A 72089-nucleotide genomic window follows, 5' to 3' on the forward strand; every position below is an offset into this window, starting at 1 on the left:
TCATTCAAACACACATGGAAGAAATGGGAAAAGAAGATAAGAGAGGCAAATCAGTTTGGGGGATTCCCCCTTTTCCACAACCAGAGCCCCCTAATGCTAGGTTGGTAGGCAAAATCAAGGAGGGGAGGAGAGAGCAAAAACTGTACCACATGATGATGTGTACAGACCTGGTCCCTCATTCTGGGGTTCCCAGAGTCCTACTCAATGTGCTACAATGTCATGGCCCTTTCCAAGCTCAACTTCAGGCAACCTGCATCAAGCCTTGGCTTTCTGGATCTCTGAGGTCACAGAAACTTCTGTAGGAACCTGGGGCTTGGGTTGAGAGTCCCCCGTACTCCTGATGGCCACAAAAACAGAGTCTCTGGAGAGTCCAGAGTAGAAGTGGAAGGAACTGAAGACATTGTCTACAACCAACCAGACTGTGATGGATGTGAACCCAGGCATATGCCCAGCCTCTGCCTGGAACCCAAAGGTGTTCCGCTCCACCTTCCCATTTCTCTAATAACCAGACAGCCAACTACCATATCCCTGAACACCTAGGGTGCACCCTTCTCCAGGGTGCTAATCACTCACCCTCTCTGCATATGGAGGGTGCCCCAACACAGCCCTGAGAGTCCAGAACATAGGAATTCTGCCTCTTCTTTTCCCTTTGGGACCTACTTAGAGAAGGCCTGTTGTCTGCATTCCTCAGCCCTCATACCCTTGCAACCTGCCTTCCCCCAAATCAGTCATCTTGTGATCCTGAACCCAGACCTTATTTTGAACTCTGCCATGTGGCCCCAGAGTTTGGAAGTCATATTAGTTTGGTAGAGGAAAAGAACCAACAGGATGTGTGTGTGTGTGTGTGTGTGTGTGTGTGTATGTGTGTGTGTGTGTGTGTGTGTAATTTTCAAAAGGGGACTTATTAAATTGTCTTACAGAACCAGAAGCCTGATGGTCCCACAATGGCTGTCTGCAGGTTGGACAGCTAGAGGAACTGCACTCAGTCCAAGAACATGGAACCTCAGAACAAAAGATATCAGTGATGCAGCCCCAGTCTGGTACCAAAGACCTGGAATCTCCTTGGAGTGTCATTTGCCCCCAAATGAGACTTAGAGCACCAGGTGGTCATTGTCATCTTGTACTCTGTAGCTGCTGCCATTATCCTGTACCATGGTCTTGTGGCTCAATATGGGCCTTTTGATAGGGTTAGGGGACATTAGGTGTTGGGACTGCTATAGCTGCTATACACAATAAGGGGCAGATAGGAAGAATAGAAGTTAATAGGATTAGACAAAGCACAATGAAGAGAAGGGAATGGGGATAGGGTTAGTAAAGACAGTGGGAAAAGTCTGACATAATTTTTCTATGTATATGTATGAATACACCACAGTGAATCCCACCATCATGTACATCCACAGGCCTGGGGCCCTAGTTACAATTAGATACAATCTATGCATGTAAAATTATATCAAAATTCACTCTACTGTCATGTATAAATTTTAAAAAATTGTAAAAAACAACATAAAAAGAATCCATTCAAGAAGAATCAATCTGCATCTGCTGCTTCTTCCTTGTTGTTCCAACTTTTTACAAGCCTCTAAGCAAGCCTCCAACCCATTGCACGGTGTTGCACATATTTAGGGTGCGTTTCCACTTCAGTTCACTGTCAAACATGCCAATGATTCCTAGAAATACCTTCACCGAGACACACACAGCCCCCTTAATCTTACATCTCTTAATCCAATCAAGTGGACAATTCAGATTGACCATCATAAGGGGAATTGTGTCCTGGGGAGTCTCCTGATGTATCCACAGGTGGCAGCCAGGGCACAGCTGTGATGGGAAGCCGTGGGGTCTGGGACTAAGATTGGGATAAGGAGGACTTCACTGCCCAGAATCCAGAACCTGGTTGGGACTCCTCTTGATTCCAGGAGACTGTGGTCCCTAATGGTGGTCAACATCATTCTCTTTGCCATGAGTTTTGTGCTGGATCTAGAGGTTGGAGGGCATTGAAGGGCTTGCTGAGTGAGGGGCTCCTAGACAGGGATTAGGTAGTAAGTAGCCACCCATATATACATGAATGATGGTCCTAGAGCAGTATTTCTGAAACTTTAGTATGTGAGCAAATTATCTGAACAGTTTGTTCAAGTGCAGATTCAGATTCTATCAAGGGACCTTTGGCCATTCTATATTCATTCATTTGTGCACAGAATCCATTCATTTCTACCATGACCAAAGGAAATTCATGCTGAAGGTCACACTTTGAGTAGCTACGACCCAAAGATTTCCAACCTTTGCCTGGATCTCAGAGAGCAAAAATGCCAAGAACAAACTTGATCCTAAAATTCCCAAGTTCAGGTGGAGGTATAACTCCTTCTCTCACCTTCACTGCGACTGGTGCCCAGGGAGGAGTGAGCACTACTCTGGCTTGCCAGGTGTTTGTCTTTAGTTTAGCAGATACTCACTGTGAAGAGACCCATACATTGGGCCACTGAGGCTTCTGGCTAACTTCCTTGTCATGAAATTAAACATAGATCCTCAGCCCTAGCCAAGACTGAATATTATTGCCATCTCAGCACAGTGTTGCTTGCAACCCAATGAGAAAATTTTAGTCAAAACTACCCAGACTACTTGCTCCTAGAGTCCCATTTTTCACCAATTGATCATTATTTTCAGCTGGCAAAATATTTACAGCTTTATTGAAGTATCATTATCAAATAGAATTTGTGTATGTGTATACCATGCAGAACTTGATGTTTTGCTATGTGCAAGCATTGTGATGTGATCATCAAAATCAAACTAGTTTACACATCTGTCACCTCACATAGTTCCCATTTTCTTTCTTTCTTTTCATGTGTTTGTGTGCATGTTAGAAAACTTAAGATGTGCCCTCTTTGCATATTTCAATTATACAATGCAGTATTATTAGCCATAGTCACCATTCTGTATGTTAACCTGACATCTCCAGTAGTTCTTCATCCTGCATACCTTAAATGTAGTACTCTTTTGGCCAGTACATCACCCCACACCAGGTGAAACATATGCTGAGACCATCTATTTTTTTTTTCTGTACCTGGATTATTTCATTTAGTATACTGTCCTGATTCATGCATGTTACTGCAAATGAAAAATTTTCTCCTTTTTAAAGGCTGAAAAAATATTGTCTCAATTTGTTCCAAGTATTAAGTCACTACAACACACATTCCAACCAAACTAGGGTGATATCATAAAAAAAAAAAAAACTTTAAAAGGATTAAGATGGGCAATGGGTTGAAAATGAAGGACTTTGAACAGACTTTTTGAGAGAACTTGATTAGGAGAATCACTACTCCTAACTTGTTGAGGATAAACAGAATTCAATGTAAGGGACATAATACAAAAAGAAGAAACCTATAGAGACCTCTAATTGTATGAGCAAGAAGCAATGAAGAAATTATGCAACTGCAAACACAGGCTGCATTTCATTGAGAGAAACAGCAGATTACCAACAGAGATCTCACTGTGTAGAACCAAGAGCCAGAAACTATTCTTGGGAAGAACAAAGACTAAGTACTAATCAAGAACCCCCAGGGATTTTCCTGGTGTATTTGAACATTGCTGCAGACTAGGGGCTCCTTTGTGCCTTTAGGTTGTTGTGTTGGCTTGTCATCCAGAATAAAATTACATAAAAGTGGGAAGAACCAACATTTTAACTTTGTTGCTGATCCCAAAAAAAAGAAAGTGTTGAGACTTTCATCACCAATACAGATGCTAGCAGCACAATTTTATTACTCTCCTTAATCTTGCTGAGAACATTCCTTTCAATTCCTAGAGCCCTAGAAAATTTACCATGAAATGATATTGAACTTAAATAAATATATTTCCTGCACTGCTATAGCTATTATATAATATATAATAATATAATCCTAAGGCTTTTTACTTTCATTCTCTTAATGTGGGGATATGGATTTTTGTTTTATTCTGAAAAAGAAAAAGACCAACTTTGATTTCCCATGATATGATGAAACCATTGTGGATAGATGTTTGCTGTTTTTTGCATATTTTTTGTATTTTACTTCCTAACATCTTTTTTTTTGCGGGGGGGCAATTTTTGCATCCAGGCTCATGATGAATTTTAACTATTGTTCTCTGTCTTGTGATATTTGCCTAGTTTGGGAAGCAGGATAATATTGGTCATTAAAGGAGATGGGAGTTGTTTCATGTTTTTATATCTAAGAGTATATCTATAATTGATATTATTTTAAATTATATGTTCAACATGATTCACCCACTAAGTCTTATGGATCTGAAGTGTTCCCTCTGGGGAGATCTTCAATGACAAAATAAAAATGTCTACAGTTTGTGTATAGCCTTTCATTTTTTTTCTTAATTTGTTTCTCTCAAAAAAAATTGTTAATTTCACCTAGATTATCAAATGTGTTATAATGAACTCATTTCTAATATTCCCAGATCTTCATTCTAATGTCTAGAGTATCCATCCTGGTATCCTTTCTTTAATTCCCACATTGGCAATTTGCATCTTTTTTCCCCTTCTAAATCTAGGCAAAGGCTCCTAAGATAATATTTTTCATAGAAAAAATTCCAGATAGGGCCCATCAATTTTTAAAAATTGTCTTTATGTCATTCCTTATCCTTGCATTGGGTATGCAGTGTTTTACAGATGAAGTTACCAATTTGAGATATCCCACTTTTTAACATGCTTCTCATTGTTACATCTTAAATGTTTTCCAATTTTTTTGATTCAATGAGTATTTTTAATTCTATTGCTTAATTTCCAAATATTTTTGACTTATCGGTTATCTTATTGAAAAGTGCTTCTAATTAAATTATATTATGGTCAAAAATATACTCTGTATCATTACAGTATTTTCAGATTTCTTGGAAAGTGTTTTATGGTTCAAAAAATGGTGTAGCCTGGCAGATGTACCATTTGCACTTAAAATAATACACATATTGATATTTGTGTGCATTTTATTAATGTTTATGAAGTCTATGTTGCTTTCAGTGTTCTTCCTATCTATCTTTGCTTTCGTTTTCTCTAGTTGCCTAAATTGCTGAGAAGAGTATGAAAGTCTCTGGTGCATTTCTGGATTTGTGTATTTCTCTGTGTAACTCTGTTAATTTTTCATCATGTATTTTAAAGCAGTGTTATTGGGACCTTGTGTCTTTCTGAGTACTATGTCTTCCTGTTGCTTTTTTATCCTCATGATGTGTGCTTTTTTGTCTCTTGTAATATATTTTATTTTGAAATGTGTTTTTTTGATAGCATCGTGGCCACTCCAGCCTGCTTAGGCTTCCTGTTGGCATGGCATATCTTTTCCCATGAATTGACTTTCACTTGGGTATTTATGCTCCCAGTGCATATCTTGCCAACAGCATATCATTTGTAATTTAGTCTATAAGCCTTTCAGTTGGAGAGGGGTGACTCTTAAGGTTGATTGGTGCTGTTAACATCAAAGGTTTGGGACTTGCCCAGTTACTTCTCCTGTTTCTTGTTCTCCAGATCCTCCAGTTCTGCCTGATGACTTGTCAAAAACTATAGGACAAGAAGAAAGTGAGGGAACACCCTTAAGGCTCTGAGTAAAGTCAACCCATAAGTGTATATCTAGCAAAATTGTCTTTCAAGAATGAAGAAAAAATAAACAAATGCTCCAATGAAAGGTAAAGAATTTTGTCACCAGTAGACTTGCACTATATGAAACAGTCAAGAATTCTTCATCTGAAAACAAACAATGCTAGTGGAAAATGCAGACACCTAGAAAAGAATAAGAACATCAGAAATGGCAAATATCTGGCTCAATGAAAAAGACTATCTTTGTACTCTTTCTCTCCCTTTGACCTTTTGCACTTCCTTAATAAATACAAATGTAACTTTTTCTTGGGCACTGTGTACCCTGAATAGATATATTAAACATGATACCTATAACATTTAAGAAGGAGTACAGTTAGAAGTCTGAAAGGTTGCAAGATTATAGAAGTCTGAATGATTGCAAGATTTCTACATTTATGGGAACTAAGACATTGTTAATTGGAGGTAATATGAAAAGTTAAGATGACTATTTTAATCCTAAGTAAAAGCCCTATAAAATAGTGCAAAAAATAGGGCTGGGTTGTGGCTCAGTGGTAGAGTGCTCACCTAACATGTGTGAGGCCCTGGATTCGATCCTCAGTACCACATAAAAATAAATAAATAAAATAAAGGTATTGTGTCCAACTACAACTAAAAAGTAAATATTTAAAAAGTGCCAAAAATAAAGGTAGCAAGAATATTAAAATAGGATTCTAAAAACAATTGAAGTCATTCAAGAGGTCACTTTTGAAGGACAGTTTCAATGGACAAGAAGTCATTTGACAATTTTTTTTATCAATTATTTACATACATCACTCCAATTTCTTCTGGACTCCTTTGTTTCTAAAGAGAAAAAAAAAAGCTCTCGATTGCATAGATGTTCTTATGGATTTTTTACTTACTGGTTTTCCTATTGTTATGGTTTAAATATGAGGTGTTCCCCCCAAAACCTCATGTTGAGGCAATGCAATTACATTCAGAAGAGCAATGATTAGATGATGAGAGTTCTGACCTAATCAGTGGATTAAGCCACTGAGAAAGATTAACTGGGTAATAATTTTAATCAAGTAAGATGTGGGTGGAGGAGGTAGGTCAGAGGAGGCATGAGCCTTTAAGGTATATGTTTTGAACCTGATGAGTGGAGCTCTCTCTGCTTCCTGATTGCCATGTCCTGAGCTGCTTTTCTCCTCTACAACCTTCTGCCTTGATATTCTGTCTCACCTCAAGCCCAGAGCAACAGAGTTGGTTGTCTATGGACTGAGACCTCTGAACTCAGGACCCCAAATAAACTTTTCTTCCTTTATATTGTTCTTGTCAGGTCTTTTGGTCACAGTGACTCAAAGCTTCGACACATTCCAGTTTTGTATCAAACCCCCTCACTGAATTGGAAATACTTTTCTTCTGCAGAGTGAAGGAAGTTGAAGCTTGGATCCCTACCCTAGGAGTTCCATAGAGATGCCCACTCAGGCCTGTCTCATGGCAAGATCACTAAATCTGCACAGGTACATTTTCCTGCCTGTGTCACTTCCCTTCCTCTTCTTTAAAAATTAGGCTTATTTTCATAAATTTGGGACATGGAACTGTGAAACAGTTAAGTTTCTTCCATGTTTCTTAAAGCTAGTTTTGAATAAAACCCATTTTCCTACCAATTTGATTTCAAATGTTCTGGAGCAGAGAGCATTATGGTCTGGCTTCCTTCCTCCCAGGTGTTACTATAGGTGCCCAATAATAACTTGAATCCTAACCTCTTCTTCCCAGACTGGGATATTGTGCTGCCTGGTAACAATCTGGCCTTTTTTTGTGTGGATTAATGGAGAGAGAGAAGAAGAAGGAAAGGAGGAGGAAGAAGAAGAGGAGGAAAATCTCTTACTATTTTTATAGGGCACCAGTTTTATTGGTTTGGTGTTGCATCTTTTTGTGTTGTTTCCTCCGTCCCTCCCTCACTCACACACTCACTCACTCACTCCATCTCTCCCTCCCTTCCTTCCTTTTTTCCCTTCCTTTCATCCTCTCCAATCTTATGACCATATTTAGCCTCAAGTATAGCTTAAAGTTATATACATCCAAACAGTTACATTGGGGGCTAGAACTTCAACAAATGAATTTTCATGTGCTCCGTCCACCTTTGTTGCATGCAGAATACATTCATCTATCCAAAACTTCCCAAATCTTAACTCATTCCAATATCATTTCTAATGTTTTATGTCCAAACTATCATCTGAACGTCATTTAAATTAGATATGAGTCAGACAAAAACATAGTACAATTCATCTTGAAGCAAATGTCTCTCCAGCTGTCATCCTGTGAAACCAGACACCTCCAAGGCTTAGCTGGGTAGCTCTGACTCCCAGGCTCCAGGCAGCCACAGCCTGGTCTGTTGAAATTGCGGTGGGTTCTCCCTCTTTGAGTCCTAGTTGGAGGCAGGCTTGTCCCCAGGCCTGTGCACTCTGATGGAGTGGTGGCCTGTGGTGGGAGTGCAGTCCTGATTTTCTACTGTAATGGAAATTCTCATAGTTAATTCTCTTTTTTAAATGTCGCTATATTTTTTAAAGTGGGTTATGGTAGGATATACTGTCTCAGAAACTACTTCAAATTATATTAACAATTTCAGCAAGATATGAAGATTCTTAATACCTATATTTCCTTTTTGTTTTTTGTGCTGTTGTATTTAAATCTGTATCTGAATGTGTTATAAACCCAAGAATATATTCTAAGAATTACTCTGTGTAATTTTGAAAATTTTCTATTTCTTTGTTTTCAAGCTCACTGTGTAATGGCACCCCCTATCTCCACAAAAAAAAAAAAAAAAAAAAAAAAAAGTCCTAACTGGGCTTCTCCAGAAATCTTTACCTGGAGATGGCTGGCTTTAGGGCTGTCATCAATAGAGTCCCTACAAAAGAGTTCAGTGTAGATAAACTTCCTATTTTCATGTTGCCCTGTCTTATTTGGACACTGGCCAGGAAGAAATCAGCACAGCAGGTGCAGGATGTCCCCTTACTAGGTTTTCACAAACACATATCCAGTACAGTAGTTTGTAGAAATAAGTAAACAAGGCCTCTGGCCTTGAGCTGAGCTACTCAGAGATGTCTTCTTTTCTAAGATAAAAGCCCAATTGGGCTCCATGGTAACAGCTGGCAGGGGGAGGAAAGAAAGGGGAGAAGAAGCTCTCTCCTTCTCAGGTGTTGTCCTTGACAGGTTAACTTGCCCAGAACAGTGAAAGAAAAAACTATTTTTATGTGAACTTCTGAGCCCCTCCTCTTACACTCTGGGTATAAAATTCTGAAATGACCTAAACTCAGGGTTCAACGGGTTGATTGATGACAGCAAAAGCTGTATCCTCTGAACCTGACTGCAGCCAAATAAAACTGTTTCCTGCTCTCTTTAGTGCTTTGCCTTGTCTGTCCCTGCAACAACTCATCTTTTATTCTCCAAGGCAGGGTTTATCTTTAATCCCACTTCACATCACAGATGCTTTCATCCTTGGAAATTTGATTGGAATCTTTTATGTATCCTCTCTTATTTAATGATTGATTGATTTGTGATACTATGGATTAAACCAAGGACCTTGTGCATGCTATGCAAGCACTGTAACCCTAGACCTTTTTATTTTCTACTCAGGGTCTTGCTAAGTTTCTCAGGCTGCACTTGAACTTGCAATCCCCCTACCTCAGTCTCCCGAGTAACTGAAATTACAAGCTGTGCTATCATGATGGACTTTTTTTGTCTGCCATTTACGTCTCTTATGTAATCTTCTGAGCATGATTAATTCATTTACAATAACTGTATTTTTTTTTTTTTTGCTGTGGGTGTGTTGCATTTTCTTCTTTTTATTACATACTTGGTAATTTTTATTTTTTGAAGCCACATATTATTCACTGATAGGGTCACATACTCTTCTGAATACTGTGTTCAAAATCCAGCAGACTATGAGGCTTTCCCATGAACAGTGAGAACAAACACTTTTTCTGGCCCTGTGTATCCCTAGGTACCATTGTTTCCTCTGGTACTTTTAGACTGTCTTTCCCTGTCCTTGGATCGTGTTCTTATGTGTGTACTGAAGGACTGAGGACATGAGAGGTGCCCTCTAGACCTCCAGTGCTGTTATTTTCAGCAGCCTTCTCTATGTGCCTTCATCTTGCCTATTCTTGCTGTTGTGGCCTCTCCAAATACTTATCTGTCTTCTCACTTCCCTGAGCCTTCGGGCTGTATAGGGCTCTTCCTCCCTGCACTGTGTCCTGTGAACTGTATCCAGCAAGGAAGATGGACAATTGTAGGCCTCTCCTATTTCTTTCTCTTTCTCTGCAATTGCAATCTCTGTAAGACTTGTCCAAAGTCTAAATGTCCTTCTATCTTTTCAAATGCCTTTATGAATTTCTAGTGTTTTTTACTCCTTTATGACTCAAAGCAGGATTCAATGAACTGTTATGATTTTACTTTCTAATAACTAAATTTGGTGTCTTTGGAGAATAGCCATGTCATTGTTAGTTTCATACTTCTACAGGCATTTTCAAGGTTGTCATATTTTTCTTTTATATAATACTGGTTATGATACTAATTTTTTGTTTCCTAATTCACTTATGGACATCTATGAGCCGTTCTACTATCTGTTGTTTCTACTTAGTTTTGATCCTATTGTAATTTCCACTTGTACTTACACATTTCTGCTCTAAGCATCTAATATCCTTTTGTAATAAATTGTGTAAATAGTTTGATACATTGGTTAAATATGGAATCCTATTTTTATACACACCTTCAAATTTAGAGTCAATCTAGGACATCTATGAAGCAAAATCAAGTTTTAAAGTTATTTGACCCAAAATTTGAAAGCCAATCAGGGCAACAAACCTAACAGTATGCATAGTGGTGATTTTGAATTCTCAAAACATTTGTGTTTCTTCCCTTTTTATTTTTTTTGACATAAGGTAAATATATAAAGAATAATTTAGGACTGAGAAAAATTATTTTTATTTCTTGCTCAGAGAATATAAACCTTTTTGTTTCCCATATTTAACAGAAATCCAGAATGTCTCCCATTATACTCCTTACTTAAACTATCTCTGAGGATCATCACTCGTGTGTTTATTATGATTGCCAAGTGTTCCCAAAGCCCATGTGCTAGAGGCTTGGTCCCTGGGTGGTGCTATAGAAAATCCATCAGAGATGGGCCTCCCGGGACATCCTGAGGTTGCGGGGGATTGTACCCTTGAATGGCATTGTTAAACACCTGCCCCTTCTTCTTCTCTTTTTCCTTCTGGACAGGAACAGAGCGTTTTGCCAGGGTTTTGCCCTGTCCAGTGCTCCCTACACAATGAGCTGCCTTATTACAGGTGTGAAGTGGCAGGGCCAGACATGGACTACACCCTCCAAAACTGTGAGCCATAATAAATTTTTCCTTTTTATACTGAATTATCTGAGGTATTAGGTTACACTGATAGAAAACTAACACAGGAATATACCTTGAATGTAAGAAACATCAAAGCTAAGGTTTTTCCAGATTGGACAAATTCTTTGGAATAAGAGCCAGTTTTCTACATGAATTTCTGCCCACATTAATATATTGAGATAAGGAATTGTTATCTTACTTCTGTACTTTTGGATGAGTCTTCCATTTTATGTCTTTTTTTTATGCTGATTTAAGGGTATGAAGTGGTCTTAAAACTACATTACTGAAAATGGAATCAGCATGAATTACTGACCCTTTCCTGCTGTAGATCTGACACCAGGGAAGATGCTGAAATACTATTCTGTCTAGAGCAATGCTGGTTCAAAGTGTACTAAGAGCACTAGCCCTGGACTTTGAAATGTTTGTTACCAACACACAACAAGACACATATAGAAAGTGAGAGTGAGCAAGGACACCTCTATCATACCTTGTCCCAGACTGACACCAGTCAAGCAAAAGATGCATATTTTACATCAAGTCCTTGGGTCTGCTGAGAACAGTCTGATCATTAGCTATTGGTATAGCAGTTTGAACACCTCAGCTCAACATCTCCACTGAGGCCCTTCAAGTCCTCTCTTCACACATGCCCCTACCAGTCTTCCTTTTCTCCATTGATGCAACTCTTAACTTTCTGATTACAGTGTCACAAATTTTTGGTGTTTTTCATATTTCCTCTTTCTCACACCCCAGTTAAGTTCATTAGGAAGTGCTGTAAAGTCCATCTTCCATCTTCAAAATTGTGCAGCTTTCACTCACTTCCACAATTTCCCCTTATACTCCAGGTGAGGTGATGATATCTCCAGCATAGAACTGACTGGGTCCCCACAGTTTCCCTGCTGCCTTGCTAGTCTTCCAGTCTCAACTCAGTTCTCAGCTCAGTAGTTGGAGTGATGCTTTGAAAAGATGCACCTCGTCTGTCTTTGCTCTAAACTGCCTCACTCAATGCAAGATTCCTTCCGTCAACCTCCAGGTCTTAAGTGACTGGCTGTGCTTCTGGCTGTACTTCTTCTCTGACTCTGCTCAGGACAACCCAAATCCTTGTTCTCCCCAGAACACACACACACACATACACACACACACACACACACAGGACCCTGCCCTGATGCATTTGTACTGCAGCTTCCTCCTTCTTAGTAAGATCTTCCTCCAAAACATCCACATAACAAAAGTTTTCATGTCCTTCAAAACTTTCCTCAAAGATCACCTAGCTAGTAAGCCTCATGCTGAGCACCATAGTAAAAAAGCCATCTTTGCTTTCCACACACTTCCACTCTGACACCTGCCCTGCAACATTTACCACCTAACATGAACACTGTCCTTATTTACTGTGCTTTGAGTGTATCCTCTTCCTCTTTCCTATAGAACACAGGCTCCACAAGGTTGGCACTTTTAGCTTGTTTTCAGTTCCCCAATGTATCCTGGATACAAAATATGTGTCATCTATTCAGTATCCAACAAATGAGAGTTGAATGAATGATCAGTGTCAGCCCTTCCCATTCTAGAGATACTTTCTTTATTAATGGAGTTTCATAACAAATGCTGCTATGACACCTGCAGCACAAGGGCTTCTCACACTGAGGTCTCAGGCATTTGGGCCTTTCTCACAAGTGCTGCCCTCCCTCTCTCCACACCAGCCCCCCTGCACTCCACAGCATTCAAGTACATTCTGTTCTTCAGGAAATATGATCCTTGACTAATGAGTCATATTTCCCAACTAAACAGAAACCTCTATGAGACTCTATCCATCTAGGAATTGTAATGGAGCAAGTGCTAGGATTAGTAGAGCTCAGGGCAGTGAAATTGCTGAGTAGAGAAGTTGGAATCCTAAGAGGAATTTATCTAAGATGAGAGTCATGAGAGCTTTCCTCTCTTCCCATAATCTGGTCCCTTTAAAAATACTGGAGGAATGATGGAAAATACAATCTGGGAAACTGCACTGGTTTTTGTGGGACAATGATAAAAAAAAAAGGATTTCTTCTGCTGTCAAAGGTGAGATACACCCAGAGGAGAATGAGATCAGAACTCATACTTACTAACAAGAACAGGGATAATTCTCTATAGAAATTGAGAAATGAAAAAAAGTAGAGGCAGAAGGCCAGACTCAGGTCTCAGCCAATGCTAACCCACGTGATGCCCTCCCTGTCCATAGTCCTGGAAACAGGATCAGCCCTGGTGATACCTGAGTTACTGCAATCACAGGTCCTGGTGGGATCATCAGCTATTGACTGAAGGGACAGGACTAAGAAGCAGGGAAGATGAGGCAGCTGAGGAGTGACCACATCAAAGCCCAGGATGGACCGGGTGCCACCTTGTCCACCTGTAGCTCCTTTCAATCTTCTCCTGTCCCCACCTGTAGCAGATATCAGCACAGCAAACAGGTGAATGCTGGAAGGTTTTTGTTTTATTTTCTCTCTGAAATTTTAGGAATATTCCTTTCCATTTTAAATTTAATTAATTTATTTTTATGTGGTGCTGAGAATCAATCACACCCAGTGCCTCATACATGGTAGGCAAGAGCTCTGCCACTGAGCTACAGCCCCAACTCTACTCCTTTCTTTTAATTAACCCATCAACTATATTTCATGACACAAATTTGAAATACAAACCAATATCCATATTCTATTTTTCAATAGCAAAGATAGCAGCTGCTCAGGGCAACATAAAGCTAAATAAGGAATGGAGACATCCCAGTCCCATATCCGCTACATAGGAAAGTTGACTGAGGAAGAGAACAGGACAGTGTGGGTAGGGGTCTTGATGCACAGGAATGAGCTGGTTTCCCCATTTTCTCACACTATTATGATAGGAATACAGACTTTAGGTATAGTTAGGTGCCAGTTGCTAAAGGAGAAGTCAGGACCTCTTGAAGTCACTGTAGGGAGCAGCAAGAAAATGGAACAAATTCTGTATCGCTCAGTTGCACAGAGGCAGCTCTCTTACACTGTAAAAGAAAGTAATACGAACAAGTTCATATCAGTCACTGTAAGTGGAAACATACCGAATAACCCACTAAACACTCAGAATGTCAGAAATCCAGAGAGTCCCTATACACCCTATACCCTCAGGTGCCAACTCCTCTGTCTCTTCAGGCCCTCCAAAGTCTCACTTTTTAAGTGGTGAGGGACACATTAGAGTCCTGTACACTGTCATTGCCTGAGAAAATAAAAACAAAACCTAGTCAGAGTCCAGAGGAGATGTGGCTAGTGGAATTATGGGATGGATCAGCTCTGCTATGGCTCCCCTCTACACTACCCCAAAGGTCTCAAGGATCACTTTTCATCATACTTAAGGCAGCTGAAGCATAGGTGCCTGCCGCAGTCTGGCTGGGCACAAAATCACGAGCCACTCACAGCTTTGTACAAACAGCAATTCTTTATTCCCGAACTCACACCGGCCCTCTCCAAACACGTTCTGGGGAAATCCACATTCTCTCCCAAATCCACCTCCTCTGCCTCCCAATACTCTCTCTGAATCCTGGGAGAGCTCAAGGGGAACTCAGGCAGCAGGATGCGCCCTATTCCCAGCAGGAATAATCTTAAACCTGGAACCGCCCTAAACCCGGATTGTCCTAAACCGGATCCAAGGAGAGCCTTAAACCCTGATCCGCCCTAAACCCGGATCCGCCCTGGTCCCTGAACAAGGTCACCTTACATGCAATGTCACTGCAAAATGTCTAAGGCAAGTCCTATTTCCACTAGTCCTTCCACTAAGCAACATGGGGTACGCTGGCAAGGAAACTGTCATACCTACTTGGCTAATGGCTCTCAGCAGGTGCCTTTTTTCACTTCTGTGGAAAGAAAATATCAAGTGAGAAAACAAGTGGGAAACAGGTCTGAGAGGCGCCCCGTAGTCTTGGACACTGGGTAAGTGTCCAGAACTGTGACTGCAGATGTAGGGAAGGATCATCAGAAGAAAGGAGAAGTGATAGATGGAGCCAACTGCTCTCTTAAAGGTCTGCGCTCAGCAGGGAAGTTCCCCTGGCCTCTAAATGCTAGGAATCAGGTTCCCATCACCACAAAAACAGGGGGATAAAACTGTCTTTTATTTTCTAAGAACTTTAAAAATATAAAAGGATCTAGGCTGGGTAAGTACATGCGTAGATGTCACTTCCAATTAACAAGGTAGGCATACTTTCTACCAGGTACTCGAAACCACTAGTAGGACAAAAAATTCAGTCCTGCACTTTTCCTACCTGTGTTTTTCTTATTCCATAAGACACAAGCAACCACAGCTCCAAGGAGAACCAGGCCAGTAACAATCCCCATGATGGGGATGGTGAGCTGAAGGGGTGGCTCTGGGAAGGGAAGGGAAGGGAAGTTAGGTGAGGAGCCTGACCACCAGCTCTCAGTCCTCCCCCTACTGAGGGTCTCCAGAAAGCCTCCTGCTTTCCTGACAACAGGCTCTGGGCCCTCACCCCCTCCTTACCCCATCTCAGGATGAGGGGCTCAGGCAGCCCCTCAAGATGCACATGGCATGTGTATCTCTGCTTCTCTCCAGCAGGTTTTTACCTCCACAGCTGCCCATTTCTGGAAGTTTCCATCCCCTGCAGGCCTGGCCTCCACAAGTTCCATGTCCTGGGTCTGGTCCTCTCCACCTCATTGTCAGTTCAGAGTGATCTTCTTAGGGTAGAAGCTAAGAGCCCAACGCCTCAGAGTGATGTGTCCTTAAGGGCTAGGGTGGTGAGTCACATGTGTCTTTGGGGAGGGGGTATCTGAGAGGAAGAATATGGAAATTTAAACATTTTTGCATTATATACTCCTAGGCCACTGATTCAAGCATCTGGTATAATCTCCTTTTTTTTTTTTTAAAGGTCTAGAATCAGACTGAGACAAACCAGTGTAAGACACTTCTGGTGTCTGACCGGGACTTAAGGTTCTGATCTGCATGGAGACTGAGAGATGTGGAAGATCTGGAGTCATACTTCCAAAGACACTATGAAGGAACAGACCAGACAGTGTGTCCCCGGTGCCAAGACTGCTGCCAGGGAACTGTGGTCAGTTATTTATTGTCCCACCAGTCAGGGAGAGACCAGATCCCCTACATGTCCTCAGAGAAAACCGGCTTCAGTTCCTCTCTAGTACAGCACCTGGGAATCCAGGTCCACTCACTTTTCTCTGGACAAGAGGTTAGAGTGGGTGCCATTTTCCTCCCCTCCTGTGGGAAGTGGGGGAAGAGATCTGCAGGAGATCGCGCAGGTGTCCCGCAGCCCCTCATACCTAACCGCTGCAGTGTCTCCTTCCCGATCTCCAGATATCTAAGGAGCCACTCCACACAGGCGCCCTCCAGGTAGGCCTGCTGCGCTCTGCATCACCGGCCGCCTCCCACTTGCGCTGGTTGATGGGAGCTGCAGCATCTGCTGCAGTCCAGGAGCGCAGGTCCTCACTCAGGGTGACGTAATCCTTGCCATCACAGGCTTACCGCTCATAGCTTCAGAGGAGGCGCCCATCTGGCCCCACGTCGCAGCCATAAGAGCTCTGGAATGTGTGAGAGCCTGTCCCCTCATTCAGCGATCAGCCCAGTCCCCACCCTGCCCACCTCGCAGGTCCCCCGCCTCAAAAAAAAAAAAAAAAACTGTAAAGGAAACCCTGTCTCAGTCCCCTCCGGCGCTTTCTAAGGGTCTCCGCGGGTCCCACCGCCTTGGGGCATCCGGACGACTGAGAACCGACCGTGAGGGACATGAGGGGTCGCGACCTCCAACACGGTCCTGGGGACACTCACCGCCCTCGCTCTGGTCGTAGTGGCAGCGCAGGTCATTCAAGTTCACTCGTTCAATCTGTGCGGCGTTCTTGGCTTTCTGTGTGTTCCTAACGCAATAATCCGACCCCTCCTGCTCTGTCCACGGCGCCCGCGGCTCCTCCCTGGGATTCTCGGCGTCGCTGTCCAAGCGCACGAACTGCGTGTCGTCCACGTAGCCCACGGAGATGAAGCGGGGCTCCCCGTGGCCGGGCCGGGACACCGAGGTGTCGAAATACCTGAAGGAGTGGGAGCCTGGGGGCGGGATGGCTCAGACCTGTGCGATCCTTCTCAGGGCGTCCAACCCAGGTCCCAGGTTGACTACACCAGGCGGAGAGGAGCGACCTCCAGGGTCTAAGATGGCGGTGGCATGCTGGAGGGAGGGGCTGAGGGGCGGGGAGGAGGGTCAGGAAGAGTCGCGCCACGCAGCGGAGAGTCTGGGTCAACACTGGCATGGACGCGGCGTCCTAGGCTTCCTCGGGGTCCGCAAGCTCACAGGACAGGCGATCCTGTTGCTCCTCTGGCTCAAGAGGCCATTTCCCTCCCTATCCTTCACGCACCCGCCCAGGTCTCTGTCAGGTCCAGGTATCCCAGGAGCAGCAGGAGCAGGGTTGGGGCTCCATCACTCCCATCCTGCAGCTTGGTGGATTCTAAGTCCAGGCCGGTGGGTGGGAACTTTAAAACTGAACCATGGAGAAGGTGATTGGCTTCTCTAGGAGCCCAACACCCAATGGAAGTGAGAACTGGGGCCGCATCCGCAGTCTCTCTGCAGAATACCTGGCCCAGGTTGGGAGAAGGAGAAGTGCAACTAGGGAGAAGGGGAATCCCCAGTGCTCTGAGTCCTCATCCCAGGCTTCCTGAGAGCCATAAATGGGGACCTGGGACTTTGCCCCAAACACCCTTTTATACCAGTCGCTCTAAGTCATACAGTACCCCTGATTCGTGCCTCAGCGGGTAAATAGTCCTCTGAAACGTTTTGGTTTCAGGATCTTCATAGGCTGTTAAAGTGCAGTGTGCACTCCAGAGGTAATCGTGTTTATGTGGGTTATGTCTATCAATATTTGCCATATTAGAAATTAATTCCATTTTAAATATATTTATTCCTTCAGAGTATTAGTAACTAATTTCATGTTAACAGAAATAATAATTTCAAAGAGAAATAATTTTTCAAAAAAAGGTTTCATTGGAAGACTGGATCATTTTACTGTCTACAGTTTTGAAAGTCCTTCTTCTCAGAAAACTGCTAATTTTAAAGTTGATTTTAAAATATCTTCTGTATTTAACCTGTGATTTTGGTTGAAATGAAAAAAAATGCAGCCTCAGAGAATTATCTAGAAAGAATGTTTTTAATAACATTTTCAATAACTATGTCTATTTGTGTTTGAAACTTCATTAAAATGAAACAAGTGTTAGCTTCCTAAAAGTTCTTTGCCATATGGATCCTGAAACATTATCATTGAAGAGTTCATATTCTGTTGCATTAAAGTCTGTGGGTGTACCATGCATATTGAATGAATCTTGTGCTAATGCATGATATTTTTGAAAGTCATGCACTGTTTATCCAAGTTATATAGACCTCTAGTATTAACACATGTAAGTGCAAATAATCAAGAGTTCATATGTTGGTATTACTACAGATTTCAACAGAAAGTGCTATAGGTACTTGAGAGTCTGTCAAGTTGATAGTGGTGTGCCGCAGTCGGGCTGCAGCAAAATAACCGGGGGTGAGGAACAACTTGTGTACATTGATACATCAGGAGTAGGAGCCTTTTATTGTAGGACCTGAGGGGTATTTATACATTCCACACAGCTTATCTAATTAACATAAACTAGATACGCAGTCAACGAATAAGGAATCTCCACACTTAATGGCTCCCTGGCATTACCTCACAAACCACTCCCTCTGACAAAATGCCAGGCGCCATCCAGACTTGTTTACCGACTCTAACATTTCTCTGGCAAAATGCCAGGTGCCATTCTGACTTGTTTACAGACTCTAACAGTGGTGAATCAGCTTCTCCCAGATTCTGATTTTCTCTTGAAAGCATGCATTTTATCATTGAATATATAGGTGTCAGTGGATTATCTCAAAGAGACAGGTTGAGTTCATTTTTTTAGAATGTTGGCCAAATATTAAAGTCTATGGAATAGTTTCTCTATCAATTATTATTTTACACAGAAATGGTATTTCAAAAAATGGGGCAGGTACAATTCACCAAATGGCTTTTGTTGACACAAACACCCTACTTTTAAATGTAGCAGATGTGCTTTATGTGTACTTCCCATTCTGTCAAATAAGCATTTTTTAAATGTGGACTCTGGAATGGAGATTTAATAAAGTTCATGATTTTTAATACTTCAACCAGGACATGTTTCAGTGAACTGGCATATTTTCCTTTTTGCAGTTAAAAGGTGCTCAAAAATACATTAACTACTATCAAACACTGGTACCTTAGCTTCCATTTTGCCAAGGTTTATTTTGATGTAAATAATGTTTTAGTGACATTATAAAAATATCTTTGATCATATGGAGATTGTGCAATAATCTGAGCACCTCCAGGGTTCCACAGATTACACTTTGGGGACCGATACTCTGAATAAACTGTAGAGAGCTCCCAACTGGCACCATCTTCTCTGCTTAATCTACTACCTCTATTACTAATAATTACTAAAAAATGTAAAAAGATACAATATTTGTGAACAAATAATGGAATTTTGCACAATTATATGCAGAAAGAAAACAAAGAGAACTTCTTAGAAATTAAAAACTGATCACAGAAATTAATAATTCTATAGTTGATTATGACAATTAAAGTAGTACCAGAAAAAAAATGTAGTACAATTGGAAAAGTAATGATAAGGAAGACAGAAGAACTCTAAGAACACAAGGCTATCAATAAAGGATTTCCAATAATTGAACAATATGGATCCCAAAATATTGAGAATAAGGAATGATTTTAAAATCTCAAGAAATTTTCTCAGCATTTAGAATCCTGAAAAATTACATTTGAATGTCCCAAAACAAATGAAAACAGACCCATGCCAAGATAAGTTACAGTGAAATTTCACAAAGTAAGTAGAAAATAAGATACCCTGAACATTTCAAGAGGCAGGAAAAATAGCTATGAACATTCAAAAATGTTGAAGCGGTATCATGTGCATTCCAAGTAAACATATTTTCAACACAGAATTCTGTACTAAGTTGAAGTTGAACTGAGACCTAGGGTGTCCTAAAGACATTTCAGACGTTTAAGTTTTCAATATTTTCTGTTCCATGTTCCTATAGGATATGGCTAAATGATGTGAGGAACAAAAATGATGGGGAAAGCCAAGAAAAGGGGAAATGTGAAATGTAGGTAATAGGGGGGCCAGCACAAAAGAGGTAAACCAAGGGTTCCCCCGTGAGGTGAAGGATATCCAGGAAGTCAGCCTCACCCCAGATATGCAGGCATCCAGTCCAGGTTCCAGCAGGGTTGAGGGCTCTAGGACAGGTGTCTTCATAAAGTCCAAGACGATGGAGTCCTGGACATGCTTGAATGCACTCAAGGAGACTATTTTAGTCTATTTGGCTACTCTAACAAAACACCATATATTGAGTAAATTATGAAGAAAAGAAATTTATTTTCTCACTGTGATTAAAGTTGAGAAGTTCAAGGTCAAGGCTCTGGCATCTGGCTAGTGACCTCTTGCTGTTTCTTCCAGTGGTAGATCGTTAAGGGCAAAGAGAGGACAAGAAAAAGCAGCACGGGCCAAGATAATAGTATTGATCTATTTAGGAGAGCCAAGACCCTCATGACTCACCCATCTCCCATTAGGTTCCATCTCCCAACACCACCACATTGAAGATCAAGTTTGTAACACATGAACTTCGGGGCATACATTCAAACCATAGCAGAGACCCTAGGGGAGAGTTTGGGAAAGTTCCAGTCAGGAGTACAAGAGACACTAAACAAATGAAGGAAGAACACTTTTTTAGCTGCAGGGAAGTTTAAATTTTGTTCAAGGAAACAATGTAATCATATCCACAAGCCTAATTGTAACATTTGCATAGTCAGAATAAGGTAAGCAACACTGGTGTCAACAAAATTATAAAATGAGAGGATAGGGGCATGTGAATGGAAGCTGTCCACTAAAAGTGCAACTTGAAACTGAAAAACTAAGAAGGACCCCCCCTTTTTTTTTTACTGATTTTATTATTTTTTTTAAAATACATGACAACAGTGGAAGCATTACAATCCTTATTACACATATAGAGCACAATTTTTTTGTATCTCTGTATATAAAGTGTATTCATGTCGATTTATGCCATTATACATGTACTTTTTTTGCATTACAATTCTTAATACACATATATACCACAACTTTTCATATCTCTGTTTGTATATATAAGGTATGTTGACACCCAATTCAAGTCTTCATATATGTACTTTGTATAATGACGATCACATTCCACCATCCTTGCTAATCTCCTTCCCCCCTCCTTTTCCCTCCCACTCCTCTTCCCTATCTAGAATTAATCTAATCCTCCGATGCTCTCCCTCCCTATCCCACTATGAGTCACCCACCTTACATCAGAAAAAACATTTGGCATTTGTTTTGGGGGGATTGTCTGACTTCACTTAGCATTATCTTCTCCACGCCATCCATTTACCTGCAAATGCCATGATTTTTTTTTAATGCTGAGTAATATTCCATTGTGTATAAATGCCACATTTTTTATCCATTCATCCACTAAAGGACATGTAGGTTGACTCCACAGTTTAGCTATTGTGAATTGTGCTGCTATAAAAATTGATGTGGCTGTGTTCCTGTAGTATGCTGTTTTTAAGTCCTTTGGGTATAGTCTGAGAAGAGGAATAGCTGGGTCAAATGGTGGTTCCATTTCCAGATTTCCAGGGAATCTCTATATTACTTTCCAAATTGGCTGCACCAATTTGCAGTCCCAGCAACAATGTATGAGTGTACCTTTTTCCCCACATCCTCGCCAACACTTATTGTTGTTTGTCTGCATAATAGCTGCCTTTATGACTGGAGTGAGATGATATCTTAGAGTAGTTTTGATTTGCTTTTCTCTGATTGCTAGAGATGATGATCATTTTTTTTAATATTTATTTTTTAGTTGTAGTTTGATACAATACCTTTATTTTTATTTATTTGTTTATTTTAATGTGGTGCTGAGGATCGAACCCAGGGTCTGGCACGTGTGAGGCGAGCGCTCTAATGCTGAGCCACAACCCCAGCCCAATGAGTATTTTTTCATATATTTGTTGATTTGTGGGAGACCAACCTTACATGTGACTGAGTCACACTCCCTGGCTGGGTGCTGAGGCATTCAGTCACAGAAATGTGGCAGAGCTTTACCCACCCTTCTTGGGTTCGAGGGTCAGTGTCTCGTGCATGGGTGTGTCTTGCTAAGCCTCATGGGTGAAGCTATACTCACCTGTTCTTTTGTAATATAACCCCTTGCCCTGTTTAGGGTAGAATCTTCTATGGAAGTGCCTTGTGTGTGTCCCCTTCTCTTACTGTGCCCTTGGGTGTGTCCTGCCCAGGTGTCAGTCAACCTGCTGACAGTGGACATCATGAAGATAGACTCAGCCCCCTGAAATCCAACCCCTTGCCTCATTTAAATAGCTTCTCCTCAATAAAAGGGGTCAGTGTATGTGACCCTTCCTGTGGACCTTTACGATCAGAGGAGCCATCACAGCGACCCCAAAGAAAAAGGTATTTGTGTCTCTTGTGTGGTTATTTTGTGCAGCCCAATTAGCCCAATTTAACTAGAGTGACCCCTGAGCTTTTTAGTCTCGAGAACAGAAACCCTGCCACAGTCTGGCTGGGCACAAAATCACGAGCCACTCAAGCAGGAACAAACTTTATTTTTTGAAACTGCCGCCAATGCCCTGTATGCGCCCGGGAAGATTGCGGATCATCGCGTTCTCCCGGATCCCAAGAGGAAGTTCCTCCTCCAGAATTCCCTCCTACCGCACTTCCCCAACCAATGGGAACTCTCCAGGAGTCCCGTAGCAGGCCGAGGTGGACAGCAGGAGTCCAATATCCATATGAATGCAGATCTTAACATAATCATATCATCTCAATGGCTAGCTGGCGTCACCTTTCAACCAAAAATGCCATGCATCATATTACTTGGCTGTGGCTCTTAGCAAAACCCAGCATTGATTGATTTTGTATCCTCTTCTGAGAGGTGTCTATTCAGGTCCTTGGCCCATTTATTGACTGGGTTATTTGTTTTTTTGGTGCTTAGAGAAGGACCCCTATTATAATTTTATTTATTGGTATGGAGGTAACAGTAAAAGCAACAGGTGAGAGAAGTAAAGCAGGCTGCCTCTGAGGATCAAGAAATAGGACTGCATGGAAGATTGAGGTTATTTGTCTTTATACCTAGACTTATGGAAGCATTTGACCTTTCAAATGCTTTCCTTGTTTCACTAGGAAAAATTTCAATGTTTAAATAGACAATATGAGAGAAGGGACTCAGACATCATTCTATAATATGTATCAGAGAAATAGGGCACTAAGTGGAGGGAGACATAAGATCAGGTGGTGGATTTCTATGGAGGGCTTTTGTTTTTTATGCCGAGTTCAGTTGTATTGGTTTTAATAGGGGATACTGCAGTATAATTGAAGGCAGGAACCATCGCGACCTTGTGTGGAAGGTGATGATGCAGGGGAGGAAGGGACAATCTTGTTTCCAAGTGCAGAGGTGGCCTCAGACGGCAAGAGCAACAGACTTCCATCATTGATACGGCTGGTTATCAGAGTCCTGCTTCCCCACATGTTGAAGTTTGAACATTAGAGAAGCACACTGAGGCAAGCATATGAAGCAGGGTTTATTTAAAAAGGGGTAACATAGACTTCTCCCACAAGGAATAAGGGAATCATGGTTCCCAAGAAACAAGGTGTTCTGCCCTTTTTATATGTCCTAGTCTTCCTTTTATCTCCTGCCTTCCTCCCTTATCTTTCTCCTTCCCACATAGGTGACTAGGCCCAGGAATGCTTGGTGGGAGGGCCAAAAGGTGGGAAATAGGTGGGCTGAAGGGGGAAGGGGTGGATGGAGTAGACAAAGACATATTAACAACCTTATATCTCCCTGTAGGGAGGGGAAATTCCTGGGACAGGTTACCTTGGCAATAGGTTGGGGGACTGTCTCCAACTTCCCAGACTCACTCAAAATTGGCCTCCTTGACCCGACCTGATTCGGTTTACCTATCTTCGCTGACAGCCTGTCTAATTCTGGTTCCATCATCACTGGTGGGAAGATGGAGGAGACAGTTTTCAGGCATGGATATGTGATGGGATTATGATGCAGTTCTTTCTTAAATTCTATTTTTTTAAGTGAAAAGCGAAAGGATATTATCCTCTAGTTGTAAGAAGTGGGGAAATAATGGAAGGAGACAAATAGAGGAGATAGTATGAACATGAGGTTAAGAGAGTAATACTATTAAATGGGCCCTCTGTGCTGGCCCTCCTCTTTCTTTCTTTCTTTCTTTCTTTTTTACATTTGAATCACATGGGATCTAATTTCTCACTTTTCTGAGTGTACAGGTTGCAGAATCATATTGATCATGCAGTCACATATACACACACAGTAATAATAATGTCTGTTTCATTCTACTATCCTTCCTATTTCCCTAACCCCTCCACTCCCCTTCCATCACTTGTCTCTACCTAATCTAGGGTAATGCTATTCTTTTTTTTTCTCATATCTTCATACATGTATTTTGTATAACAGTGAGGGTCTCCTTCCACCATCTATGCAATTCCCTTTCTCCCTCCCTTTCCTTCCCACCCCTCTTCCCTATGTAGAGGTAATCTTCTTCCCATGCTTCCACATGCTTTCTTTGCCAAAAAGCAATCTGCCTGTGTAACCCTGCCTGGCCTGAGGGAGTGGAAAATGCCACATTCCTCAACAAACTGAGGCAGGGGATGAAGATCAGGCAGCCAGTGTAGGTATGAGGAGGTGGGTTGAGAGAGGATGAGGATTGGTTATCATTGGTCATCAAAGATAGGACAATGCATTATTAATCTCTGTGGTCATGCTCCTGGGCACTCTGGGTTGCTAACAATTAACCTCCATGTCCCTGCGCTTAGGCACATACATGAAGAAGAAAGAGAAAGTAATAATTAAAAAGGGTTCTGGGGATTGTAACTCTGAGGTTGTGGCTCAGTGGTAGAACACTTGCCTCCCACATGTTAAGTCACTGGGTTTGATCCTCAGCACCACATAAAAATAAATAAACAAAATGAAGATATTGTCTCCATGTATAAATAAAATTTTTTTAAAAAAAGGGTTCTGGGATCTATTAAAGGGCAAGGCACATCTTCTCCTGTGGACATCAACCTCTGGGGCCCCTCCTCTTCAGAGAAGTCTGTCTCTACCACTTTCTTAAATAAAACTTGTTTTCTATGCTTGCCTCAGCATTTCTCACATGTTTAATCTTCAACACTAGGGAACAAGGACCAGGTCCTGATCTCCAAGACCAGTATCAGCTTGGGAACTCATCCAAGATCATCACTGAGGTAAGCTCCTCCATAACTTATGTCTTTCTTAGTTGCATCTTTCTGTATCTTTCTTTTTTTTCTGGAGGACAATTTTGGGTACCTATTAGCCTTTAAATGCAATCAGTACAACCTGCCAATCTTAAAACTCAGATGAAAGATGTCATGGTTTTGTATGGTTCCTATTCACCTTCCCGGTGGGTCAGGCATGTTGGGCTCTGCAAAGGCCAGTTCCTACCCTCCTATCCTGGTTTGGAGCATGTCTGGTGCTAGTAGATAGTGGCTCCTTAACCATGGTTTGCCTTTGGATGAGAAGAATTGAGCAAAGGAGGGAAGCAGCTGAGAGATTCTGGCCAAGAGGCTACTTCCTGGTGAATCTCAAAAGCTTCTCCCCTGATCCCATCTCCTGACAGCCTTCTGGGTATCCTGTGGTGACCAATCGATTAGGCAGTGCTAAGCAAATGTCCCAATGACATATATGCCTCTGTATGAGTCTACTACACTTTCCTCTTTATCTGTTCATTCTCCACCCCCCACACACCCACATTGAGAGAAGGACATTTTACATGAAATGGTTCCTAAGGGAAAGTCTGGGTCTTTCCATTGACCTCTTCCTTTTTCCTCTGGTAAAAGGCACTAGACATCCTCCTCGCATTCAGAAAGTGTAAGCTCTTTATTGCAGCCTTTACCCCTAATGACTCTGGCCTTGCACAGACCTCTTGGATCTTGCTTAATAGAGGGAGATTTAGGTATCACACTTAGAAGTTTTACAGTGGCTAGGAGGAGACCGGTAAATGCCACCAAGTCTAAATCCTGCAGGGTCTTTAACATGTAGCAAACAGAGACACTTGCATTCTAGCTGTTAATGCAGCAATAGATTCAGGAGAAAATGGGAAATGACACATGAGTTTTCTGACCATCAGAAGCTCATTAGGGAGACGTCCCTAACAAAGTGGACAGTTTCTCTGGCATAGGTGCCTGAGTTCTGTTTTCTCATATTCAAATAGGAGCTTTGATCTCAACAGTTATGCCAAGTTCACCACTAGCCTGCATACTGAAAAATTGGGTCAAGTTTAACCCACAAATGCCCCCCAAAAAAGCACCTTATTTTCTTCTGCTGCCAAGCATGGCATCAATACTAACCTTCTGATGGAGAATCATGGCCATCAGAGAGAAATATAAATTTAATACCATTCTACAGCTTGGCCTGTTTTATAAAAAAGGAAGGAAAATAGTTTGAGGTTCCTATATGGAAGCCTAAGGGAAAAACCAAATTGTGCCAAAAATGTAAATCAGATTTAGCTGTGATCCTCCATTCTGAGTGAGGTCTAATTCCTGCCCTGCCCCCAAAAGTTTATTAACTAATGATAGTCTCAGCACAGACAGACCAAGATTTGTTACAAGAAAGGAATCTAAGGGTTTCATTGTCTCCCAGAGAAACAAGTCACAAGTAAGGATAGATAATCCAGAGGGCTGCATATTTTCATGGCCACCCATGAAGGAGGGGAAGAGTTATGACTACACTGAGTAAGGCAGAAGTTAAATCCAGAGGATATCCACATGTGGAAGAATGAAACTAGTTCTCCATCTTTCATCCTGCACAAAAATCAACTGAAAGTGGATTAAAGACCTGGAAATTAGAACAGAAGCACTGCAACTGCTAGAAGAAAACAGGTCAACACTCCAACATGCTGGCTGAGGCCTCAGCTTCCTTAATAATACTCCTACAACTCAAGAAATAAAAAGCAAGGATGAACAAGAGCCATAAAATCAAAAAGATTTTGCACAGCAAAAGAGAAAATTAAAAGTATAGGGGGGGAGGGGGGATAGTAGAGGATAGGAAAGGCAGCAGAATACAACAGAAACTAGTATGGCAATATGTAAATCAATGGATGTGCAACTGATGTGATTCTGCAATCTGTATTTGGGGTAAAAATGGGTGTTCATATCCCACTTGAATCAAAGTGTGAAATATGATATATCAAGAACTATGTAATGTTTTGAACAACCAACAATAAAAATTAATTAAAAATAAAATAAAATAAAAGTATAAAGAGAGAATATATGGGATGGGAGAAAACCTTTGCAAGATACTGTTCTGACAGGGGATTAATATCCAGAATATATAAAGAACTCAAAACACTTGAAAGTAGAAAATAAAATATCCCAGTCAATAAATGAGCAAAAGAATAAACAGATATTTCTCAAGAGAAGAAATACAAATGGCAACAAATATATGTATGTGTATTTGACAATATATATATTACATATGTATGTATACATATATTTTATATATATGTGTGTGTGAGTGTGTGTGTGTGTCTTTGTGTGCATATATATGTGTGTGTGTGTGTGTGTGTGTGTGTGTGTGTGTGTATATATATATATATATATATATATATATATATATATATATATCAGAAAAATACAAATCAAAACTGCACTGAGATTTCATCTCATGCCAGTAAGAATGGCAGTCATCAAGGATATGAATAACAATAAATGCTGGAAAGGATGCAGAGGCTGGGGAAGATACACTTAAAATGTTGATGGGACTACAAATTACCAACAACCACTTTGGAAGTCAGTTTTGGAAATTCCTCAAAAGACTAGGAATAGCACCAACATATGAACCAACTTTCTGACTCCTTGGAATTTATCCAAAAGAACTAAGAACATCATTCTGTATTGAAACATGCATATCAATGTTTATATCAGCACAATTCACAATAGCCAAGTTAAAGAACCAGCCTAGGTGTGTGTCAACAGATGAATGGACACAAAATGTGCTATGTATACATAATTGATATTTACTCGGGCATAAAGAAGAATGATGTTATTTGTTAATAAATGGATAGAACTGGAGAATATCATGACAAATGAAATAAACCAGACTCAGAAAATCAAAGAGTGAAAGTTTTCTTTCATATGTACAACAGGAAAATTAACAAAATAAAAAGGAATGTCATGAAAATAGAAGGGGAGATTAATAGAGTAGAAAAGGGGGATTGAGAAGAAGGAAGGAAGGACAGACATGGGGAAGTACAAGGAACAAAATCTACCAAAATATGCTCTGTCCATTTGCAGGCATTCCACAAGAATCCTGCTTTCATATATAAGTATAATGAACTAAGTTAAAAACAAAATAACAATAGAAGAGAGACAGTAGAGCAAGAGAATCAGGAGAAAGGAGGAGGAGAGGAAAGGGGAGATTGAGGGTAATGACATTGATCAAGTTATGTACATACATAATTGTGGTATAATGTATACCACTATTATGTATAATTTTAATAAAAAAGTAAATTATTAAGCAATTTCATCATTGTGCAAGCATCCTAGAGTGTATTTTAACAAACAGAGATGGCATAGTCTATGACACACCTAGTCTTAGTCCATGATCAGGACATGATGTGTCAATGGTGTCCCAAGTGTAAGGGATGATTATGGCATCAACTTTTGAAAATAGAATTGTTTGTGCAGGTTTCATGCACAAACATTAAAATTCAGAGGTAAAAATACACAAAGGTAAGTTATTTATGGTGCTCCCCTCTCCCAAAATCATCCCTTGTCCCTTGGGTCATCCACCTAGAAACCATCTCAGATAGTAATGTCTCACCTCTATTGCCTAAAAACAAAAAGTCCATCATTATTGTTTTCTTGGTAAAGGCCACAAACTGGGATATAATATTTGCAAATGACATATCTTATAAAATATTTATATCTAGACTATAGAAGGGATCCCCTAAAAACTGATCAGTAAAGAAAAGCCCCATTCAAAGAGGGGCAAAACAGCTGGGCTGGATAGTGCTACCCTATAATGCCAGAATCTGAGGAGGCTGAGGTAAGAGGATTACATTATCAAAGTCAGCCTAAGCAACTTCTCAAGGCCCTAACTAACTTGGCCAGATCCTGTCTCAAAACTAAGGGTTAAAAGTAATTTTTTAAAAAAAGGCTGTATATGTTAAATGCCCTGGGTTAAGTCTCTGGTACCAAAAAAAAATTTTAAATAAAATGGGAAAAACAAATTAAACTGTTATTGCATGTGCTTGAACAAATATGCAAAAATTTATGCACCAACCATAAATTAGGGGAAAATGTGCAAAAGTCTGAAAAGACACTTCTCCAAGGAAGATTTACTGATGACAAATAATTTCATGAAAAGGTGTACAAAGGGAAATTAGGGAAATGCAAATTCAAACAACAATATACATTTACACACATATTTGTATAAAATTAAGAATAAAACAATGCAACATGCTGATGATGACCCAGAACAACAAGAACACTCGTTCATTGCAGGCAGGGATGCAAAATGTTACAACAGAGATGGGAGATATTTGACCTTTTCTTGTAGAACTAAATAGACTTGCTGTACAACCCAGTGATCATACTCCTAGGTCTTTATCCATCTAATTTGAATAACATGCTCAAATAAAAACCTGCAAGCAATGTTTATAGCAGAGCACCTCATAAGTGTGGGCTTCACATAGTGACTTCCAAAGACTTCCATATGAAAAGGGGAAACTCAGAAAAGGAGCATTACAGGGAGAAATATGGGAAACTCCAACTTGGCTAGGTGAAGAAAGTTCACAGCATAGGGATGAGTCAAGAGGGCAGTGCCCTTGACATTCTGTGTTGAATAGCATTTCAGCTCTGTGGTCTCCCCAAACCTATAGCCCAGCCAACCAAACTCAAGTCAAGGGTCATTCAAAATTAAGGTCATCAAAATACCAAGGTCATCAAAAGGGAGGAAAATCAAAGAAAGTGTAACAATGGAGGAGCCTTAAGAAGATATTATTGGAACTAAATGCAGTGTGCTCTTCTAGTTTGCCTCCTGGAACAGAAAAGAGTCATCAATAGAAACTAATGAAATCCACATCCTCACCAACACTTATTGTTGTTTGTCTTCATAATAGCTACCATTCTGACTGGAGTGAGATGAAATCTTAGAGTAGTTTTGATTTGCATTTCTCTAATTCCTAGCCATGATGAAGATTTTTTCATATATTTGTTGATTGATTGTATATTCTCTTCTGAGAAGTGTCTGTTCAGGTCCATGGCCCATTTATGGATTGGATTATTTGGGATTTTTTTTTTTGGTACTTAGCTTTTTGAGTTCTTTATATACCCTAGAGATTATTGCTCTATCTGATGTGTGAGGGGTAAAGATTTGCTCCCAAGATGTAGGCTCCCTATTCACCTCACAGATAGTTTCTTTTGCTGAGAAGAAGCTTTTTAGTTTGAGTCCATCCCATTTATTGATTCTTTATTTTAATTCTGTGCCAAAGGAGTCTTATTAAGAAAGTTGGGGCCTCATATATTGCGGGTGGGACTGCAAATTCATGCAGCCAATATGGAAAGCAGTATGGAGATTTCTTGGAAAATTGGGAATGGAACCACCATGTGCGTGGACCTATTCCAGGTAACCGGGATACACCAAAGAAAGCCTTGGCAAAAATTGCTGCCCTGGTGGAATTTACCTTCAGATGGAAAACTCAAACATCACATAAAAATGTACCTGAAGTAAAAATTAGGAGTGTTGAAAAATAGAATGATTTAAAGAAAAACTTGAAGGCAGGAAAGATGAGGGAGATGGTTGTAATCTTCATAATTATCCTCAGCATTGGCTTTACTGAGAGATGATATTGAGCTTAGTCCTGAAGGAAGAGGGTTAAAGAGCCCTTGGGTTACAATAAGAAATCCTCATTGGCGGGTGGGAACCAAAATAAAGTCAAGTAAGCAGGAGTAGGAAGGCAAAACTTCAACTGGAACTTCAGTCAAAGGGATGACAGGACTTCCACTGGAGGGAGGAATCATGGATTGAGGAACCAGAGGCTCTCTGAGCAAAGGAAGATGGAAACTTTTACTGATTTTCTGTGGGGTGGGGGGGACTAGAGTCTGGTAGTTTCCACAGGCCAGGGGAGCACAGTTCCAAAAGATCTTTTTTCTTGCATGAGATTCAGAGCACCAGATGGCCATGGTTACCTTGTACTGCTATAGCTGGTGCCATTGTTCTGTGTCAACGTCCAGGCCTTGTGGGTCATTCTGGGCCTTCTGATAGGACAGAAGAACTTTATGTGTTGGAACTGCCATAGCTGCTGAAAAAGCACAAAAGTTGGAGAGAAGAAAACTCATCCCATCTCCAATGGGCAGTCATTTTTACATGCAGTGCTGAGTAGACTCTGAGATAAATTGGAAAATTGGGAATGGAACCACCATGTGCCATTCATCCCATCCCAGTCACCCATCAAATATTTTCAGCCCCAAGTGAAGAATTGGTTCTATTCAGCTAAAGTGGCCCTCAAGACCCTGAAAATAACCTAGGTAACCATTATCATAATTTACACTTCAGATGAATCATTCTCAGTAAAGTTGTAGGAAACTAATAATATATTGACCAGTTGTGTTATTGCCAAATTTAATTAATTTTAACTAGTCTAAGAACATGTCTAAGCTACAGAGTTTATATAGGCTTTTCACCAGTAACAATTTCACTTTGTGCAAACATTCTGCTTCTGTGGTTTTTATCAGTATCTCATGATGGATCAGTTGGAAGAACATAGGGCAGAGAAGCAACATACCATGTGTCAAAGGGTGATAAATTACTGCACCCAGGGATTTATTTCATGTCCCCTCCTTTTGTCCCACCATGATGGTTCCTGATTGTCCCACTCACTGAGAGGAAGAGTGCTCTAAGACCACTCTGCACATCCCAGATTCTACTGGGGAAACCCTCAGGCTGCATCAGAAAGAGGGGTGGGCTGACATCAAGGAGTACTTCCTGTCTGTGATTCTGGGTATCTGAGTTCATGGATCTCATCACTGCTTCCCATTTCTCCTTCATGGAGACCTTCTGAGGTCGTAGGTTTGGAGGAGGTTGATGTCCCTGGTGTGTGGAGGAAGGAAGGGAGAGGAAGCAGCAAGCTGAGGTGGGATCCCACCCACCCTCCCTCTTGGTGCTCTTCCTCTCCTGAATCCATACTTTGAGGTGTGAGTCTGATATATTCAGCAAATCTAGAGGACAGCCACCACATGGCAGGATGTGAAATGGAGGACTTTCTAACCCCAGATTCTCAAAACAATAATGTCTGGAAAAGATAAGCATGAAAACAATGTAAAGACATTTAATCGAAATCAAATCTCTCATTATTTCTGTTGTTATTCCTCTCTTGTGTGAGTTACCAGTTAGCATTCTTTTCTTTCATGTGAAGAACTTCATTTCAAATTACTTGTGGCGAAGAATTGCTTGCACAGATCCTGTCAATTTTATTTATTGAAAAGTGAATTTATATTGCCTTCTTTTCTCATTTTTGTTTATTAAGATGTTTAAGTGAAATACAATCCACTAATCTGGAAGCAAATTTACATGAATATTGGTGATTGTTTATCCTGTCATCACCACCAAGATGTACTCTTACCAACCCTGGCCCTAAAATCTTCCTGACACCCCTTTGTGATTGAGTCTCTCCTCCATCCCCAACCCAGGGTGACCACTGATCTTCTTTGTAACAGTAATTTCAAATATTCAGAATTTAATATACATTTAATCATGTAGTAAGTAGTCTTGTATAGCACAAGATTTTTAAGCTTCATTCATGTTTTGTGCATATTAATGTTCTATTTGTGTTATTGTTACTAAAAGCTATTTATCCATTGGTTTATCTACTGAAAAGTCTGTAAACAAATGGGTTATTACCACTTTGAATCCAGTATAAATATAAACTATAAATAAACTCACTATGAACATTTGAATGTAAGTCTGTTTAGACATTTTTCTCTTTTTTGGATAAATGACTAAGAATGGGGTTGTTAGGTCATATGGTAGTATATGTTTAATTGTATCAGAGATTGTGATACTGTTTTACAAATGGGGATTATTTTTTGACCTTTCTCACAGCAATGCATGAGATTTCCATGTCTTTTTGCCACATAGTATTTTGACAAGTGTTTTAAATGTTATCCATTCTAGTTGATGTGAGGTGGTAGCTTGTTGTTGTAATTCACATTTCTTTGTTGACTGGTAATGGTGAGCATCTTTTCAAGTACTTATTAGTGACTTGCATAGCTTCTCCTGTGAATTGTTTTTGCCTCTGTGGAGGAAAGGGTTGTCTTATTAGTGAATTGTAAATGTTCCCCATCTATTCTGGATATTGGCCTTCTTTCCAATATATGTCTTATAACATTTCCCTTCCTTCCTGTAGTTTTCATTTTTTATTTTTTATCATGTTCATTGAAAGGTATGTTTAATCATGATTAAGTCATTTAATCACTTATTTGATATATATTTTATGTTTTTTGTTTATATTTCATGTAGTTGAAAAATTTTGCTCACTTCATCGAAAAAACTTTCCCCCATGTTTTTAAAACGTGTTTAATAGTTTTATTACATTTGGGTTCATTGTGATTTGACCCTCATTCATAATGTTTGGAAATGATGGATCTTCATTTTCTTCTCCCTTATAGCTATCCAGGTGTTCCAGAAACATGTGTTGGAAGCCCCATCTTTTCTTCATTGAATTATCTTGGTATCTTTGTCAAAAAACAATTGATAATAAAAGTGTGGTCCCTTAACTGTACTGTATTCTGTATATTTTTACACCAATATGAGGTCATGTTTTGATGACTGTAGTTTTGCAATAGATCTTGGTATAAAATATTTTAAGTCTTCTAATTTTGTTCTTGTTTTTCAAAAATGTTTAGTTTGGATCATGAATGTGTCCCAAAGACCTTGTCTTAACTTTGCCTGTGGCTCTGTTGAGATGAGGGGGAAACCTTTGGAGGTGGGGCCTTGTGAAGGGCAGTTGGGCCATTGAAGGTATGAGCTTGAAGTGGATATTGGGACACTGGCTCCTTTCCTCTTTCTCTGCTTGCCTTCTGATTGCCATGAAGTGAACATTTCATTCACCACAAACTCCCAGCATGATATTCTGCCTAACCACAGGCACAAAAGCAATGGAGCCAATCAGCCATGGGTAGAAACCTCTGAAATCATGAGTCAAAATAAAGTTTCCTTCCTTTAAAAAGGTTTTATCTCAGACATTTTTTCACATTGATGGACAACCAACTCACTCTCATTTCTTAATCCCTTTCTCTACAAAATTTTAAAGTAACATGCAATTGAAAAATAAGCCTGTAAGAATTTTGTTTGTATTCTATTAAATCTATTCAATTTGCCAGGATATTCATATTAACAACACTGATTTTTTCCAAACTTTAAGCATAATGTATTCTTACCCCCTTTATGTCTCTGTTATTTGCCTTGGCAACATTTTGTAATTTAGACTAAATGATTTACATCATTTGAAATTAAATTTATAACTCAGTATTCTATTTACTCTTAAATTTATATTTTAGGATTCATTTTAGATTTACAGGGAGGTGCAAAGATACTACACCAAATTACTTTTTAAACTTCACCCGGTTTCTTTCCTGCTAATATCTTCCATGATATTGCATATATGTCTTAATTTAATAACTTACTATTATTTTGTTTATCTGATTAAAGTGTAGATTATATTCATAGTTCATCAGATTTTTTTTTTTTTTGGTGCTGGGGATTGAACCCAGGGCTTTGTGCATGCAAGGCAAGCACTCTACCAACTGAGCTATATTCCCAGCCCTCATCAGATTTTTTAAGACACTGTTTTTTCCTATTCCAGAACCCAATCCAGGACACTGAATTTCATTTAGCTAACGGTGTTTGATGCTATTGTAAGTGCAGGATATAAAATTCTCATGTTATAATTGCTTACTGCTAGAATACTAAAATAAATTTATTTTGTACTGTGGCCTTGCTAAATTTAGTTATTTATTCTAGGAATTTGGGGGAGTTTCTTAGAATTTTCAATATAAATGTTGATGCTTCTTGCAAATAAGAATAGTTTTATTTCTTCCTTTTTTATTTGTAAAATTTTATTTTATTGGACTCAAATTAACTAGGACATCCAGAATAAAGTTAAATAAAAAATGGTGAGATCATATGTGTCTGGTTGGTAGCTGATCCAGGAAGAAAATATTGAGCCTTTCATTCCTCAGACAACTGATTGTAGGAGGAATTTAGTTGCTGTCCTTACACATGTTGAGAAAGCTCCTTTTACTTCTTACTATGCTAGAGATTTTATTATGTAACAATGTTGAATTTAGACAAATGCTTTTTCTATATCCCTTGTAATGAACATATGGTTTTCGACTTTCATTTTATTAGTTTTCCAATTATTAGACCAACCTTGATTTCCCATGACATGATAAAACCAGTGTGAATAGATAGATGTACATTGCTTTCTATGTGCTTTTGAATTTGGATTCCAAGCATTCTGTGTAGATTTTTAAATCTAGGTTCATGATGGATTTTAGTTGTTGCTCTCTTTTTTGTATTGTGTTAGCCTAGTTTTAGAAGAAGGAAGTGAGAGGAATAAACAGAAAGTGAGACAAAACTCCAAAACTTAGCAGCTTAAACTTACAAGGGTTTATTATATTGATCCTTTTATGTAGTGTTCAAGGACTTGGATTAGCTGTGTGTGTCTACTTCTGGGCATCTCATAAATTTCAATTAAGATATTGGCCAGAACTGGAAGGCTTGATTGTCAGGGAAGGACCTCCTTCACAGCTCATACTTATAATTGTTTCTAGCCATAAGGGAATCTCCTTACAGGGTTAGTTACTAACATAGCATGTTCTTACCAAGGAACAATTGATCCAAGAATGAGCAGAGCAAGCAGGAAATCCAAGTTTTTTCTGGGTGTCAATACATACTGTTACTTCTGGTATATTTTCTCTACTAGAGGTGAGTTTAGTAAGTCCAGCCTCATCCATGAGAAGTGGGAATTATCTCCTCCCCTTGAGTATCAATATATGTGTTCAATATTTGAAAAGTGCTATAGTCATCCTTCTGGCCACAAACTTTTATATTCCTTTCACATGTATAGTACATAGGCTTCTACCCCAAAGCTTACAAAAATCTCATTCCATTATACGCTCATCATCTGAATCAAATCCAGGTACAAATGAGACTCCTTGAATGAACTGATGTGAGTGCAGCTTTTCACATATAGTCATGAAATTCACCCTCTGTACCCTGACATACACAATATGCAATGGTGGGGAACAGAAAAAAGAAAATCATATTCAAATTGAGGACAAGTGAGAGGCACAAAGGAGCCCTAAGTCTGTGGCATTGTTCAGAGACAGCCAGATAAATTCTGGAGATTTCTTGATTAGTTCTTAGTGTTATTTCTTCCTGAGAATAGCTTCTGCTTCTTGGCTCTAAACTAAGATCTGTTTTGCACACTTGATGATACACTGTTGTTGTTGTTGTTGTTTCAATGAAAGATAGCCTGTGTTTGCAGTGACATAATTTCTTCACTGCTTCTTGCTGATAATACTCAAGGGCTCTGTGGTCTCTTTTCATTCTATAGGCCTCTGTCCCTTACTTTGAAAAGCCGCGGTGTTTCTCCTAATCTAGTTCTCCTAAAGAATACCCTCAAAATTTCTTTAAAATCTACTGATTACCCACTTACAAATCTACTGCATTCTTTTAAAGTTTCATTATTGCAGCACCCCATTTTAATTGATAATGTCTTTTGTGGGTGGAACAATTGCTTTTGTGGATGTTCAATTGCTGTGGAACAAATTGTAACAAAATATTTATTCAGTCTTTTAAAAAAAGAAATATTATGATTGGTAATAATATGGATGAATGAGGAGGAGATTACACTAAATGAAATAAGCCAAGTACAAAAAGTTGACATGATCTCACCCACATGTGTTAATAGTGTGGGACAAAGAGAACTAACCTTAAGATATAGTGTGGAGAAAGAGAACTAACTTTAAGATATGCAAGATGAAGAAGTACTGGAGATATAATATATGAATATACAGAATAATACTCCATGGTTTACTTGAAATATGCTAAGAGGGCAGATCTTTAGTTTTCTAACCACACACACAAACATGAAAAGAAAAAAAGAAAGAAGTCATTAATATTTATTCCAGATATATTTATCAGTCATTTTATTCTTATTATTATATTACTCACATTTTTGTTCCTTAATTCTTCCTTTATTTATTCTGCATGTGCCAAGTGGATATTTTAAAGTAGGTTAATTTCCATAATAGTTTTCCTCTAGAGTTTTCTTTTTTAATGTGTTATATATTTTTAATTTGTTTTAATTAGTTGTACATGACGGTAGAATGCATTTCTGCACTTTGATATATCATACATAGATGGGATATAATTTCTCATTTTTCTGAGTGCACATGTTCTAGACTCATATGGGTCATGCAGTCATATATATACATACAGTAAAATGTCTGTTTCATTCTACTATTTTTCCTATTCCCATATCCCCTCCCCTCTCTTCGCAACACTTCCCTCTACCTAATCTAAGGTAACACTATTCTTCCCTAGAGCCCCCCAACTTATTGTGAATTAGCATCTGCATATTAGAGAAAACACGCAGCCACATCAATGTTTATAACATCTCAATTCACAATAGCTAGACTATAAAACCAATCTAGGTGTCCTTCAATAGGTGAATGGATAAAGAAAATGTGGTATATATACTCAATGGAATACTGCTCAGCTTTAAAGAAGAGTAAAACCATGGAATTTGCCAGTAAATGGTTGGAGTTGGAGAACATCATTCACACTAAGTAAAATAAGCCAATTCAACAAAATCCCCTAGAGTTTTCTTAATGGTTGCTTGAATTACTTACCAGATACATCTAGTCTTATTAGAAATCACTTTGGAAACTACTATATGGGAATATAGGAATGCTACCTCTATACTTCTGTTTTCTCTCTTCCTCTTTCTGTGATTATTGTTAAACATATCCTATGTGAATTTGCTAGATACCTAAAATGTTGTAAAAATCATATCTTTATATAATTATGGAAAGATATTTTTATATGCCTTCAAAACATTGATCTTTTCTACAAGATCTCCTATTAATTCCATCTCATACCCAGCATGTTCTATATCTCAGACACTTTTTCCTTAGAAATTTCATTTTTATTTTTTAATGCATCTTCCTATCTACTTTGTTACTTATTGAATATATGCCATACATTAACAATAAGTGTTTTTAAATCATTTACTAATTTTAACCTTAGTGGAAGTTCTAGGTTAATTATGATTGATGCTTTTCTGTGTCTTCTGAATTACATTTTCTTGCTCTTATAATATTATTGGTGACTTTTTATTTGATAGCAGACATTCTTACTTAAACAAGTTAGGTATAAGACATTTTTGCATGCCATAAACATTTTTTAGCAAATGAAGTCATTCAGACCCGTTTTTTTCCTTTATGCTCTATTTTTAACATTTCTTAGGTAAAAACAGAAACTGTTTAGTCCAGGATAATTATTCACCACTAAAGTCACAAGACCCTTCTGAGTATTCTATCAAATGCCAGAAAACTATAAGCCTTTCCAATAATGCCAGTGGAAGCAGATGCCATCATTGGCCCTGTGTATCCCTAGGTACCATTATTCCCTGTAGGCCTTTGGATCATTTTTTCCCTCTCCTTGGGCAATTTTCTAATGTACATTTACTGATGAGCTGAAGATTGAGAAGAACCCCCTGCAGACCTACATTGCTTTTATTTTTAGTGACCTTTTCTAGGTGCCTTCATTTTGCATATTCTGGCTTCCCTGCACTCCTCAAATTCACAACTTTTCAACCTCAAGTCACTGAGACAGCTGAGTTGTGCAGAACCCTCCCCCTTCCAGTGTACTGGAAACTGCGGCAAGGAGGATGAACAGTGGCAGGCCTCATGTCCTTCATTCTGTTTGTCTCACAGATTACAGTCTTTGGGGTGCTTGTTGTGCAATCTGAATATCTGTATATATTTACATATGTTTTTCTGAATTGTCATGTATTGAGTGTGAGAATAAATCTGGTTTTTGTTCCTCTATCATGGTGTTATCTGCTAGGATGGCTCTCCTAGGTCAGCACCTGTACTTGCAGGGAAGACACTGCTGCCGGTTTAAGTGACTGTTCATATCATCCATTCATGTTTTTTCTATTTGTCTTTAATTCTATTGTTTTTGTTGTTGTTGTTTCAGTCAAAGCTGCCCTGCCCCTCTTCTAGGTAACTTAGAATATACTTTGCTCATTATAATGCTAAGTTCTCTATCCTTTTTATTACTAGACCATAAGAGGTATATGCAGAAATGGCAAGAGTAAGCAAGTAAGCTTCTACCTTACCCCACATGGGTAACAGTCAAGCAAAGTTGGTCATATATGCTGAGTCTTTATCTGCTAGGAACAGTTTGAACATCAGCTGTTGATACAGCTTAGGTAGAAAGGGAACTGTACCAGCAGGATATTTTAGACTTTTGTGGGCAAAGAAAAATAACTGATGAATATTATGGACACTCTCCTTATGTGCATGTACAACAAAATATAAACATTGACATTACTTTCAGACCATTCATTATCCTTAGTTGTCTTACAGATCTGGGGTTTTTAATCCAAGCAGGAAACAAAAATAGGAAGAAAATCAATGGAGGTGTGCGTGCGCATGGAGGACTGAGCTAGCTTGCAATAAACACCTCTTTGCTGTTTTAAAAAAAAAAGAAAGAAAATCAATGGAATAATCAGTTTACTATTCCACACAGTCATTCCACTATCCCAGGGTATAAATTGGAGAAGAAAGCTGGACCCCCAAATGTAGTATCAGAGGAATAATTTGATACATGTTATTTAGAACTTAGGGGAACACAGGCACCTGTGATGTATCTGATCAAGTTCCCTCAGTTCACTGTTCCAGGAACTGATATTAGTAATTCCATCCTTCAACCATCTGCTCCAGCACTTGAATTATCTTCCTACTATGGGGAAAATCCACTTTTATAGAATTTTGATAGGAGACACTCCACTTCCTTCCCTAAAAGAGGAAGATTCACTTTTCTCAACATTACTGCATTTGACCATTATATCAGGCTTGGGTTCTACAGGTCAGATGACCACATGTCACCTACCAGGCCTTGACCAGAATGCATTGACACACAGCAGCTGGAACTGTGCACAATGATTTACAAAGGTGGCATTAATAGCAACAGAGATGCTCAGATTCTTTGAGCAGCAATGACAACAGTTCCTGCTACAGGATCCAGTGTTCAGCGTCAGAGGGTCTTAGTGTCATCTGAGTCTAGCACCAGGGTCAGTGGTTCCCAACTGAAGGAGGGATTGTGGATTGTGTTTCTGGCTGTTCATCCTCAAGTCTAGCTCTCTGACCTTCCCCCAAATGAAGTCAGCCCCCCAAATCACATATATAAATCCCTTTATGTTCAAATTAGAAAACCTAGTAAACCATTGTTTGCTTAAGAAATTACTAATAAATCAGGTCAGGGTAGTGGTCTCAGAGAGCCATGCCTAAAGGCTTACATTAGGCTAAACCAAGAGCCATTTCCTGAAATCTTCCATCTGCCTTTACCCCATGGGACAGAAAATGACATTTACCTCCTAACTTTGGTGTGATAATTGACTAAATCTATCCTCCATTTTCTTTCCATGGACAAAACCACATTTTGAATCAAATGTATGATATGTCAAGATCATTGTATTGTCTTGATAATAAATAAAATAATAAATAAATAAATAAATAAAGAGGTCAGAACCCTCCCCACCCTAAACACCCTGATGGCTAACCTCAGCAGTTTCCACCTGTCTGAGTAGCACAATTGCTGGTTTGTACTGGTAGTACAAACACTGAGACCTGCAGTCTCAGTCCTATGCCCAAGACCAAATACTGCTTGTTGAAAAAGCATTAAACGAGTCACCTATGACAGCCTGGGAATCCTGTTCTACTTTCTTGCTACTGTAGTAAGAAGTGTGATCAGCAGACCAATAGTATCAGCACCAAGTTGTTGAAAATATGGAATCTTCTGCTCAACTCTAGACTGTCTGCCAGTTGAGATGACATTCAGGGGATTTCAGTGCTCAGGAAAGTCTGGGACTTCCTGTCTACATGCTTCTAGATGTGGTTCGAGAATTGTACCGTCTGCTCTGAGCATGGGATCTGATCCACTTGCACTGAGGCTTCACTCAGTGCTTGTTCCCTTTCTGCTCTGCAGCCAATCTCTCCCTTAATGACCTCATCAGCTCACAAGACTTTAACTATCATTTAAATGGTATCATTTCCCACTTCTATTTCTCCAATACATAAGTTCTTACTAAGTAATTCCACAGTCATCTGTCCCGTTGCCAAATGGCCACCTTACCTGCACAGCACAACACCTTGTACACTGAGCCTCTGAGGTGCATTCAGTTATCCTCAGCAGTTCCCACTTGTCTGAGTAGCACAGTTGCTACTCAAGTTCATATTCAATATGTGTGTAGAATCCATCACTTCCAGTTTTCACTGCTTGCAACCCAGGTAGTGACCAACATGTCTATCCTGAAGGACTTACACTAGTTCCCTACATTTTTCTTTACCTCCTCACCTGCCCCTTTCCTCTCCATACTGTTCACTGCAGAGCAGCCAGAGTGAGTCCTTGAAATAAGAAGTTGCCCTCATCTGTCTGCTCCAGACTGCCTCACTCACATTAAGAGTCCTTCCAACCCTCTTCAGCTCCACATGTTCTGTCTGTACTGATAGTCTCCTCTTCTTGATGACTCTGCTCCAGTCACACAAGCCTCCTTATTCTTCCAGAATGCATAGACATAATCTTGCCCTAGTGCATTAGCACTGACAGTTCCCCCTGCCTAGAAAACAATTCCCCAGAGTCCTCATGACAGAGCTCTTCATGTTCTTCAAATCTGTCACCTACCCAACAGGCCCACACTGTCCCTATGGAAACTGTCATTTTCCCTGTCCCTACACACCAGCACTCTGAATCACATTCCCTGTAACACTGACCACCTTCTAATATGAACACTTTTCTTACTCTACTTAGGGCATATCATCTGCCTGTTCCTAGTGAAAGTCATATTTCACAAAAATAGATTTTTTTCTGTTTTTAATTCCAAGACAGGTTCTAAATGCAAAAAAATTGTGTCATATACATAGTACTCAAAAAATATCAATGGAATGAAAGTTCACTGTAGAGCACCTCCATAACCTAGAGACAGTATATTCATTAATGGAGCCTCAGACCAAAGACTGCTCTGTTGGGAACTGCCCTGGATGCAGACTCCTTTTAAGTCCTGATGCACTGGGGATCCTGAATTATTGCATCTCAGTAACTTGGGTGTTACCTCAGCTCAGATAACAACAGGTGTAGGTGTCACCTGCTGGGGTGGGGGTTACACTTATCTGTTCCTTTGTAATCCTATCCCTTTGCCCTTTTTGGATAGAATGTTCTATGAAACTTCCCCTGGTATGTCCACTATATAAGAATAAAGAATTCCAGTGGCTCTCTCTCTTTCCATTGACCCCTAGGTCACAGAATCGTCCTGGATTTTGAAAAGGTACTTCTGTGCATTTGCGAGCTTTCTTCACCATTGCCTAAGTTATTGGAATAATCAGATTTTGTGAACCCAACATTAGGTCGCCAACTAGGGTAGATGGTGATACTGCTCTGTGGCAGCTGCAAAATGAGGTCCTTTCACACTGAAGTCAGGGCCACCTGGGCTTTTCTCACCAGTGATGCTTCCCCTCTCATACCTAGGCTCCTGAGTCCTGTTTGTAACCAAATAAAAATCTCTATTAGACTCTGCTTTATGAATCTATAAGTTTAGATAGGAGCCATAAGTTTGAATAGGAGCCATCATTAAGACTAAAGGCAGGGAGGGGCATAAGTGAGCAGAGGAGATAGAAACTTAGTAGGAATTTATCAAAGATGAGAAATAATGACATGCTTCCTCTCTGCTATTCCTACAATCTTATTCATTTTAAAAAGATTGGGGACAAGATGGGAAATATAACAGCCCAGAAAGGAGGCCAACAGCTGGACAGTGAAAATTCACCTCTTGATAGCACAGAGACCCATGTGCACAAGGGCTGCCCTCAGCTGTGTGGGGACAATGTTGGGGAAAATGACTTCTATTACACTCAGAGGCAGGCGACATCCAGAGGAGAATGACACCAGAACTCACACAAAAGAACAAGAGTAGGAAATATCCTCCCATGGAAACAAAGAAATAAAAACTCAACACAGGAAAGTTGGCAACTAAGAGCCAGAGCCAAGCCTGACCCTAGGTTGACCCAACCACACAAAGCTCTCACTATCCAAAGTCTTGGAGTCTAGGCAAGGCCCAGACAATGTCAAAGTCCCCATATTCATAGGTTTAGTGGGACAAGGTTCTACTGAAAGACAGACAAAGCAGAATGGAAGATGACCAATTGAAGACTGACTAAAATCTCACAATGGACTGAGCACCAATTGGGCACAATTTGAACACTCAGCTCCTCACAGTATTCACCTGTCCCCACTTGCAATGAACTCAGCACAGAAAACAAATGGATTCTAGAAAGTTCTCAGTTTTTAATTTCTCTCTCAAGTGTTAGGAATCTTCCTCTGTTTTAATTAACCCGTCAACCATGAGAAGATCCTTATTTTCAGAGAAGCAAGAAGCTAAAGATCATTGCACCATGGAGTTGAGACAGGAATGGAGACAACCCAACACACTGCTGCTGGAACAAGAAGGTTGACAGGGAATAAGGGAAGGGGTCAATGTAGGTAGTGGGTCTCCTTGCTTTGGGACAGACCACTACCACATTTCCTTTAACTATGCCAACAGAAACACACACACACACATACACACACACACACACACACACACTCTAGTTTCAAAAGAATTCAGTAGTTTTCATGTCACAATAGGGATGGGCACAGACTTCAAGAACTCTTGTGTTGTCCAGTCCCCCACAAGGTAGCTGTCTTACACTCTAAAATAAAATATTCATGAATGAATTCTGATCAGTCTCTGTAAGAGGTAATACTGTGAACAGTCCAGCGCACAATCAAATGTCTATACCCAGCATCCCCTTTACACAGTTGTGTTCCCTTTACCCCATCTGATCCCCCTCCTTCAAGACCACCAAAACTCACATTTACATGCCATGAGAGAGTCATTTGGGCCAAGACCACTGTAACTATCTGGAGTAGAACACAACAAGAACTGGTCAGAAGCCACAGCAGATGTGGCTAAAGAAGGGATGATGGGGTGAATGACTCCCCCAGGGGCTCCAATCTAACTCACCCAGAGGGCCAGGGGTCAATTCTACTCACACTTACATGTAGCCTGACGATGGCTACCTCTTCTTCTATCTGTGGGAAGAAAACAGCTTGGGAGAAGCCAGAGAGGAAGCAGGGCCATGAAGGCCTAGAGGAACCAGAAAATCCTGAACCCCAGGGAATTACAGAACTGTGACTGCAGACCTACAAAAGGAACAGAAAATATGAGGGAAGAAATGTGAAGGCATTGGGACCAACTGCCTTCCTGGAGGTTTGGCCTCAGCAGGGACCTTCCACTCAGACCTCTGGCTGCTAGGAGTCAGGGCCCATCACTCTAGTCGTCAGTGTCATCCATCTGTCCTTTACTTTCCAGGTACTGTATAATACAGTAACTTTCAAGAACTGGCCCCAGACTGGCTAAGCACATGTGTGTAAATGGTGCTTCTCGATAACTAGGGAGGGCATGTTTCTACCTGGGTCTGACCCCCACCTGCCAGGAGCTCAGACCCACTTCCTCACTCTTTCCCCGCCTGTGTTCTTCCTTCTCCACATCACAGGAGCCACCCCTGCTCCAAGGAGAACCAGGACAGCCATGATGCTCACAGTGGGGATAGTGGGCTAAGGCAAGGATAGGGCCCTTGACCCCCAAATTCAGAACCTGCTGAAGGTGCTCCAACTTTCCTTGACAACAGACTCTGTGCCCTCATGTCCTCCTTCCTCTTTCTTAGGATGAGAGGCTCAGGCAGCTCATGATACTGCACACGGCATGTAAATGTCTGCTTATCTCCAGAGGGAACACCACAGCCGCCCACTTGGATCATTCATGCACATGTCCTCCAGGTAAGCCCTGATGAGTTCAGCCTCTGGGACAGCCTCCCACTTGGTACCTGGTGACTTGAGCTACCTTGTCTGATGTTGCTCAGGAGCTCAAGTCCTTTATCAAAGTGAGGAAATCCAACATGATCCTAAGCATTGTGATGACACCTGTGGAGGAGGCACCCATCAGTACTCACTTTACAGTGAGACAGCCTCTGGAAAATGTGAGATTCTGGTCATGACTGCTAGGTCAGAGCAGCCCTCTTAGTCACACTCTGCTGTCAGCCTCACCTCCCAGATTCCAAAGGGCAGTGACTGGTCAGAACTCCTCCCTCTTCATGCACCCAGGGTCTCTGAAATGGAAGGCAATGCCCACAGTCTCTTACCCTCTTGCTGGATGGAGGGGATAGGAGGGTGGTAGAGTTAATAAAGTCTGGATGGTTTCACAAAAACCCAAAGATCTAGTCATCGGGATTCACACATGGGGGACCCTTCTCCAATTATATGCAGTAGGTCACTGTCACTCACTAACCTCACTCTTGTTATAGTGGCCACATAGGTTATTCAAGTTTGCAAAGTAAGACTCTGCAGAGTTCTGGATGCCCAGTGTCTCCTCCTCCCAATACTCCAGAACCTATGATTCCATCCACTGCTTCCGCAGCACAGATCCTGTGCTTCCACAGGATATCACTGTGGAAGCACAGGATCTGCAAGCAGTCCACATAGTGGACTGCAAGGAAGCGGGGCTCTAGGCACCTGGGTGGGGACACAGCTGTGTGGAAATACATGAAGGAATAGAGCCATGGGGACCCACAGAGGTTGAGACTGTGCAGGACCTGGGGTTCCATGTTGTTGGGGCAAAGGGGAGTGAAGGTAGAGCATAGGCCTTGTGAGACAGAAAAGGGGTGAAGGGAAGTAGATAAAGGACTGGCCTGAGGTCAGTTGTGAGGAAGGGAAGGAAAATAGGAGGTAATGGGTAGTCAAGAGGTAAGGACAATGAGTGGCCAAGGTGGGGCAAAAGGTCTGTGCCATGGTTACATAGATTCCACGTCACCTGGGTCTTGCGGCCTAGTGGAGCTGTCCCCAAGCTTGTAGCCTGCAGAGGCCTTTTCCCTGAAGACCCAGCACTCACCCGCCAAGATCAGGGTCAGGACCCCTCCTTCAGCGGAAGTGACTTATAGGCCTCAGAATCTCCATGCCTCCTTCTGAGGAGAATCTGAAGCCAGGTGGCAGAATACTGTTTGATAGAACACTCTGTGGTGATGAAATTGTTCTATCTCTGCACCTACCATTAAGGTAGCCACTGGTTACACGTGGCTATTAAGCACTTAAATGTGGCTAGTCTGCTAAATAATTTTAATTTTTTTGTCAATTTAAATATAAATAGTTATATCTAGCTCATAGTTACTATTTCTGACAGTGAACATCTACTATGTTCTTTTTTAAAAAATATTTTTTAGTTATACACAGATGCAATATCTTTATTTTGTTTATTCATTTTTATGTGGTGCTGAGGATTGAACCCAGTGCCTCACATGTGTGAGGCAAGCGCTCTGCCACTGAGCCTCAACCCCAGCCCCTCTACTATGTTCTTTACATTCAATCTTCCACCCAGAAAGATATACTGTGACTCCTGGATGGAAGAAAATCTGTTAAAATTATCTTCATATGAAAAACATAGTCTGTCTTAGTACAAAGGTATTTGAAAGGATAAAATATAGGATTGGGGCTTTGGATGGATGACATGGGGAGAGCAAGGAAGTAGTGTAGATTGGGTTTTCACTGTAGATTGGGTGTTGTCAAGAAACTGGAGCAATTGTGGGATGGAGCTTCTCTGTAAATCCTAGTCATAATAAGTAAAGACCAGAGTAAGAATAAAATTGGTAAAGAAGCTGCTGCCAGTCATATTCACCAACATAAGGAGATGGTGTTTTGTGATTTGCGTAGTTCCTTACTTTTGCAAATGCTTAGAAAAAGTTATGTATTACTCTTATTTTAATTTCACTTTGTGTGGCTGTTGAATGAGCTTGTCTGACATTGCTTCTTAACATGCCTTTTATCCAACAGGGAATAGCACAGCCCTCAGTTCCTGAATCCTATGAGCACCAGGACAGCTCCTAAGAACTCTGAGGCCTAGCTCTAAGTGTCAGAGCAGTTCCCAGATGTCAAGATCTGCTTTTTCTTCTTTCTTAAATTCAATATTTTCTACTGCCTATATCCCCATTCAAGAAAACAATAAAGATTAGAAGTTAAGTAGATTAGACAAAGGGGAATAAAGGTAAGGGAGGGGGAATTAGGGAAAGAAAAGGAAACACAGTAGAATAAATCTGACATCATTTTCTTATATACATATATGAATATTCCACAATGAATCCCACCATTGTGTACATTGTTTGAAAACAAACAATGCCTGTGGAAAACTCAGAATCCCAGAAAAGATAAGAACATCAGAACTGTTAAATGTCAAATGTCTGGCTCAATGTAAAAGATTATCTTTCTTTTGTACTCAGACAGTGTTAACTACTTGTTATTGCCATGCTGCTTGCCCTCCCTTGAAATCTATAAGCTCATCACAGTCTAGAGTTCTGTAAAGTCAATTCACACAAAAGCACAATTTTGTCCTCTTCCAGACACTGTTGCCTCTATCTAGTCATACAAATAGGATTTTGCATACTTTGCTCTAGATTTATCAGTGCATCAGAAATATACCTAAACAGTGGCAAAATGCACATGTTACTGTTAAATCTTAGGATAATTCCTTTCCTGTTCCTGAAGAGTAAAAAAGTATGTTAAAGAACAAAATTATTGGCATATAATAATCAGCTACATACAAATCATGTATAGTTTTATCTTTATTTTTTTAATTAAAAAAATCATGTTTAAAATGGCAAAAACCCATCTTATAGACTCTTTTATATAGCTGCAAAAATTTATATCTGTACAGATCTAACATAACACTACTATACTCAGTATTCATTTTACTGAAGCATGCAAGTTAAAGCACTTTTTCTAATTTATATAGAGATACCTAATTAACGAGGCACATTGTACTAATGACTAGGAGAAGTAGCTTTTTCTCCCCTTCCTCTGACTATGAATTCCTGTTGTAATGTCCCTTTTCTAGTAAATTTTTGAGAGCAGTTGGCAATTTAGGAGACAGCAGGATCTGAGTTTAATTGTTGCACTGTTGTGGCTGATCTCTTGAGGAATGTCTTGTCTTTGCATGGAGCTCTTAGAGATGTGTCCAGACTTGCTTACCAAGTGGTTAGTGTATATTAGGAGCATGTGTGTGTGTGTGTGTGTGTGTGTGTGTGTGTGTGTTTTGAACCAGCTCAGACTAGCCACAGTGAGCAACTCTGTGAAAGAATAGTTGATTTCTTGCCCAGCTGTTACCACAGGCAGATGTTGGTTTATTGCCTTTCCTCTTTCCTCCTAAAACAACATTGGCTTTACCATTTAACTCAGCTGTGGGTTTTTTTGTGGGTTTTGGTTTATTTGTTTTTTGGTATGAATTGTCATGTTTGGTATTGTTTTTAATCCCCACCCCACCCCACCCCACCCCCCCAAAAAAACAACTCAAGGCCTCCATGGATCAAGATCTCATATTAAGGATTTTTTGTCCTGGGGGGGGGGGGGATTTTTTTTTAACCAAAATCTGGAAAGTGTGAAAGTATATTTAGATTTTATATACTCTCTGAAATGTGATTTAAGATTCTTAAGTTTGGGTCTCTTGTAATAATTTTGAATGAGATCTACCAACTCACTTGTGAGTATATTTTTCACAGATATCTTTAGGCCTTCATTAGAAAGCTATTTTCCCCCTTTTGGTTACCTCATTTCTCTTTTGTTTCAGATTATGAAAGCTTACAGGGGTGTCTTTGGAATCATTTGCTGAGTCATTTCCTCAAATCATATTCCATTGTATCAGTTAACATATAGTTTTAAATGTACGTATTATAAATATCTGTAACCAAATCATTTGAAGCCTTGATAAATTTTTAACAAATTTTGTACATTTTTTATGAAAGTTACTAGTAATGCTTTACCAAGTAGTGCAATGAATTTTTATTTTTAATCCCTGTGCCCAATTTTGGAGTTGAGAGGGTTGTTGGTAATAAATGTATGATGTACACTTAAAAAAAAAAAAAAAGATTATCTTTCTCTTTCACCTTGTTTTGAACCCAAGGGCGCTTACCCACTGAACCACACCCCTAACCCTTTTTATATTTTATTTTGAGACCGGGTCTCACTAAGTTGCTTAGGGTCTTTCTAAGTTTCTGAGGCTGAGTTTGAACATACAATCCTCCTGACTCTGAGTCTCCTGAAAAGCTGGAATTATAGGCATGTACCACCATGCCTGGATCTCTTTTATACTTACTTAATAAATACAGATAGAGCTTTTTTGTGAGCACTCTGAATCCTGAATAAATATATTAAACATAACAATGAGGAGAGTTTAGAATTCTAAAGATTTCTATATTTATGTGAACTAAGACAATGTCAAGTGGAGGACACTGAAAAGTTAAGATAAGCATGATAATCCCAAGAAAATCCCTAATAGTACAAAAATAAAGCTAGCAAAAAAATTAAAATGGGATTCTAAAAACAATTGAAATCATTCAAGAGAACACTTTTGAAGGACAATTTCAGTGGATAAAAAGTCATTTGGCAATCTTTTTCTACCAATTATTTGTATAAATCACTCCAATTTTTTCTGGACACCTTTGTTTGTTTCTGAAGAAAAAAAAAAGCCCTCGATCCCATAGTTGTTTCCTATACATATGTTACTTACTAATTTGTAACCATCTCTCCAAAATGGAGCAGCTTAAAATTACCAAGGTTCATTATCATGCTACTTTCCTATGGGCAATGTTCAAAGCCAGAACTGGAAGGCTGGCTGACAAGGAAGGACCTCATTCACAGCTCATTCATGTAGCTCTTGGCCACATCCCTCAGTTTCTGGTCATGGGTGACTCCCTTTAGGTGACTGTCCAGTTGAAGATGGCTTAGCCAGGAATGAATGATACAAGAAAGAGCAGAGCAAGCAGGAATCCCAGTGTCTTTGTGCCTTAGGTGTACACCATTGCTTCTGCTTTGTCTCTTCACTAGAGGTGAATTTAATGAGTCCAGCCATGTTCATGGTGGGGGAGGGGGGAAGCACTAGTTTCTCTTCTTGAGTATCAAGAAACTTTTGACCAGTTGAAAACCACCATAGTCATCCTTTTGAACACAAATTTTTCATATTCCTTCACATGCTCTGCTCTCCATTCAAGAATTCCAAAAGACTCATTTCATCACGTAACCAGTGTCAACTCCAGAGTCTCATCATCTGAATCAAGTTCAAGTACAGAGGAGTCTCCTAGAATGAGCTCGTGTAAGTGCAGCTCTCCACATACAGTTCATGAAAGCTCACCCTGTGAACTCTCTGCACCTGACAAATCTAGTATACAATGGTGGGGAACAGATGCTGGTCATCGGATGTTCTGGCTCCCATTGATATGAGGAGAAGTCTCCAGGGACTCAGAAATAGACAAAACCTGTAATATTTATTTGGACAACAATGGCACCTAAGGAGGTAAAACGTAAAATTTCTTTCTTTCTAATACACCCTCCCACTTTTAAAACCCATCCTTGTCCCAGGGCTTTTCTGGCATGGAACTTTTGAAACAATTTTTTTTTTTTGTCCATCTTCTTTCAAAGATGGCTTTGGATAAAACCTATTTTCTTCTGTTATGGTTTAGATATGAGGTATCCCCAAAAGATCCTATGTGAGGCAATGCAATAACATTCATAGGTGAAATGATACTATGATGAGAGCTGTAACTAGTGAGTAAATTGTTCCACTGAGAGGGATTAACTGGGTGGTAACTGTAGGCAAGTAGGCAGTGGGTGGAGAAGACAGGTTACTGGGGGGGGCCGGCATTTAGGATGTATATTTTTGTCCCTGGTGAATGGAGCCCCCCCCCCCCCCCCTTCCAGATTGTCATGTCCTGAGCTGCTTTTCTTCTCCATACTCTTCTGTCCTGATGTTCTGACTCACCTCCGGCCCAAAGCACTGGAGTTGGTTATCGCAAGGCAGCCAGCACCTCATCAGGGTAATTTTTCCTGCTCAGGAGGGGATAAGCCACCTGAGAAAATAATATGGTATGAAGTAATTAATGAAGAAATAAGAAACAAAGTCAAAGAATAGGTTTTAAAAGCAGAGCACCTAAAAGATTCTTTCAGTCCTGGTAGGAGCTGGAACAGAGCAGTTAAAATATGGCTCCGAAGGGAGAGCAAGGGAGGGTGGGAGGATGAGGATGTAGGGGTGTGGGAGGTAGTTTGAGGGCGGGGGTGGGGAGCCAGGGAAAGCTGTGGAGGCATGAGAGACTTGGGTTCGGGGTTCAGGGTTCGGGGCCGGGTGCGAGAGGAAGCAGCATTGGCTTAGGAGTAGGACAGGGTCATGCGTGGTAATTGAGAAGGGAGCAAAGGTCTGCGGTACCCGGGGAGGCGAAGGGGAAGGTGGTTTGGGGGTGCACGGAGGAAGGGAGCTAGGAGAGGAATGGGGGAAGGGGTGGGGTCTTGGAAGCAGGGAAGAAAGTTGGGGCTGTCGATTGTGAAGATGGGGATGGTGAAGCGTGAAGGAATGGGATTTTGAGGGTTGAGGACACAAGACTGGAGAGGAATGGAGAGGTTGGAGTCCGAGGAGAGAAAAGCCAGAGGGAGAGGAAGGGAAGGACGGATGCTGAAGGACTGAAGGGATGTGGGTGGAATGGCGTAGAGACAGGAAGGGAAGCCGGTGGACTGGGTCTTAGGACTAGGAGCCACGTTTTTGGAAGGGGTGCGGAAGGATTGAAAGGGATGAGCTCTGAAGAGGGCAGATGAGCTGTGAATGTGTGAAGGGGAAGGTTTAGGATTGGGGTTGAGAAGCTGTAGAGTTGGTAAGAGTATCAAGATGTGGGAGAAATTAGTTTGCCCTTGAGGGAGAGTAGAGAGCTGGGTATGATGTGAGCCTCCAGAGCTTGTGGGAGGAAAGGGTATGGGTGAGAAGGCAGGTAGGAAAGGAAAAAAGAAGTAGTGGGGAGAATTGAACATTGAATAATGTCGGTGACACAGAACAATGAGAGGGGGGTTGTTTGTTGGTTATTGGTAATTTAGAACTGCTTTCTTTTTGAGTTTTTATGTTAGAAACTTTCTCAAAAATTCTAATAAGCCAAACGGTTTGCAAACGTGTTTGCAGACTTGAAATGAAGGTCATGGGTTGACAGATGTTTTCCAGGTGTGGAATGTGGCTAATTTCTACCATGGCAGGAAGAAGGGAGGCCTCCTTGTAACTCTATCCCCAAGGCCATTCAGACTGTCTCCCAAAGGCTTTTCTGTGGAGCTTTGCATGAACAGGGAAGATGATACTGCACAGAAAGAGAAGACTGATCATTTCATCTTCACATATACCTGGGAGGGGATATTCGGTATTCCACCAAATCCCTCTTCAGCCTCCTCCTGGGCTTCATCTCTGACAATGTTGATCACATTGATCCCCTTATTGGCTTTCTTGAGCAAATTGCTGAAAAACCGTTCTCTGCTGCTGAAGCCAGGCAGAAATTCACAGAGCCAGGTGCAGGGCTGAGGGCTTTACAGAAATTCACTGAGGCCTATGGAAGTCTGGTGCTGGGCTCTCTGTGCTTGTGAAATAGGTATCTGGTGATTTCAGAAAAACTTGAGGAGATTAAGTCTTTCCAGGAGCTGACTCACCTGGACCTTTCCTGTTGTAAGCTTGGAGATAAGCATGAACTTCTAGAACATCTCACCAACGAGGCCCTGTCCAGTGTAACTCGGTTCCACCTGAAGGATAATTATTTCTCTGATGCAGGAGTGCTGAAAACAACAGTACCAGTTCAAGTGATGAAAAGAGGTCTTGAGAACCTAACACTGCTAGACTTATCTTGTCACCCTGACATCACAGATGCAGGAATTGGATACCTTCTTTCTTTTAGAAAATTAAACTGCTTAGATATTTCTGGGACAGGACTCAAGGACATCAAGGCTGTCAAACAGAATCTCCAGACCCACATAGGCCTTATTCACTCCAAAGTGCCTTTGAAGGAATTTGATCATAGTAACTGCAAGACAGAGGGGCTGGGCTGACCAGATTCTTCTGCAGTGGGAACGAGTGACAGTGGAGGCCAAGAAACCCAGAAAAGTCCCCGAACCTCAAGAGGCAACTCAGTACTTCTATCGGAAGCAGGCTCTGATGGAAATCTTGAGGAAGTGTCCCCTGGCAGACTCCCACATGACCTCTTCTGGAAAACTCCAGTTCTATAAAGAAAAAGCCCCAGACTGTGATGGGCCATTGTTAAAACGTGAAGCCACAGAGAGACAAGAGTCAAAGAAGAGCAAGAATAGAGCTTTTGAGGAGTCAGAGAAGGAACAGAATAATTCTTCACAGTCTTCAAAGCAAAAATATGTATTTGTTTTGCTGTGGAAGACTGGGACTTATTAAATTCCTACTGACTGGCAGATACACGTTGACCTTTTCCCCTCAGCTCTAATGGATGAGGAAAGGAGACTGATGATGACTTACTTTTTGTTTGAATTTATCTACAGTATTAGCATAGCAAGCAGATATGTCTACTTTTGTGGTGGGGGAGGGGAATGCTATGGAAGTATGTAATAATTTCTAATGTATATTTTCAATAGATAGTAATTTTTCAAATAAACTGTTTTGCTGTCCTTAAAAAAAATGGCTCTGACTCTTTATTTAAGGGAAAGCATCAAAAGCAGGGATAAGGTTTTAGAGGGTGAAGTCTTGCTTCATGGTGTCTTGCAGTCAACAGGTTGATTAGCAACTTGACAAGCCACATGCATCTCTGAGGTGGCTAGGTGGCTGCAGCATGTCACTCCATCTCAGGTGCTGTGCAGAACCAAGCAGAGCTGAATAGGAACTCACCTATATCTGGGAAGTCTCAGCAGCAGGAGTGCCACTGGAAGTTCCCAGATACCAGATTGTCCTATTCAATTGCTACAATGCCAGTTTGGCCCATGCACAGTTCACAGATAGCTCTTGACTGTCTAAGCACCGACATCTCTGAAACCCCAAAACACAAACTTTTCCTCCTTTATGTTGTTCTTGTAGTTCTTTTGGTCATAGTGTCTCAAAGTTGACTAAAAACTTCCAATTTTGTACCAGACTAAGTTTGAAGGACTGCCCCCCCCCGCCCCCGTCACTGAATTGAAAATAGATTTTTTTTTTCTGCTGAGAGAATGAAGCCTTTGAAGATCTCTTTTACTCATCTTATGGGGCACCAGTTTTATTGGTTTGGGGGTGCACCATTTCCTTCCTTCCTTTCTTCCTCCCTTCCTTCCTTCCCTCCTCTCCACTCTTATAACCATATTTAGCCTCAATTATCTCTTAAAAACCTTGTCTCCAAGCATAGTTACATTGGGATTAGAACTTCAACAAAATTTTTTGGCCAGAAGGAAGGCTGGGTTGTACTCTGTCCTTCCCCAGGCCCTTATGCAGAACATTCATCTATACAATATGCTCCCAAATCTTAATTCAGCACCATTTCTAGTGTTTTATGTCCATAATCTCCTCTAAATGTTATTTAAATTAGATATGGGCCAGACAGACACATGGTACAATTCATCTTGAAACAAACCTCTCTACAGCTGTGATCCTGTGAAACCAGACACTGCCAGGGCTCAGCTGGACATCCTGACTCCCGGGCTCCAGGCAGCAACAGTCTGGCCTGTTGAAACTGCAGTGGGATTGCCCCCTTTGAGTCCTAGTTGGAGGCAGGTTTGTCCCCAGGCCTGTCCACTCTGATGGAGTGGTGGTTTGTGTTGGAGTGGGAGCCCTGATTTTCTACTGTAATGGAAATTCCCTTAAAGCTTTTTCACTGTAATTTTATTAGTGGTTGTCGCGAGTTATCCATGGGTCGTGTGTATGAGCTATGCATTTGAGTGTATGAGGAGACTGGTCATATGTTGCATGGTGATTGGGCTGTGTGACACAAAAGTGCCTTTCCTCTTGCTCTGCCTGTGATCCCACATAGCACCTGATATTAGTGTGACTTGCCAAGATGTCAATCAATCTGCTGACCACAAGACATCATCAAGCAAGACTCTACCCTTGGAAACTCTACTCCATGCCTTATTTGGGTGAAATATTCTATAGAATGTCTTCTCCCCATTAAATAGGGGGGTTTCGGATATGCTCGCTCACTTGCCTCCCCTTGCTCCTCTTGTCCTCCAGTGTGGAGCTGACCCTTGAGGTCACCGAGTCATCCTGCCCTCATTCTTAGAAACTCATGTTCATGTGCTGCATGGTTTCTTCACCATTCTCTTAGTTATTGACACAGCCAGCTCCTTTGAACCCAGCTCATCTTGCCAACCTGGCCATCTGGCCACAAGTGGTTGCTCTAGGACTTACTAAGAAACTTTTTCAGATTTATATTAACTTAATTTCAGCAAGATATGAAAAATTCTTTTATTTGTTCTAACTAGTTATACATGACAGCAGAATGCATTTTGATGCGTTGTATACAAAAGAAGCTCAATTTTTTCATTTCTCTGGTTGCACACAATGTAGAGTTGCACCATACATTCAGTAATACATGTACCTAGGGTAAAGATGTTCATCTCATTCCACCAGCTTTCCTACGCCCTTGCCCCCAGCTTCCCTCCTTCCTTCCTGCCTGCCTTCCTTCTCTTTGCCCAATCATAGATCCTCCTTTCTTCCCATGCTGCCCCCATTATGGATCAACACCCACTTATCAGAGAGAACATTTGACCTTTGGTTTTGGGGATTAACTTACTTTGCTTATCGTGATATTTTCCAACTCCATCCATTTACTTGAAAATGCCATAATTTTACTCTCTTTTAATATACAGTAATATCCCATTGTGTGTGTGTGTGTGTATGCATGACACAATTTCTTTACGCATTCAAGTATTCAAGGACATCTAGGTTGGTTCCACAGTTAAGCTATTGTGAATTGAGCTGCTATAAACAGTGATGTGGCTACATCACTATAGTATGCTGTTTTTAAGTCCTTTGGGTATAGGAGTGAGATAGCTGGGTCAAATGCTGCTTCCATTCCAAGTTTTCTAAGGAATCTCTATACTGCTTTCCAGAGTAGTTGCACCAATTTGCAGTGCCACCAGCAATGTATGAGTGTACCATTTCCCCACATCCTTACCAACACTTATTGTTGCTTGTATTCTTTTGTAAAATTTGTTCTAATTAGATATACATGATAGCAGAATGCATTTCAATACATTGTACAAAAATGGGGCACAATTTTTCATTTCTCTGGTTGTAAATGATGTAGAGTCATACGATTTGTGCAATCATACATGTACCTAGGGTAATGATGTCCTTCTCATTTCACCATCTTTCCTATCCCCATGCCCACTCCCCACACCACTCCAGGCCTCAGTTCTTGTGCCCCCAGGAAAGAAAATTTAGAGTCAGAAATGTAAAACCAAGCAAGAGAATTTTGTTATAAGTTAAAGTAAAGCTCAAGCAAAGAACACTCTCATGAGATAGAAAGTGGATCATCTCCCTGCAGAAAACTACAAAGGAAACTTGATACTACTTCCCAATTTGTAACCATTTGATGTTTACCAGAAGAATGGGGGTCTACCTTCTACAATCTTCACCAATCTGATATTTAACTTCTCCTTCACATTGAGTATTGTAATTTTTGAACCTAGTTGGTCCTTTCAGTAACTGTCACAGCAGCCATCCCATTCAGTGCATCTTCTTCCACAATTCAACCCTATTTAACACAGGTGCTGAGGTCAACAACCAGGCAAACTTTATTTTAGTTTTCATTTGTGCTACTAAAGAAATTTCCCTTCTGTTGTACATTGAGAGATTTATGGTTATAAATCCTAACTTTACAATGATCCAAGTAGAACATGTCAGTAGTTAGCCTCATAGATCTTTCCAAAATTGGCTCCCTTTTGTTTTCTCCTCTTTATTTTCAGGGTTAGTATACCTGTTTTTTTTTTTCCTATGAGTTACTAGTTTATTTGTTGTTAGTTTTGTGAAGTTTTTTGTTTTTTGTTTTTTGGGGGTTTTTCTGATACTGGAATTGAACCCAATGGCACTTAGCCACTGAGTCACATCCTTAGTCCCCCACCTTTTTTTTTAATTTTTAAAATTTGAGTCAAGAGTTCACTAAGTTGCTTGAGGCCTTACTAAGTTGCCCAGGCTGGGTTTGAACTTGCTCTCCTCCTCCTACAGCCTGACTGCTGCATATTTCTCTTTCTCTCTCTCTCTCCCTCAGATGATGAACACAGGCTTCAGTGGCCCCCACACTGCCTTCTACAAATGCCATTTCCAGGTCAGTTGGCTCTCTGGCCCTCTAAAGGGGCTATTTCTCACTTTCTCCTCTCTTCTCAAATCCCACTACTACTTGCCCACTCCTCACTCCTACAGGATGAACTTCTTTCTCTTTTCACTAGAGAAGAAATTAGGACTCAAGTAACAACTGCATCATAATCCCATCACACCTCCCATACCAGAAACTATCTTCATCTTCTTCCCATTGGTGATGATGGATGGGCTGTTGCTGTCTGAGGCCACCTCTGCACTTGGGAACAAGAATGGCCCCTCCTTCCCCTACATCATCACTTCCCGCTCTGTGGCTCATTCATTCTTGCATTAATCATACTGCAATATCTCCCATTAAAACCAACACGGCTAAACTCAGTAAATAAAGCAAAATCCTTCCATAAAAATCTCCCACCTATTCCTATGTCTCCCTCCCATTTCTGCCCTATTTCTCTGAAACACTTTAAAGAGAGACATCTGAGTCCTTTCTTTCATGTTTTCTTTTTAAACATTGGATTTTTGTTTTTCTTCCGGAACCATGGACAGAATTTGAAAGGTCAAATACTTCTACAAGGCTTGGTAAAAAGACAAATGGACTCAGTCTTTCATGCAGCCCCATTTCCTGATCCCCAGAGGCAGCCTACCTTACTTTGCTTGCCTGATGCTTTTATTGCTACCTCTGTGCCCCTAAACAGAATGCTAATAGGGCTTCTTCTTAGTTTTATGGTTTCATTTGCACTTTTAGTGGAAAACTTCCATTCACAGGCCCCTATCAGAGGGCAATCATTTTATAATGTTTGTTATACCAATGGTGTTTTCATTATTTGGACTAAGGAAATGTTATTCACAACCAGGCTTGTAGTCTTCATTACTTTCATTGCCTTGAAGTTTTAACTTCACTGCAGTTAATAAAACCATTCTTTTTTTCTTCTTCTTCTTCTTTTTTTTTTTTTTTTTTTGCTTAGTTTTCATTTGCTTAGTTTCTATTGTACTCATTACTGGAACTTTCCCAAACTCTTCCCCCATAGTGTCTGCTACAGTTTGAATGTGTGTTCCAAAGTTCTCATGTTGGAAACTTAATCTTCCATGTAGTGGTGTGGGTAGATGCGGCCTAAAGGGATGTGGGTGAGTCTTCAAGGTGCTGCTCTCATAATCTCAGATCTTTACTGTTATCTTGAGAGTGGATTTGACCCTCCCGCTTCTCTTGCCCTCTCTCTTTCTCCTTCTGTTGCATGAAGAAACAACAGGAAGGCCCTAACTAGATGCCAGTGACTTGACCTTGGACTTTATAGCCTTAAAAACAGTGAGAAGATAAATTTCTGTTCTTCATAATTTACTCAATATGTAGTATTCTGTTAGAGCAGCCAAATACACTAAGACAGTTTCCATGACTTTGTTCAAGCATATCCAGGATTCCACCAACTTGGTCTTTGTGAAGGCACCTGTCCCAGAGCCCTCAATACTTCCAGACCTGTACTGGATGCCTGCACATCTAGAATAAGGCTGAGTGTGCAGCCCTACTCTGCATGATTACACTACTGGTGTGACTCTGTACCATGTACAGTTAGAGAAATGAGAAGTTGTGCTCCATTTTTGTACAATGTATCAAAATGCATTCTACTGTCATGAGTAACTAATTAGAACAACAAATAAAAATTATTCATTTATATGAGCACTTTTTAATTTGTAAGAACTTCTTTTTGTTTTCTTTCTATATATAATTGTGCATAATTACTTGTTCACAAATACTATATCTTTTATATGTTTCAGCAATTATTGAAAACAATGGCAGAGGAACAAGCAAATAAGTTGGAACCAGTTGGGAGCATTCCACCGTTGGCTCAGAGCAGCAGTTCTCAAACAGATCTGTGGAATCCTTGGAGGTGTTTAGACTATTGCAAAGGATCCATAGGATCAAAAATCATTTTTATAATGTCACTAAAATATTATTCACACTAAAGGAAACCTTGGCAAGATGGAAGCTATGATACTAAACTGTAATAGTACTTATTGTATTCTTGAGTACCTTTTAATTGCAAAAGGGGAAAAAAATTCAGTTCTCTTAAACATCTGGTTGAAGTATTAAAAATCTTTATTTTTATTAAATTACCATTCCAGAGTCCACATTGTAAAAACACTTAATTGATAGCATAGAAAGTACACATAAAGCACTTCTATTATACTCCAGAATAAGAGTGTTTTTGTCAACAAAAGCCATTTGTTAGGTTGTATTGTTATGCCAGATTCGTGGGACCCCAATAGACCTCCAGGAGCCAAATCAGATGCAAGCACACAAGAGTCTTGATTGCAAGCTCGAGCCTGAACTCACAACCATTCCTGATGCAGTGGTCCCAGGGAGTGAGTCCTGGTCCTTTGTTCAGTGAGATTTTATAGGTTTGGGGAGGATACTCTATGCATCACAATATCACACAGCAAATCATTCCATACCGCAGGAAAATCAAATAACAACTCTTAATATTGATTTGCACATTCACTGTCGGGAACAAGTTGGGTAGGGGTAATTGGCTAGTACAAGAAAGACGGGGTGGGGGGGGCATTGTTTGAACTGATTGGTTTAGGCCACGAGGGGTGTACGTGATAAACTACATGGTTTCCCAATATGTTATCAACCACCATAAACTACTTGGGGGTCATCTGGCATTCCAGGTATTTTCCCTGTCTCATGCTGATTGGAGGTTGCTAGGGGGGTTGCTAGGAGTCCTCACCTAGCCTAACTGAGTCAGGGACACCTGGCACCACAGACCTCTCCTGTTATTTACAGAAAAACAACTCAGCAGGGTGGGTATGTGCTTAGGAGTGCTCTGTGGGGTTTTCCAAGGACAAGGGTCACGCCCCCTTCCTTAGGACAGGCCTTGAGGTAGAAGCTGCTGTTATTTATTTATTTATTTTTAAAAATGGAGTCACATTAGTTTCTTAGTATCAGCCATATTTTTTTGGAATATAATTTCTGCTTTTAAAAAATAAATGGCAGAAAAACTATTCTTTAGATTTCAATATTTGGCCAACATTCTAAAAAATGACCTGAGTCTGTCCCTTTGAGATAATCCGCAAACAGCAATATTTTCAATGACAAAGTAGGAAAATCTGAATTCACCACAATCACCTTGACAGACTCCCAAGTACCTACAAACTTTTTGGTGAAATCTGTGGTAATATCAACATATGACCTCTTGATTATTTGCACTTAAATATGTTAACACTAGAAGGTCTGTATAACTTGATCCATCAATGCAGGACTTTTAAAAATATCATGCATTAGCACAAGATCTATTCAGTATGCAAGACACACCCACAGACTTTAATACAATACAATATGAACTATTCAATGACAATGTTTCAGGGACCACATGGCAAAGAAACTTTAGGAAACTAACACTTGTGTCATTTTAGTGTAGTATCAAAGATGAATAGTCATGTTATCAAAAACGTTATTGAAAATATTCCTCCTACATAATTGTATTTAGCTGCATTTTTTGTTGTTTGTTTCAACCAAAGTCACAGGTTAAATACAGAAGATCTGAATATCTAACAGTTTTCTAGTGAAAAATAAAAAGAACTTTAAAAACTGTAAAAAGTAAAATGATCCAGTTTTCTGATTAAATCTTTTAATTTTGGAAAACAGTTAATTTCCTTAAAACTACTGTTAACATGCAAGTAGTTCTCAATACTCTGAAGGAATAAAATATCTTTAAATTGAAATTAATGCTTAATACAGCAAATATCGGTGACATAATCCACATTAACACAATTACATCTGGAGTGCACACTACTCTTTAACAGCAAATAAAGATCCTGACACCAAAACATTTGTTTACTCCCTGAGGCATGAATAAAGGGTACAGTGTAACAAAGAGTGATTGGTACAGAAGCATATTCCAAAGTTCCAGGTCCCCCAGCTTGGCTCTCAGAATCTAGAGAGGTGTCTTGGGTGTGGACACAGAGCACTGGGGATTTCCCCTTCTGCCTGAAGTTTCACTTCTCACTCTCCCAACCTGGTCCAGGTCTGTCTTCCCAGACACTCTTGACAGGGGCCCAGTTATTACTCCTATTGCGTGTCTTGCTCCTAGAGAAGCGAATCAGCGTCACCTTCACCGAGGTTCAGTTCTAAAGTTTCCACCCACCCGCCTGGATGCAGAATCTTCACAGAGCTGCACAATGGGGGTAGTGGCTCCCCGAGAGCTGCTCCTGCTGCTGTTGGGGACCCTGGCCCTGACGGACATTTGGGCAGGTGAGTGAAAGGTCAGGAGGGAAATGGCCTCTGAGTGGGAGTAGCTGGCAACAGTCCACTTATAGCTCAGGACCCAAGAAAGCCTATCCTTAGATCAGCTTTGGTCCTGAGCCTCCACTCTCTCCCCTAAGTCTTGCCCTCCCGCATCCCATCGCCCCTTTTGTATCTCTGGAGCCTACTCCTCTCCTCCTGGTGTTGTCAACCTGGACCTGGGTTGGGCACCAGAGGAGGGTGCACTTGGTCTCAGTTTCCCAGCCTACAGGCTCCCACTCCTTGAGGTATTTCGACACCTCCGTGTCCCGGCCGGGTCACGGGAAGCCTCGCTTCATCTCCGTGGGCTACGTGGACGACACGCAGTTCGTGCGCTTCGACAGCGACACCGAGAATCCCAGGGAGGAGGCGCGGGCGCCATGGATGGAGCAAGAGGGATCTGAGTTTTGGGACCAGATCACACAGATTTCCACGAGCAACGCACATCATCACCTAGTGTGCTTGAACAACCTGCGCGGGTACTACAACCAGAGCGCGGGCGGTGAGTGACCCCTGGCCCATGTCGGAGATCACACCTCCGATGTTCCTCATGGATGGTCCCAAGTTGGCAGTGATTCCCTGATTCTAGCTTCACTCCAAGAATGAGGGACCCATGGAGACCCTCGAACCAGAAAGTGCCCACGGGGACTGTGACCGGGTTTCGTTTACATTTAGTGGGGGAAACCCATAGGGTGGGCGGGGTGGGGTCGTGGCTGATCCCCCGGGGTGGGGGGACACAGGCTCTCACATACTCCAGAGGATTTGGGGCTGTGATGTGGGGCCAGACAGACGCTTCCTCCGCGGGTACAAGCAGTACGCCTACGATGGCAAGGATTACATCTCCCTGAATGAGGACCTGAGCTCCTGGACCTCAGCGGACGCAGCGGCACGAAACACCCAGCGGAAGTTGGAGGCAGCGGGTGACGCAGAGCACAGCAAGGCCTACCTGGAGGGTACCTGTGTGGAGGAGCTCCTCAGATATCTGGAGAACGGGAAGGAGGCATTGCAGCGCTTAGGTATTAGAGGCTGTGGGACTCCTGCCTGATCTCCTGTAGATCTCTCCACTCTCTTCCCACGGGAAAGGGAGGAGAATAACACTCACACTAGAACACCACCCTGCTCTTCCTCCAGAGGGAAGTGAGTCTGCCAGGTGCTGTACTGAGAGGAACTGAAGGCTGCTTTCTCTCAGGACAAGTAAGGGAGCTGGTCTCTCTCTCCCTGGCTGGTGGGAAAGACAATAAATACCTGACCACAGTTCCCCTGGCAACAGCCTTGGCATGTATGGTCAGGTCCACTCCAGCCTATTGTCTTTGAGGTGTGACTCCAACTTTTCAACATCTCTCAGCCACCACCCAGATCAGAACTCTAAGTCCCCATCAGACACCTGAAGCCTCTTACACTGGGTTGTCTCAACAAGATTCTAGAACTTTGCAAGGAATAGGAGATTATGCCAGAAGCTTCAACCCAGACTTGTGTCTAACTTTTGTGCTCCCTCCCCAACCCAAATTGTGCTGTCCATTCTCCAGATAGTCATGTGAGCACTGCTTCAGTGATCCAAGAGTGGTAATGCAAAAATGTCTGAATTTCCCTATTCTTTCCCTCAGACCCCCCAAAGACACATCTGACTCACCACACTAGCCCTGACGGAGATGTCACTCTGAAGTGCTGGGCCCTGGGATTCTACCCTAAGGAGATCACCCTGAACTGGCAACGAGATGGGGAGGACCAGATCCAGGACATGGAGCTTGTGGAGACCAGGCCTGCAGGGGATGGAAACTTCCAGAAATGGGCGGCTGTGGTGGTGTCTGCTGGAGAGGAGCAGAGATACACATGCCATGTGCACCATGAGGGGCTGCCTGAGCCCCTCATCCTGAGATGGGGTAAGGAGGGGATGAGGGCCCAGAGCCTGTTGTCAGGAAGCAGGAGACTTTCTGGAGATCCTCAGCAGGGTAGGGACTGAGAACTAGGGATGAGGGCCCCTCATCTAACTTCCCTGCCTCTCCCAGAGCCACCCTCTCAGCCCATCATGGGAATTGTTGCTGGCCTGGTCCTCCTTGGAGCTGTTATCACTGGAGCTGTGGTCCCTTTTGTCATGTGGAAGAAGAAAAACACAGGTAGGAAAAGTGCAGGGTCTAAATTTTTGTTCTACTGGTGGTTTCAAGTACCTGGTAGAAATGTGCCCTGCCTTGTTCATTGGAAGTAAAATCTACACATGTCCTTACCCAGCCTGGGATACTGTTTAATCTTTGTAAAACATATAAAAAATAAAAGACAAGTTATGCTTTTTGGGGGTGGGGTGGATGCCAGGGATGAACACAGGGGCACTCAACCACTGAGCAACATCCCCAGCCTTATTTTGTATTTTATTTAGAGACAGTATCTCACTGAGTTGCTTAGCACTTCACTCATACTAAGGCTGGCTGTGAACTCATGATCCTCCTGCCTTAGTCTCCTGAGGTGCTGGGATTATAGGCATGGGCCACCACACCCAGCAAATTTATCTTCTTGATTTTTGTGGTGAAAAGGACCTGATTCCCAACATTTAGAGGCCGGGTGGGAATTTCCTGCTCAGGGCAACCCTCCAGGAGAGAAATTGGAGCCATTCCTATCTATCTACTTTCTTCTTGTCTCCTGATTCTTCCCTACATCTGCAGTCACAGTTCTGGAGACTGTCCCAGTGTTCAGGACTAGGGGGAACCTCTAAGACCTGTCTTTAACCTGTTCTGTCACAGGATGTTTTCTTCCCAAAGGAGTAAAAAAAAGGACCTATGCTTCAGCTGCCTGTAAGTACGAAGAATAGTGATCCCCAAGGCCCTTGGGTTAGTGTAGTGGGAAGTGATGGGGGAGCTGATCCATCCCATAATTCCTTTATTATCCACATCTCCTGTGGACTCTGACCAGGTTCTCTTTTTGTTCTGCTCAGGTAATGACAGTGCCCAGGACTCTGATGTGTCTCTCACTGCTTAGAAAGGTGAGATCCTGGAGGGCCTAAAGAGGGAGAGAGGTTGGGGAATGGGGAGACTCCTGAGTTACAGGGCCTCTCACAAGGATTTTTGACATTTTCAGTGTATAATGGGTTGTTCAGAGTGTCTTTATTACAATTGAGTGATCTGAATTTGTTCATAATACTTTCTTTTACAGTGAGAGACAGCTGCCTCTGTGGGACTGAACAATACAGGATTTCTTAAGTTCTCTTCTTGCTTCCTACTGCAATTTCAAGGGGTCCCAACTTTTCTTTGTGCAGCTGGAATGTATGTGTCTGTATTCCTGTGATAATAAAGTGAGAAAATGGAGAGAGGAGAATATCCCACCAAGACCCCTCCCACACTATTCTGTTCTCTTCCTCAATCAACTTTCCTATGGTGCAAATTGGGGCTGAGATGTCTCCATTCCTGATTTAGCCTTTTGTTGCCCTGAGCTGTAACTGCTTCTTTCCCTATTGAAAAAATGAATCTGAATATTGATTTCTATTTCAAATTTGTGCCATGAAATATGGTCAATGGGTTAATTAAATGGAAGGAAGTTTCCTAAAATCAATAGAGAAAATAAAACCTGAAACCTTACAGAATCCATGTGTTTGCTGTGCTGAGTCTGCTGCGGGTGGGGACAGGAGAATGATGAAAGCAGCTGAGGATGGACATGGCAGCACCCAGACTGGGCTCAGTCCCCCCTGGGCCTTGATGTGGTCACTCCTCAGCTGGATCATCTTCCCTGTACCTTAGTCCTGTCCCTTTGATTGAACCTCATCCCATCAGGACCTGTGATGACAGGGACTCAAGGATTCCCAGGGCTGGTCCTGTCTCCAGGACCATGGGTAGGGAGGTCTTCATGCCACAAGGACTAAGACCTGAGTCTAATCTTCTGCTCCCATCTAATTTGGCTTCTCAGTTTCTACAGAGAATTATCCTTGTTTTTGTGATTAAGTGTGAGTTCTGGTCTCATCTCCTCTGGGTTGTCTCTCATCTTGACAGCAGCAGGAGTTTTGGGTTTTTGTCGTTTTTGTTTTGTTTTGTTTTGTTTTGTTTTTGTTTTGTTTTTCCTGTCATTGTCCCACAAAACCCAGGCCAGTTTCCTGGATTGTATTTTCCATCATTCCTCCAATATTTTTAAGGGAACCATATATGGGAATAGCTGAGAGGAAGAATCTCATGATTTCTCATGTTAGATAAAATCCTCTTAGGATTCTAATCTTCCCTATTAGCAGTTTCACTGGCTTTAGCTGTACTAATCCTAGTATTTGCTTCATTTTGGATTTCTGGATTGATAATACAGAGTCTAATACAGGCTTCTAGTTAGTTGGGAAATACGACCTATTAGTCAACCATCATCTTTTCTGAAGATCAAAATGTCCTTAGCTGCTGTGGAGAGCAGGAGGGTTGATGTGGAGGGAGGGAGGGCAGCACTTGTGAGAAAAGCACAAATGGCTCTGACCTTGGTGTGAAAAGCCCTTGTGCTGCAGATGCCACAGCAGCATTTGATCTGAGGCTCCATTAATAAAGACAATGTCTCTAGAAGAGGGAGGGCTGACACTGATCATTCATTCAGCTCTCATTTATTGAATACTGAGTAGATGGCACACAGTTTATACCTAGTATACATTGGGGAACTGAAAACAAACCAAAAGTTCCACCCTTATGGAGGCTGTGTTCTGTAGGAAAGAGGAAGAAGATATATTTGAGTTAAGCACAGTAAATAAGGTCAGTGTTCATGTTAGGTGGTAAGTATTGCTAGGCCGGTGTCAGAGTGGGTTTGTGGGGACAGAGAAGGTGGCTGTTTTACTAGGGGACTCAGCATGGGACTTATTAGCAAGGTGACATTTGAGGATGGACTTGAAGGACATGAAGGAATTTGTCAGGATGTTTGGAGGAAGATCTTACTAGGCAGGAGGAAGCTCCAAAGCAAATGCACCAGGGCAGGATCCTGTGTGTGTGTTCTGGGGAGAGAAAGGATCTGGGATGTACTTAGCAGAGTCACTGAGAAGAGTTCAGAGGCACCACCAGTCTCAGAACTATCTGGAGTTTGATGGAAGAATCCTGCATGAGTTAGGCAGTTTTGAGCAAAGATATGGTTCATCTTTCCAAAGCATCAATCGTATGATTGAGTTGAGAACAGAATTGAGATGGGAGGACTAGCAAGGCAGCAGGGAAACTATAGGGAAATAATCAGTCCTATGTGGAAAAGCTGGAGTCACACCTCTAAAGTCACTGGACTGCAATGGACCTGACAACCTTTCTTGATACCAAGACTTCTGCCAGGGAACTGTGCTCAGTTGTTTATTGTCTTTCCCACCAGCCCCGGAGAAAGAGGCAGGATGATTTACTTGTCCTGAGAGAAAGCAACCTTCAGTTACTCTATATTACAACATCTGGGAATTCAGGCCAGCTCACTTCCTTCTGGTTTGGAAACAGGGCGTCGCTCCAGCATGGGTGCCATTCTCCTCCCCTCCTTGTTGGAACTAGTGGAGAGATCTACAGGACATCAAGCAGGTGTCCTGAAGCCGCTCATACCTATGCCCTGCAGCATCTCCTTCCTGTTCTCTGGGTGTCTGCCAAGGCATTCCACACAGGTGCCCTCCGCATAGGCCCTCTGGTGCTCTGCAACGCCTACATCTTCCCCCTTGAGCTAGGTGATCTGAGCCGCCTGTCAGCTGCTGTCCAGGAGCGCAGGTCCTTGTTCAGGGCGAAGTAATCCAGGCCACCTTAAGCGTGCTGCTAATACCCGCGGAAGAGGTGCCCATCTGGCCCCACGCTGCAGCCATACATCTTCTGGTATCTTCTGCGTCTCCGCACCACACACCCTACGGGTTTTTCCTCTAAAATGAAAACCGTAACCTGATCACAGCCCCCGCGGGCGTTTTCTGGGTCGAGGGTCTCCGAGGGTCCCTCAGCCTTGGGGTGAAGCTCGGCTTGGGGAATCCCTGTCGACTCAGGACCATCCTTGAGGAATAGGAGCCGTCGCGACCTCCGACAGGGGCCAGGTCAGTCACCACCCGGCTCTGGTTGTAGTAGCCGCTCAGGGTGTTCAAGTCCACTCCGTAAGTCTGTAGGTCTTCCTTGGCTTTCTGTGTCTCCGTTCCCATACTTAGGCCCTTCCTGCTCTATCCAAGGCGCTCGCGGCTCCATCCTTGGGGTCTTGGAGTCGCTGTCAAAGAGCACGAGTGTCGTCCACCTAGCCCAAAGAGATTAAACGGGGCTCCCCGCGGCCAGGCCGGGACACGGAGGTGTCGAAATACCTCATGGAGTGGGAGCCTAGGGGAGGGAAGGGACTAAGACCCTCGCGACCCTGCTATCCTCAGGCGTCTGACCCAGGTCCCGGGTTGACAACACCAGGAGGAAGGAGGTGGAGTCTAGAGGCCGCAATGGGGCGGTGGGACGCGGGAGGGCAGGACTTAGGGGCGGGAGTGGAGGGTCAGGAAAAGCCTCGCCAGGGTGGGGAAGGTCTGGGCCAGGGGCAACAGGGGACATGGCTTCCCCGGGTCCTGCGTGCTCAAGGGATGTAGGTCGTTTCCCTCCCGACCTCACACTCACCGGCGTCAGAGCCCCTGAAGGCAGCAGGAGCAACATTTGGGGAGTCATTACCCCACTCTGCAGCTCTGGGGCCCGGGACTGGGGCTGGGGTGAACTTTAAAACCAAACCTCCTTAACATTATTGGCTTTTCTAGGAAAAAGACTGAGGTCGCATCAGATGTGTCGGGGCAGAACGACATTACCCAAGTTGGAAGAAGAAATGAAAGTCCAGGGAGATGGGGAATCCCCAGTCCTCTGAACCCACACCCAGACCCTGAGAACCCCGCCCAGGGGTGGGACTTTCTCAGAACACTCCTCTTTACTAAACATTCTTTGTTACACCATACCTTGATTCCTGACCCAGGGTGTAAATCATCAGTTCTCAAACGTTTTGTTTTCAGAGATCTTTATATGCTCTAAGAAAGTTAGTGTGCCTTCCAGAGGTAATCATGCTTTTGTGGATGATGTCCATCAATATTTGCCATATTAGAAATTAATTCCATTTTAAATATGTTATTTCTTCTAAGTATTAATAAGTTATTGAATGTTAAGAGACACAATAATTCTAAAAAGAAATAAGTGTTTTCCAAAATCAGAAGATTTAATTGGAAGACTGGATTGTTTTACATTTTACAACTGTGAAAGTCCTTTCTATTTGTCATTAGAGAATGCTAGATAGTTGTATTTTCCTCATTTAGTCTGTTGGAAAAAAAAGTGTAGCCTTACACAAATGTACAGGAGGAATATTTTTAATAACATTTTCAATAACTGGCTGTTCATCTTTGATATTATACTAAATTGACACAAGAGTGTCACAGAAGGAAAATAACTGTTCTAAGATGCATGTTGAATGGATGGCCAAAATCCAGAATAAATGAAGAACATTTGCAACTTATTAATGAGACAGACAACACTTCACTCCATGGAGGTGAATAAAAGTTCACAGGAAAAGCTATGCAAGTCACTAATAAGTACTTGAAAAGATGCTCACCTTCACCAGGTATCACAAGGTATTACCTCACGTCAACTAGAATGAACAGCATGAAAAACACTTATGAAAATAACACATATGAAGAGGATGTCAGCAGTTGGAAATCTCATACATGCTGCAAGGAATGTGAAAAAAAATTACAGCCCATTTGTTAAAACAGTATCACAATCCCTGATACTATTAAAAATACACGTACCATATGACCTAATAATCCCATCCTTAGGCATTCATATGAAAGAAAAGGAAGCATCATCAAAAGAAACAATAAGAGAGGTAAATAGGGAGCCTACATCCTGGGAACAAATCTTTACTCCTCACACTTCAGACAGAGCCCTAATATCCAGAGTATACAAAGAACTCAAAAAATTAGACAATAAGATAACAAATAACCCAATCAACAAATGGGCCAAGGATCTGAACAGACACTTCTCAGAGGAGGACATACAATCAATCAACAAGTACATGAAAAAATGCTCACCATCTCTAGCAGTCAGAGAAATGCAAATCAAAACCACCCTAAGATACCATCTCACTCCAGTAAGATTGGCAGCCATTATGAAGTCAAACAACAACAAGTGCTGGCGAGGATGTGGGGAAAAGGGTACACTTGTTCATTGTTGGTGGGACTGCAAATTGGTGCAGCCAATCTGGAAAGCAGTATGGAGATTTCTTGGAAAACTGGGAATGGAACCACCATTTGACCCAGCTATTCCCCTTCTCGGTCTATTCCCTAAAGACCTAAAAAGAGCATGCTACAGGGACACTGCTACATCGATGTTCATAGAAGCACAATTCACAATAATAAAACTGTGGAACCAACCTAGATGCCCTTCAATAGACGATTGGATAAAAAAAAAATGTGGCATTTATACACAATGGAGTATTACTCTGCATTAAAAAATGACAAAATCATAGAATTTGGAGGAAAATGGATGGCATTAGAGCAGATTATGCTAAGTGAAGCCAGCCAATCCCTAAAAAACAAATGCCAAATGTCTTCTTTGATATAAGGAGAGTAACTAAGAACAGAGTAGGGACGAAGAGCATGAGAAGAAGATTAACATTAAACAGGGATGAGAGGTGGGAGGGAAAGGGAGAGAGAAGGGAAATTGCATGGAAATGGAAGGAGACCCTCAGGGTTATACAAAATTACATACAAGAGGAAGCGAGGGGAAAGGGAAAAATAATACAAGGGGGAGAAATGAATTACAGTAGAGGGGGTAGAGAGAGAAGAGGGGAGGGGAGGGGAGGGGAGGGCAGGGGGGATAGTAAAGGATAGGAAAGGCAGCAGAATACAACAGACACTAGTATGGCAATATATAAATCAATGGAAGTGTAACTGATGTGATTCTGCAATCTGTATACGGGGTAAGAATGGGAGTTCATAACCCACTTGAATCAAAGTGTGAAATATGATATATCAAGAACTATGTAATGTTTTGAACAGCCAACAATAAAAAAATAAAAAATAAAGTAAGAAAGAGTTTATAAAAAGAGAAAAAAAAAGAAAAGGAAGCATCATAATACTAGATCTTAAACTATACTACAAAGCTATAATAACAAAACAGCATGATATTGGCACCAAAGTGACACATAGACCAATGACACAGAATAGAAGAAACAGAGACAAACCCACATAAATACAGTTATCTCGTACTAGACAAAGGTGCCAAAAACATACAATGGAGAAAAGATAGCCTGTTCAACAAATGGTGCTGGGGAAATTTTAAATCCATATGCAGCAAAATGAAAATAAACCTCTATCTCTCACCGTGCACAAAACTCAATTCAAAGTGAATCAAGGAATTAGACAGATGAAAGAAATTAAAGGGATATGGATAGGAAAAGAAGAACTCAGATTAGCACTATTTGCTGATGATATGATTCTACACCTAGAATATCCAAAAAAATTCCACCCAGAAACTTCTAGAACTAGTAAATGAATTCATCAAAGTAGCAGGATACAAAATCAACACCCATAAACCAAAGGCATTTCTGTATATCAGTGACAAATCCTCAGAAAGGGAAATAAGGAAAATTACCCCATTTACAATAGCCTCAAAAAAAATAAAATACTTGGGAATCAACCTAACAAGAGAGGTGAAAGACCTCTACAATGAAAACAATGAACACTAAAGAAAGAAATTAAAGAAGACCTTAGAAGATGTGAAGATCTCCCTTGTTCTTGGATAGGCAGAATTAATATTGTCAAAATGGCCATACTACCAAAAGCATTACACAGATTTAATGCAATTCCAATCAAAATCCCAATGATATTCCTCATAAAAATAGAAAAAGCAGTCATTAAATTCATCTGGAAAAATAAGAGACCCAGAATAGCTAAAGCAATCCTTAGCAAGAGGAGTGAAGCAGGTGACATCACTATACCAAACCTTAAACTATACTACAGAGCAATAGTATCAAAAACAGCATGGTATTGACACCAAAATAGACTGGTAGACCAATGGCACAGAATAGAGGATGCAGAGACTAACCCACAGATAATTACAGTTATCTTATATTAGATATAAGATAATTACAGTTATCTTATATTAGACAAAGGCACCAAAAACATACATTAGAAAAAAGATAGCCTCTTCAACAAATGGTGCTGGGAAAACTGGAATTTCATATGCAACAAAATGAAATTAAACCCCTCTCTCTCGCTATGTACAAAACTCAACTCAAAGTGGATCAAGGATCTAAGAATTAAACCAGAGACATTGCACCTATTAGAAGAAAGAGTAGGCCCAAATTGCCATCTTGTTGGATTAGACCCCAGCTTCCTTAATAAGACTCTATAGCACAAGA

The 72089-nt window shown here is 41.2% G+C and overlaps 1 protein-coding gene and 3 pseudogenes across 3 annotated transcripts; 2 read left to right on the top strand and 2 right to left on the bottom strand.

Annotated features, from left to right (window-relative positions):
* Window positions 1-13545: 13545 nt before the first annotated feature.
* On the bottom strand, window positions 13546-46028 carry LOC143402065 (class I histocompatibility antigen, Gogo-C*0203 alpha chain-like; annotated as a pseudogene). Its single transcript, XR_013091704.1, has 8 exons — window positions 45807-46028; window positions 44390-44457; window positions 17288-17439; window positions 16713-16982; window positions 16211-16485; window positions 15187-15288; window positions 14745-14781; window positions 13546-13935 (listed from the first exon to the last, which is right to left on the bottom strand). The product of XR_013091704.1 is annotated as a class I histocompatibility antigen, Gogo-C*0203 alpha chain-like (transcript).
* A 124-nt stretch (window positions 46029-46152) lies between these two features.
* LOC143402066 (leucine-rich repeat-containing protein 42 pseudogene) lies at window positions 46153-53670 on the top strand (annotated as a pseudogene).
* An 8008-nt stretch (window positions 53671-61678) lies between these two features.
* On the top strand, window positions 61679-64748 carry LOC143401512 (class I histocompatibility antigen, Gogo-OKO alpha chain-like). Of its 2 annotated transcripts, XM_076859073.1 has the most exons (7): window positions 61679-61751; window positions 62014-62283; window positions 62522-62797; window positions 63386-63661; window positions 63788-63911; window positions 64545-64564; window positions 64705-64748. In XM_076859073.1, the coding sequence occupies exons 1-7, from the start codon at window positions 61679-61681 to the stop codon at window positions 64746-64748; spliced, it is 1083 nt and encodes a 360-aa protein (XP_076715188.1). The 2 variants fall into 2 exon arrangements, with proteins under 2 accessions (XP_076715188.1, XP_076715189.1); XM_076859074.1 differs by lacking the exon at window positions 63386-63661.
* Window positions 64749-67259: 2511 nt separating this feature from the next.
* On the bottom strand, window positions 67260-68356 carry LOC143402067 (saoe class I histocompatibility antigen, A alpha chain pseudogene; annotated as a pseudogene).
* Between the last annotated feature and the right edge of the window lie 3733 nt (window positions 68357-72089).

Source organism: Callospermophilus lateralis, chromosome 6 (assembly GCF_048772815.1).
Source record: "Callospermophilus lateralis isolate mCalLat2 chromosome 6, mCalLat2.hap1, whole genome shotgun sequence".
NCBI lineage: Eukaryota > Metazoa > Chordata > Mammalia > Rodentia > Sciuridae > Callospermophilus > Callospermophilus lateralis.

What these genes read in the sequence shown, in the direction of transcription:
- LOC143401512 (XM_076859073.1), top strand. Translation starts at nt 61,679, where the DNA reads ATGGGGGTAGTGGCTCCCCGAGAGCTGCTCCTGCTGCTGTTGGGGACC. An exon ending in CTACAACCAGAGCGCGGGCG is followed by an intron (nt 62,284 to 62,521) that starts GTGAGTGACCCC and finishes GGGGGGACACAG; the next exon opens with GCTCTCACATACTCCAGAGG. An exon ending in GGAGGCATTGCAGCGCTTAG is followed by an intron (nt 62,798 to 63,385) that starts GTATTAGAGGCT and finishes TCTTTCCCTCAG; the next exon opens with ACCCCCCAAAGACACATCTG.